The 66,427-nt window shown below is 41.8% G+C and overlaps 1 protein-coding gene across 1 annotated transcript; it reads right to left on the bottom strand.

The window, feature by feature from the left end:
• Window positions 1-6,260: 6,260 nt before the first annotated feature.
• On the bottom strand, window positions 6,261-35,720 carry LOC117515177 (fibulin-7-like). The gene is made up of 7 exons (XM_034175649.1): window positions 35,612-35,720; window positions 33,609-33,768; window positions 25,919-26,089; window positions 18,894-19,133; window positions 13,574-13,711; window positions 13,353-13,488; window positions 6,261-7,061 (listed from the first exon to the last, which is right to left on the bottom strand). Exons 1-7 carry the CDS (start codon window positions 35,699-35,701, stop codon window positions 6,701-6,703), a joined length of 1,296 nt encoding a protein of 431 aa, XP_034031540.1. The 5' UTR covers window positions 35,702-35,720; the 3' UTR covers window positions 6,261-6,700.
• Between the last annotated feature and the right edge of the window lie 30,707 nt (window positions 35,721-66,427).

The raw sequence follows: 66,427 nt of genomic DNA, 5'->3' as shown, positions 1-66,427 counted from the left end.
GCTCCCAGACCACCAATAACCAGCAAAAATCTATTTAAGCATAAAAATTCAAAAAGAAAAAATAATATAGCACCTTCAATTGCACCACAGACTAAAACAGTTAAATGTGGTCTATTAAACATTAGGTCTCTCTCTTCTAAGTCCCTGTTGGTAAATGATATAATAATTGATCAACGTATTGATTTATTCTGCCTAACAGAAACCTGGTTACAGCAGGATGAATATGTTAGTTTAAATGAGTCAACACCCCCGAGTCACACTAACTGTCAGAATGCTCGTAGCACGGGCCGGGGCGGAGGATTAGCAGCAATCTTCCATTCCAGCTTATTAATTAATCAAAAACCTAGACAGAGCTTTAATTCATTTGAAAGCTTGTCTCTTAGTCTTGTCCATCCAAATTGGAAGTCCCAAAAACCAGTTTTATTTGTTATTATCTATCGTCCACCTGGTCGTTACTGTGAGTTTCTCTGTGAATTTTCAGACCTTTTGTCTGACTTAGTGCTTAGCTCAGATAAGATAATTATAGTGGGCGATTTTAATATCCACACAGATGCTGAGAATGACAGCCTCAACACTACATTTAATCTATTATTAGACTCTATTGGCTTTGCTCAAAAAGTAAATGAGTCCACCCACCACTTTAATCATACCTTAGATCTTGTTCTGACTTATGGTATGGAAATAGAAGACTTAACAGTATTCCCTGAAAACTCCCTTCTGTCTGATCATTTTTTAATAACATTTACATTTACCCTGATGGACTACCCTGCAGTGGGGAATAAGTTTCATTACACTAGAAGTCTTTCAGAAAGCGCTGTAAATAGGTTTAAGGATATGATTCCTTCGTTATGTTCTCTAATGTCATATACCAACACAGAGCAGAGTAGCTACCTAAACTCTGTAAGGGAGTTAGAGTATCTCGTCAATAGTTTTACATCCTCTTTGAAGACAACTTTGGATGCTGTAGCTCCTCTGAAAAAGAGAGCTTTATTTTCATTGGTTCCTTCGTCCAAACCATCGGCATGTTTATTGGACCCCATTCCTACCAGGCTGCTCAAGGAAGTCCTACCATTATTTAATGCTTCAATCTTAAATATGATCAATCTATCTTTGTTAGTTGGTTATGTACCACAGGCCTTTAAGGTGGCAGTAATTAAACCATTACTTTTAAAAGCCATCACTTGACCCAGCTATCTTAGCTAATTATAGGCCAATCTCCAACCTTCCTTTTCTCTCAAAAATTCTTGAAAGGGTAGTTGTAAAACAGCTAACTGATCACCTGCAGAGGAATGGTCTATTTGAAGAGTTTCAGTCAGGTTTTAGAATTCATCATAGTACAGAAACAGCATTAGTGAAGGTTACAAATGATCTTCTTATGGCTTCGGACAGTGGACTTATCTCTGTGCTTGTTCTGTTGGACCTCAGTGCTGCTTTTGATACTGTTGACCATAAAATTTTATTACAGAGATTAGAGCATGTCATAGGTATTAAAGGCACTGCGCTGCGGTGGTTTGAATCATATTTGTCTAATAGATTACAGTTTGTTCATGTAAATGGGGAATCTTCTTCACAGACTAAAGTTAATTATGGAGTTCCACAAGGTTCTGTGCTAGGACCAATTTTATTCACTTTATACATGCTTCCCTTAGGCAGTATTATTAGACGGCATTGCTTAAATTTTCATTGTTACGCAGATGATACCCAGCTTTATCTATCCATGAAGCCAGAGGATACACACCAATTAGCTAAACTGCAGGATTGTCTTACAGACATAAAGACATGGATGACCTCTAATTTCCTGCTTTTAAACTCAGATAAAACTGAAGTTATTGTACTTGGCCCCACAAATCTTAGAAGCATGGTGTCTAACCAGATCGTTACTCTGGATGGCATTACCCTGACCTCTAGTAATACTGTGAGAAATCTTGGAGTCATTTTTGATCAGGATATGTCATTCAAAGCGCATATTAAACAAATATGTAGGACTGCCTTTTTGCATTTACGCAATATCTCTAAAATCAGAAAGGTCTTGTCTCAGAGTGATGCTGAAAAACTAATTCATGCATTTATTTCCTCTAGGCTGGACTATTGTAATTCATTATTATCAGGTTGTCCTAAAAGTTCCCTAAAAAGCCTTCAGTTGGTTCAGAATGCTGCAGCTAGAGTACTGACGGGGACTAGCAGGAGAGAGCATATCTCACCCATATTGGCCTCTCTTCATTGGCTTCCTGTTAATTCTAGAATAGAATTTAAAATTCTTCTTCTTACTTATAAGGTTTTGAATAATCAGGTCCCATCTTATCTTAGGGACCTCATAGTACCATATCACCCCAATAGAGCGCTTCGCTCTCAGACTGCAGGCTTACTTGTAGTTCCTAGGGTTTGTAAGAGTAGAATGGGAGGCAGAGCCTTCAGCTTTCAGGCTCCTCTCCTGTGGAACCAGCTCCCAATTCAGATCAGGGAGACAGACACCCTCTCTACTTTTAAGATTAGGCTTAAAACTTTCCTTTTCGCTAAGGCTTATAGTTAGGGCTGGATCAGGTGACCCTGAACCATCCCTTGGTTATGCTGCTTTAGACGTAGATTGTGGGGGGGGGGGTTCCCATGATGCACTGTTTCTTTCTCTTTTTGCTCCGTATGCATCACTCTGCATTTAATCATTAGTGATCGATCTCTGCCCCCCTCCACAGCATGTCTTTTTCCTGGTTTTTTCCCTCAGCCCCAACCATTCTCAGCAGAAGACTGCCCCTCCCTGAGCCTGGTTCTGCTGGAGGTTTCTTCCTGTTAAAAGGGAGTTTTTCCTTCCCACTGTTGCCAAGTGCTTGCTCATAGGGGGTCGTTTTGACCGTTGGGGTTTTTCATAATTATTGTATGGCCTTGCCTTACAATATGGAGCGCCTTGGGGCAACTGTTTGTTGTGATTTGGCGCTATATAAGAAAAAAGTTGATTGATTGATTGATTGATATTAAGCAAATATGTAGGACTGCTTTTTTGCATTTGCGCAATATCTCTAAAATTAGAAAGGTCTTGTCTCAGAGTAATGCTGAAAAACTAATTCATGCATTTATTTCCTCTAGGCTGGACTATTGTAATTCATTATTATCAGGTTGTCCTAAAAGTTCCCTGAAAAGCCTTCAGTTAATTCAAAATGCTGCAGCTGGAGTACTGACGGGGACTAGAAGGAGAGAGCATATCTCACCCATATTGGCCTCTCTTCATTGGCTTCCTGTTAATTCTAGAATAGAATTTAAAATTCTTCTTCTTACTTATAAGGTTTTGAATAATCAGGTCCCATCTTATCTTAGGGACCTCATAGTACCATATCACCCCAATAGAGCGCTTCGCTCTCAGACTGCAGGCTTACTTGTAGTTCCTAGGGTTTGTAAGAGTAGAATGGGAGGCAGAGCCTTCAGCTTTCAGGCTCCTCTCCTGTGGAACCAGCTCCCAATTCAGATCAGGGAGACAGACACCCTCTCTACTTTTAAGATTAGGCTTAAAACTTTCCTTTTTGCTAAAGCTTATAGTTAGGGCTGGCTCAGGTGACCCTGAACCATCCCTTAGTTATGCTGCTATAGACTTAGACTGCTGGGGGGTTCCCATGATGCACTGAGTGTTTCTTTCTCTTTTTGCTCTGTATGCACCACTCTGCATTTAATCATTAGTGATTGATCTCTGCTCCCCTCCACAGCATGTCTTTTTCCTGGTTCTCTCCCTCAGCCCCAACCAGTCCCAGCAGAAGACTGCCTCTCCCTGAGCCTGGTTCTGCTGGAGGTTTCTTCCTGTTAAAAGGGAGCTTTTCCTTCCCACTGTAGCCAAGTGCTTGCTCATAGGGGGTCATTTTGACCGTTGGGGTTTTTCTGTAATTATTGTATGGCTTTTGCCTTACAATTTGAAGCGCATGGGGCAACTGTTTGTTCTGATTTGGCGCTATATAAATAAAATTGATTTGATTTAGCATAGCCCAAGCAGAGGGTCACCCCTTTGAGTCTGGTCTGCTTGAGGTTTCTTCCTCAGAGGGAGTTTTTCCTTACCACTGTTGCTCTGGGGGTTGGTAAGGTTAGACCTTACCTGTGTGAAGCACTTTGAGGCAACGCTGTTGTGATTTGGCGCTATATAAATGAAAATAAATTCAAATTCAAATTGGATGATTAAACCTGAGGTCATTAGGTGTGGGTGAGGCAAAGAGGCAGAACGTCCAGGTTTACGTTTGAAGCTCAGGATTCAGAACTGGTCCAGTCGAGCTAACGTGAATCCTCTGAGTTTAAAATTACTCAGAAATACATGCAAATGAAGTAGTTTTGAAAAATTAGAAAATCTATAAAGCAAGATTGTGTGTGTGTGCGACAAGCATTTCTCTGTCTGTCTGTCAGATCGGCCTCAACTTTCAGATATGGCTTGCACATGCCATGACGCTGTTCCTTCCTTTATTCTGAAAATTTTGGGGATTAATTTTCAAAACCTTTTATTTTGACATGGTAACATTAGTACTTCCAAGATAGCGCCCTCCGTGGCGACTCGCGACTGCAAGCAAACTGTGACCAAATGCTGCAACTTCAGTGTCAGTCTAGTGAGAATACAGACTGCAGGAGAACAGCAGTCACTTAAACGTGTTTTTTTTCATGTTTACAAAAACTATCAACTGTGGCTCGCTGATGTTACTGGTAGCAAAGTTAAACAACATCAGATAGTTCATGTTGCCTGCATCACTTCACGATAAAACATTTAATGCCAGCATCCCAGCAAATACTTTTACTGTGAAAGGCTCACTGAGGAGAGATGAGCTAAAATACGTTACTTGCTAAAAATTAATTTTCCACAATTTCTATAAAGTTTCAGTAGGTACCTAAGCTGAATGAAATCTTATATTTGCTGTGAGTTAAAGTTTAAATAAACTCTTCACATGGGGGTACTGAGGATTTGACATTTAAAACATTCTAAATGTTCTGTTTAATTGGAATCCTTTTTATTTTCATATAACTGATACTAAAACTGATTTTTTTAAACTATATGAAATACTATATTCAAATAATAATATAATGTAACATATCAATCAAAACATGGACCCAAATGACATAAAAACTGCTTATTATCAATTCCATGTCGATCAAATATCTTTAATTTGTGCCAAGTGGCTTTTGAACGGTTGTATTAGATCAAAATGTATATTATTTCTCCCTCAAATTTTAGAATGTATTTTGTCGGCTCACATATCAATCCACACATTTCACAACAAACCTAAATGTCCTTTGACTCACATTATCAATAATAACTTCTGTCTTCACATCCATATGTTTGTGCTTCATGAACACTAAGTGTTTATTCCTTCCTATATCTCTGTGTGTGTATTTATGTCTGACCATGTTGGATGAATGTCAGTCTTTTTCTTAAAATAACTGTGACAGTATCTGTGTCAACCCTGTCTTAACAAACATCCACTATGTTAAAACAATATCAGAGTAAGTTCACCTCTTTGTACATTCCACCTTCAAACACAGCCTCATATGACCAGCCATGAAAAATGTACTTACCTATGGGCACTGCACTACTTTAATAAACAACAAAAACTTTAACACTGTGAAACTAAACAACAAAAAAAAAAACCCTGTGTGCATTATCGTCAGAATTTACAGGAAATCATTAGTTTTACAGCCGGTTTAAATGTGTGCAGCTGGTGAGTTAAGTCACTGAGACACCCAGACAGCTGTGGAGGAGGAGAAACATCAGCAGTTCCATCACTCTGTGGGCGTGTCTCTCAGAGCAAACAGGAAGTTTGATATTTAACCATTTAAAAAAAAATCTTAAAAAAGGACCTGTTTTGAATATTATGGCTGCAGTTCATATTAAGAACAAATTGCAGGTTCAATACAACATTTAGCAAATGGGATTGCACACACAAAGAGGCCCCGCCCACTCAGTGGCTTCTAAGAACTCACTTATATTTATTGATTCTGGCTCTTGTTGAATATAAAAAAAAAATAAAAAAAAATTGAAAGAAGTCCATGACCCAGGAGTAAATTTTGACTTCATCAGTACCACTTAAAGGGACTAAACAACACTTACAATGTGTATCATAAACTACACAAATGTGTGGTGGCCATCCAGGGTGGCAGCTGCAGCCAAAAAAAAAAAATGTTCCAGTCATAATGACAACTACACCACATTATCTGTCTGATAATAAAGATTCTAAAAAGGTATAGTTTGGACTGTGACTGAATGTTCTGGAGTTATGGGGTAAAAACAGCAAAAATAGTTCAATTTCAGTTTGTGCAGGGGTCAAAGGTTAAAGTTCCTCCAATTTTGGTAAAATTTGGTGAAAACTATTGGTTGAACTAAGAGGATTAACAACTGGAATAGTTTTGATGGTGCTGAATATTTGGTCTCCAAAGTAAATGTCAAACAAGATCGACATCCGTTGGAGTCTATGACGTGACGTACGACGTGTTTAACCTGTGACGTATTTAACCTGTAACATGACAACTAAACATGACAGATTGTGCATACTAGTTCTTTATAAAACCCTGTTAACTAGGCTAATAATCTGCATCACTTCTTAGTAAAACTAGAGCATTTTTTTTTCCTTTCTGACCCCTGCGTGGCCCCAGCTGCCACCCTGGATGTCCACCATACCTCTGTGTCGGTGATGATTCACCGAGGCTGGATTCTGAGTGTTGTTTCATCTCTACGCTGCTATTTCTGCTCCTAAAACTCGTATGGGGACACAAACAGCGTGACTTTAGTCAGGTAGCGGCCCAACAGGGCGTGGCGCTCCAGCTCGCTCATCTCCACCTCAGCCTCCAGCGTGGCAGGACCCTGGATGGGTGTGACCAGGAGGAGGGTCCCCGTCTGACGGCCGGACCGCTGCACGCTGAGATGTCCCCGCCCACGGCCTCCTGCCAGGCCGAAGCGCAGGGTGTCGCCCAGCGGGCGGGCGGCTGACACCCTGAAGAGCACGCGTGGAGCGGACATGTTGGAGACCACAGACAGGAAGTGGAAGGAGATGGAATTTGGTGCCTGAGTGCACGCGTTATCGCCCAGCATGCACGGGTTCCTCTCACAGCGCCTGCGGGCAGATGTAGCGGCTGTTAGCTTAAAGCTGTTCTGGGCACATTTAATTTAAATCAGGATTTTGGGAACTTTGAGTGTATTTAACAGTAAAACACGACTTTGGCATTTTTTCTACATTTATTTAAAAAAAAAAATTGATTCATTTCCTTTAAATCTGTTTTCCTCTGTGGTGGGACCTGGATCTGAACTCTGATCTGAATCCAAACTCTGACCTGGATCCGGCAGGTGGCTGGTCTTTGTCTCAGTTTTGTGCTCGAGTGCTGCTCTAATTATGATCGTACCCGCTGGTGCCAACATCAGGGCGGAGCTTTGATTGTGGGTGCTTTGTGACATGTCCTGGAGCTCTGGATGGATGATATTTTAAACAGACACTCAGCTGGACCATGTGACCAAGTCAAATGTCAGCAAAATGATATATACGGGCGGCCATCATTCCTTTTCACGTTGGGTCTGTCCACTCTAGTGTTGGTGGGCTGGGTTCTGGTACCTGGGCAGGGGGTGGTGCCTCTCCCTGGGGCTCAGGTCATATGTCAATTTCAAATCAAATCAATTTTATTTATATAGCGCCAAATCACAACAAACAGTTGCCCCAAGGCGCTTTATATTGTAAGGCAAGGCCATACAATAATTATGAAAAACCCCAACGGTCAAAACGACCCCCTATGAGCAAGCACTTGGTGACAGTGGGAAGGAAAAACTCCCTTTTAACAGGAAGAAACCTCCAGCAGAACCAGGCTCAGGGAGGGGCAGTCTTCTGCTGGGACTGGTTGGGGCTGAGGGAGAGAACCAGGAAAAAGACATGCTGTGGAGGGGAGCAGAGATCAATCACTAATGATTAAATGCAGAGTGGTGCATACAGAGCAAAAAGAGAAAGAAACACTCAGTGCATCATGGGAACCCCCCAGCAGTCTACGTCTATAGCAGCATAACTAAGGGATGGTTCAGGGTCACCTGATCCAGCCCTAACTATAAGCTTTAGCAAAAAGGAAAGTTTTAAGCCTAATCTTAAAAGTAGAGAGGGTGTCTGTCTCCCTGATCTGAATTGGGAGCTGGTTCCACAGGAGAGGAGCCTGAAAGCTAAAGGCTCTGCCTCCCATTCTACTCTTACAAACCCTAGGAACTACAAGTAAGCCTGCAGTCTGAGAGCGAAGCGCTCTATTGGGGTGATATGGTACTATGAGGTCCCTAAGATAAGATGGGACCTAATTATTCAAAACCTTATAAGTAAGAAGAAGAATTTTAAATTCTATTCTAGAATTAACAGGAAGCCAATGAAGAGAGGCCAATATGGGTGAGATATGCTCTCTCCTTCTAGTCCCCGTCAGTACTCTAGCTGCAGCATTTTGAATTAACTGAAGGCTTTTCAGGGAACTTTTAGGACAACCTGATAATAATGATTACAATAGTCCAGCCTAGAGGAAATAAATGCATGAATTAGTTTTTTCAGCATCACTCTGAGACAAGGACCTTTCTAATTTAGAGATATTGCGCAAATGCAAAAAAGCAGTCCTACATATTTGTTTAATATGCGCTTTGAATGACATATCCTGATCAAAAATGACTCCAAGATTTCTCACAGTATTACTAGAGGTCAGGGTAATGCCATCCAGAGTAAGGATCTGGTTAGACACCATGTTTCTAAGATTTGTGGGGCCACGTACAATAACTTCAGTTTATATGAGTTTAAAGCAGGAAATTAGAGGTCATCCATGTCTTTGTCTGTAAGACAATCCTGCAGTTTAGCTAATTGGTGTGTGTTCTCTGGCTTCATGGATAGATAAAGCTGGGTATCATCTGCGTAACAATGAAAATTTAAGCAATGCCGTCTAATAATACTGCCTAAGGGAAACATGTATAAAGTGAATAAAATTGGTCCTAGCACAGAACCTTGTGGAACTCCATAATTAACCTTAGTCTGTGAAGAAGACTCCCCATTTACATGAACCAATTGTAATCTATTAGATAAATATGATTCAAACCACCGCAGCGCAGTGTCTTTAATACCTATGGCATGCTCTAATCTCTGTAATAAAATTTTATGGTCAACAGTATCAAAAGCAGCACTGAGGTCTAACAGGACAAGCACAGAGATGAGTCCACTGTCTGAGGCCATAAGATCATTTGTAACCTTCACTAATGCTGTTTCTATACTATGATGAATTCTAAACCCTGTTTGAAACTCTTCAAATAGACCATTCCTCTGCAGATGATCAGTTAGCTGTTTTACAACTACCCTTTCAAGAATTTTTGAGAGAAAAGGAAGGTTGGAGATTGGCCTATAATTAGCTAAGATAGCTGGGTCAAGTGATGGCTTTTAAAGTAATGGTTTAATTACTGCCACCTTAAAAGCCTGTGGTACATAGCTAACTAATAAAGATAGCTTGATCATATTTAAGATCGAAGCATTAAATAATGGTAGGGCTTCCTTGAGCAGCCTGGTAGGAATGGGGTCTAATAGACATGTTGATGGTTTGGAGGAAGTAACTAATGAAAATAACTCAAACAGAACAATCGGAGAGAAAGAGTCTAACCAAATACTGGCATCACTGAAAGCAGCCAAAGATAACGATATGTCTTTGGGATGGTTATGAGTATTTTTTCTCTAATAGTTAAAATTTATTAGCAAAGAAGTCATGAAGTCATTACTAGTTAAAGTTAAAGGAATACTCGGCTCAATAGAGCTCTGACTCTTTGTCAGCCTGGCTACAGTGCTGAAAAGAAACCTGGGGTTGTTCTTATTTTCTTAAATTAGTGATGAGTAGTAAGATGTCCTAGCTTTACCGAGGGCTTTTTTATAGAGCAACAGACTCTTTTTCCAGGTTAAGTGAAGATCTTTTAAATTAGTGAGACGCCATTTCCTCTTCAACTTACGGGTTATCTGCTTTAAGCTGCGAGTTTGTGAGTTATACCACGGAGTCAGGCACTTCTGATTTAAAGCTCTCTTTTTCAGAGGAGCTACAGCATCCAAAGTTGTCCTCAATGAGAATATAAAACTATTGACGAGATAATCTATCTCACTTACAGAGTTTAGGTAGCTACTCTGCCCTGTGTTGGTATATGGCATTGGAGAACATAAAGAAGGAATCATATTCTTAAACCTAGTTACAGCGCTTTCTGAAAGACTTCTACTGTAATGAAACTTATTCCCCACTGCTGGGTAGTCCATCAGAGTAAATGTAAATGTTATTAAGAAATGATCAGACAGAAGGGGGTTTTCAGGGAAAACTGTTAAGTCTTTAATTTCCATACCATAAGTCAGAACAAGATCTAAGGTATGATTAAAGTGGTGGGTGGACTCATTTACATTTTGAGCAAAGCCAATTGAGTCTAACAATAGATTAAATGCAGTGTTGAGGCTGTCATTCTCAGCATCTGTGTGGATGTTAAAATCGCCCACTATAATTATCTTATCTGAGCTAATCACTAAGTCAGACAAAAGGTCCGAAAATTCACAGAGAAACTCACAGTAACGACCAGGTGGACGATAGATAATAACAAATAAAACTGGTTTTTGGGACTCCCATTTGGATGGACAAGACTAAGAGTCGAGCTTTCAAATTAATTAAAGCTCTGTGTGGGTTTTTGATTAATTAATAAGCTGGAGTGGAAGATTGCTGCTAATCCTCCGCCTCGGCCTGTGCTACGAGCATTCTGGTACCTTCTAGCATTCCGTAAGGTGCTATATTATTTTTTCTTTTTGAATTTTTATGCTTAAATAGATTTTTGCTGGTTATTGGTGGTCTGGGAGCAGGCACCGTCTCTACGGGGATGGGGTAATGAGGGGATGGCAGGGGGAGAGAAGCTGCAGAGAGGTGTGAAAGACTACAACTCTGCTTCCTGGTCCCAACCCTGGATAGTCATGGTTGTGCCCCCTCTCTCTGGGGCTCAGGTCATATGTGCCCCCTCTATCTTGGGCTCAGGTCATATGTGGCCCTCCGTGCCCCTGCCTCTCCCTCCGGGCTTGTGTGGCCCACCTGTCTCCCTCTGGCTCCTCGACTGCCCCTGCACTCCTGGGTCTCATCTCATGCCTTCCCTCGTATGCGGACCGCCAGGGTGGCCTGTCCATCTCCGGTCCCTGGCCCCCTGTGTATGTGAGTATGTGACCCGTTCCCTGCACCACGCCCTGCCGCCACTCGCTCCTGCCTTTGGGGGCCATGGCCCTGATGGTGTGGTTCTGGGACCCCCCCTATTGGTGGGCCCATGCTGGCACCCTGTGTGCTTCCCTTGGGTATGGGGCTGCTTCCTGTGCCTCCGTGGGGGGGCAGTGTCGGGGGTGCGTTCAGGCGCTGCCGGGTTGCTCCCCTGTTGGTTCATCATGCTGCCCTGGTGGCTCTGGTGGCTGCCCTTCCTGGTCCCTGTGCCCTTCCGCTGCCCCTTTTCTCCTGGGGCCCTGCATCCTGGACCATTTCGGTCGTTGCTTGCGGTCGGCTGTATGGCTTCTGACGTGCCGGAGTGGTCCATGTCATATGGTTAGGTTCTGTACTTTTGTCTTAGCCCAACACACCAGCCACAGTAGTGATCAAATATTTAGCTATGATCTGGGTCTCTGTGTGTGGATACTCACTAATTAGACAACAGACTGTTGCTGTCACAACTTGTCCATGTGTGGCTGTTTGTCCTGGTATGTTTTATGGTTGGTGCCCCACTTCACAGTTATTTCGTTCACCACTTGTCTTTCATTTTTATCTGTCTTTGTGTTGTTTTGGTGGTCAGCCCTTCCAGATAGAAGTTGTCAGTTGGCTTTGAGTAGGATTTTGTAGGCTGATTGGGAAGGGCGGATGGGGGTCACACACACACACCACATTCACTCACACACTACATACCTTCTGTCTTGCAAGAATAAATTGCATATACGTGTATTAATGTTCATAAATAGTTCTGCCAGTGTGGCATTTACCATTAATATATATGCAGACAGGGGAAAAAGACAGAAAAGTCTAGCCTGAGATTTCCCATCGCCGCGCTGAGTTGGCGATGGGAAGTCAGCTATTCGTGAGAAAGCTTCATAATGATCAGGAATGGACTAGCACCACCCAGTGGTCATTCCTATTGTGCATCTCACTGCTGTCACACTGTCCTTGTACATGTCCTGCACTACCCTCACATACTTCTCTGCCACTCCAGACTTCCTCATACAATACCACAACTCTTCTCCTGACACCCTGTCATAAGCTTTCTCTAAATCCACAAAAACACAATGTAACTCCTTCTGGCCTTCTCTGTACTTCTCCATCAGTACGCTTAGAGCAAACACTGCACCTGTTGTGCTCTTTCTCAGCAAGAATCCATATTGCTGGTCACCTGTTTTCTAAGTCTGTCTTCTACATCACCCTTTGTCTCCACTTCTCAGGCATCCTCTCACTTTACAAAATTTTATTAAACAATCTGGCTAGAAACTCATTGTCTTCCTTCCGCTGTCTAGATGTCACACCCAGTACCTTCCTGTCTGTCTCCCTCACCACATCTGCAGTACTTTTCCAGTGAACCATCAAGTGCCTCTCTCACCTGCTCACTAAATTTCACACGTCTTCCTTCTTCAGCTTCCACCATCTGATCCTTTTTGAGCCCTCACTCTCTTCTTTTTCACCACTAAAGTCATCCTACAAACCACCATCCTATGCTGTCCAGCGACACTCTCTCCTGCCACCCCCAATTTCCACCTTCACACTCATCACCCTGTCAGACACTCGCTTAACCGCAAACACACTGTTAACATACTCTTCCTTTAAAATGACCCCAACATCATTTCTCTTCCTGTCCTCACCATGGTACAACAACTTGAACACACCGATGCTCCTGCTCTTACTTCCCTTCCACTTTGTCTCTTGCACACACAGTATGTCTACCTTTCTCCTCTCCATCATATCAGCCAGCTCTCTCCCTTTACCAGTCAGACTGCCAACATTCAAAGTCCCGACTCTCACTTCCACCCTTCTAATTTTCCTCTTCTCCAGCTGTCTCTGGACATGTTCTTCTTCTTCTTCTTCTTCTTCTTCTTCTTTGCCCATCAGTAGCCCACTTTCTGCTGGGACCCTGTTGGGCAACAGCACCGGTGGCGGTCATTGTTAACCCGGGCCTCGACTGATCTGGTATGGAAATTAGATTTGTACTCTGCATGTTAGGGTTGGCTTTTTTTTTTTTTTCGCTGGATGTCCTTCCTGATGTAACACTCCACATTTATCTGGGCTTGGGACCAGCACTCAGAGTGTACTGGCTGCACACCCCATGTAGCTGAGTATTGTGTTTGTGCATTCATAATGATGTCATCACTGTGGCACCGTCTTACATTGGTGACGTCTTCACGTACGTGGCATTTTCCATGTGGGGACATTCTACCTTCACACACTGGAAAGCGCCGTACGTGTTCACGCACACCTGATCCGCTGTGCAGTTGTGTGTGTGACTCTCGCACTCGTCAACGTCTGCGTGCACAAAGATAAACACGAGCGTCTGAATGAGTCATTTACATATGAGCCTCAAAAGAGAAGATGACCTCTGAACTCTGACCTGTGCAGCTGCGGACATCCTTGTTGAGGTTGTATCCTGTTGGACAGGAGCAGTGGAAGCTTCCAGGCGTGTTGGCGCACTGATGGACACAGAGATGTCCAGGGGCACCCAGAGGAAAAAGATGACACTCGTCAATATCTGAAAGACAAACGGGATCTTTAATTGCACTCGTCTTTAATTCAACTGGACTTAGTTACAAGACCAGCTGCTGCACACTGCCACCTGTTGGTTCTTTGGGAGAATGTGGATGAATGATGGAAATTAGGAGCAGGTGTGGTTGAACTTGCATGTAGCTTGAAATCAGCTTGTGTGTCAGTTTGTATCATTTCTAAATCCTTGTCTTGTCGAAGATGTGTGTGTTGAACATTTATGATATTTCACATACTTAGATCTTTTCCAGTAAAAAATAATCACAGTGCTGCTGTTTAATTAGACCACTGAAGAAAAAAATAACTGAAACCATGGAACTGAAACAGTTTAATAAAACTGAATTTGAATTAAAACAGCTGTGAATTAATTAACAGATTGTAAAGTGACTATCTGTGTTCTTTTATGTGTACGATATGAATACGAGTGATTTTGTTTGTGAAGTTGTCTGACAGTCCGTGTGAAGTGTCAGGACTTGAACAGAAGGTGTGATAACCAGGATAAATGAGGAGGGTTGCATCAGGAAGGGCATCCGGTGTAAAACAAGTCAACCCAACTGTGCAAACTAAGAATCGAATTTCCATCCCGGATCGGTCAAAGCCCGGGTTAATAATGTCCGCCACCAGTGCTGCTGCCCAACAGGGTGCTGGTGGAAACTGGGCTACTGCTGGGTGAAGATGATGAAGAAGAAGAGGAGAACATTTCCACAAACAGCGGGAGAAGAAAACTAGAAGGGTGGAAATGAGAGTGGGGACTTTGAATGTTGGAAGAGGAGTTTGATGGAGAGGAGAAAGGTAGACATACTGTGTGTGCAAGAGACCAAGTGGAAGGGAAGTAAGAGCAGGAGCAGAAATGGTGTTGAGAGAAATGGTGTTGGGGTCATTTTAAAGGAAGAGTATGTTAAAAGTGTGTTGGAGTTAAGCGAGTGTCTGACAGGGTGATGAGTGTGAAGTTGGAAACTGAAGGAGTGATGATGAATATCATCAGTGCATATGCCCCACAGGTAGGTTGTGAGATGAAGGAGAAAGAAGATTTCTGGAGTGTGCCCAAGCATGCGCACACAGGTGGACTACATTCTTTATAGGAGATGCAAGCTAAAAGAAATCAGAGACTGTAAGGTGGTGGCAGGAGAGAGTGTCGTTAGACAGCATAGGATGGTTGTTTGTAGGATGACTTTAGAGGTAAAGAAGAAGAGAGTGAGAGCTCAACAAAGGATCAGCTGAAGGAGGAAGACTGTTGTGTGAAATTTAGCGAGCTGGTGAGAGAAGCACTGGTTGGAAGGGAAGCAATTTTGGACATCTGGAAAAGTACTGCAGATGTGGTGAAAGAGACAGCTAGGACAGTGCTGGGTATGACATCTGGACAGTGGAAGGAAGACGAGGAGACTTGGCGGTGGAATGAAGAGGTCCAGGAAAGCATAAGGAGAAAGAGGTTGGCGAAAAAGTTTTGGGATAGTTGGAGAGATGAAGAAAGTAGACAGGAGTACAAGGAGATGCAGCGTAAGGCAAAAAGAGAAGTGGCAAAAGTGAAGGAAAAGGCATACTGTGAGCTGTACAAGAAGTTGAATAGTAAGGAAGGAGAAAAGGACTTGTACCGATTGGCCAGACAAAGGGACAGACCTGGAAAGAATGTGAAGCAGGTTAGGGTGGTAAAAGATGCACATGGCAATGTGCTGACAAGGGAGGAGTGTGTGCTGAGAAGGTGGAGGGAATATTTTGAAGAGCTGATGAATGAAGAAAATGAGCAAGAGAAAAGGCTGGATGATGTGGTGAGAGTAAATCAGGAAGTACAAGAGATTAATAAGGAAGAAGTCAGGGCTGCTATGAAGAGGATGAAGAGTGGAAAGGCAGTTGGTCCAGATGACATTCCAGTGGAGGCATGGAAATGTCTAGGAGAGATGGCAGTAGAGTTTCTAACCAGATTGTTTAATAAAATCTTGGAAAGTGAGACGAAGTGTGCTGGTTCCTATTTTCAAGAATAAGGGTGATGTGCAGAGCTGCAGTAACTACAGAGGCATAAAGTTGATCAGCCACAGCATGAAGTTATGGGAAAGGCTAGTCGAAGCTAGGCTTAGAAAACAGGTGAAGATCTGTGAGCAGCAATATGGTTTCATACCGAGAAAGAGCACTACAGATGCAATGTTTGCTCTGAGAATACTGTTGGAGAAGTACAGAGAAGGCCAGAAAGAGTTACATTGTATGTTTGTGGACTTAGAAAAAGCTTATGATAGGGTGCCAAGAGAAGAGCTGTGGCATTGTATGAGGAAGTCTGGAGTGGCAGAGAAGTATGTGAGGGTAGTGCAGGACATGTACAAGGATAGTGTGACAGCGGTGAGATGTGCAGTCGGAATGACAGACTCATTCAAGGTGGAGGTGGGATTACACAAAGGATCAGCTCTGAGTCCTTTCTTGTTTGCAGTGGTGATGGACAGGTTGACAGATGAGATCAGACAGGAGTCCCCATGGACTATGATGTTTGCAGATGACACTGTGATCTGTAGTGAGAGTAGAGAGCAAGTTGAGTCTAGTCTGGAGAGGTGAAGATATGCTTTGGAGAGAAGGGGAATGAAAGTCAGTAGAAGCAAGACTGAGTACATGTGTGTGAATGAGAGGGAGCCCAGTGGAATAGTGCAGTTACAAGGAGTAGAAGTGGTGAAAGTAGATGAGTTTAAATATTTGGGGTCAACTGTTCAAAGTAATGGAGAGTGTGGTAGAGAGGTGAAGAAGAGAGTGCAGGCAGGGTGGAGTGGGTGGAGAAAGGTGGCAGGAGTGATTTGTGACCGAAGAATATCAGCAAGAGTGAAGGGGAAAGTTTACAAGACAGTAGTGAGACCAGCTATGTTGGACGGCTTAGAGACGGTGGCACTAACAAAAAGACAGGAGGCAAAGCTGAAGATGTTGAGATTCTCTTTGGGAGTGATGAGGATGGACAAGATTAGGAATGAACATATCAGAGGGACAGCTCAGGTGGGACGATTTGGAGACAAAGTCAGAGAGGAGAGACTGAGATGGTTTGGACATGTGCAGAGGAGGGACCCAGGGTATATAGGGAGAAGGATGCTGAGGATGGAACCACCAGGTAGGAGGAGAAGAGGGAGGACAAAGAGGAGGTTTATAGATGTGCTGAGGGAGGACATGCGGGTGGTTGGTGTGACAGAGGAAGATACAGAGGACAGGGTGAGATGGAAACGATTGATCTGCTGTGGCGACCCCTAACGGGAACAGCTGAAAGACAAAGAAGAATAAGGACAGACTGCAGAAATGAAGCTGTTCACAGTGTGAGAATGGTCTTCAAAAAAAATGATTTAACCATGGATTCTGTCTTTTCCATTCTTGCAGCCAGGAGAACTCTGAAGCGTGGAACTGCTGCGTTGTGATGTGCTATGCTAAGCTGCTACGTGCGCCACACCGGTGATCACAGAGAGTCCGAGAGAACGTGACATGGACCAGCTTCCAGCCGAGGGTGTTACGGGTGTGTGGGCTAAATTAAGCTAACAGGAACCAGCGAGTCTGATGGAGGAATGTCATTTACTGTGGACAGTGCCACCCACCCTGTGTTTGCCACTCTGTAGGAGTGAAATCAGAGGCACCACTTTCAGGGTATGTAATTATTATTATTATTATTCAATTTAATTGAAAACGTATGTGATGATTTTTTTTTGTGTGTCTTTTCCTGAATACATCGTGGGTTACAAAGAGGTGGAAACAGACGTGTTGATGACAAAACACACAAATTTGGCTTGAAAACCAAATTAAAGCCATATTACATTTGGAGACAAAAAGCCCAGACTGAGTGTGTGTCCTGGAGTAAATCATGAACTGAATACAGGTGGAGTGACCTTCAGCAGTCATTATCTCAATTATGGATCAATTAATGATTATGGTCCCTGATCCACACCCCCGAACGCCTGAGAGGAGCAGCTGAGAAGAGGCAATCTCACCAGACTGATTCTTAACAGACTTTGTGCAACATACAAAATCGGAGACCCAGGCTCCTTCTGACCTCTTCTGAAAAGCTCACCAACAAAAATCATACAACAAGGGGAGGTGATGGTCTAGTGGTTAAGCGTTGGGCTTGAGGTCAGAGGCTCCTCGGTTCAAACTCCAGCCTGACCGAAAAATCAGTAAGGGCCCTTGGGCAAGGCCCTTAATCCCCTAGTTGCTCCTGGTGTGTAGTGAGCACCTTGTATGGCAGCAGCCTGACATCGGGTTGAATGTGAGACATTATTGTAAAGCGCTTTGAGTGTCTGATGCAGATGGAAAAGCACGATATAAATGCAGTCCATTTACCATTTAACAAACCTTAGTGTCATGATTGGGCCAATGGGGGGGGGGGGGGGGGGGGGCACTGTGCTTATTGTGTTCTTTTTTTTCTCTGTTACATTGCTTGGGGTTTTGGTGGAGGGACTTTTCTTGTCTAGTGTCTGGTGCTTGGTGTTGGGCATCTCCTTCCTGTCTCCTTTCCTGCTTGCCACGCCCTGTTCCAGAGCCTTCCTCGCACACCTCTCCTGCATTTCCAATCACTCCCTCTATTTAAATCACACCCTTTTCCTCATTAGTTTGCCAGATTGTTGTGTCCTGTACCTCTTTCAAGCCTTATTTTGTCTTCAGAGTATTTTGTCCTGTTTTGTTGCTACCTGTGTACTGAGTAGTCTGCCTGCTTTTTGGATTTTGTCTCTGCCCAATATTTCAGACACTGTTGCTCATAACAGCCTGCCTTTCTGTGTATTGAACCCCGCCTGACTCGAGATTAAACTCTGAAGCTATAATGTCTGAATCCTGCATTTGTGTCCTACCACTGCCAACCATTGTGCTTGAATAAGAAAAAAAAAAAAAAACTCAAAAAGTCTAAAAATATCAGAATTCTTGTTTTAATGATTCACCAAAATCAGACAGAACTTTAAGGAACATTTTTGATTGTTCCATGAATAAAACTGGATATTTTGAAAAATTAACTAAATCACAATTTTAACTATTTTAACAATTTTAGATAAATTTAATTGATTTCTTAAAGCAGCATTTTAACCATTTTCTAACATTTAACGGTTTGAGTTTAATTACTTTTCAACAGTTTGGTGTATCTGAGTTTAATCCTTTTCTAACTAATTTTAATTTCATTTGGACAATTTTAAATACATTTACCAATCACCGTTTTCACGACACAAGGTACTTACCTGTGCAGGTGTTGCTGTCGTGGCCTGATATGGTGAAACCAACATCACAGGTGCAGCGGGTGGAGCCCAGGAAATGAGTGCAGTGAGATTGGCGGATTGACAAGGAGGGAGGGGAAGATGTAGGTGACAAAGACGAGAGAGGAGATGGTGAGGAAGAGGGTGAGATGAAAGAAGCAGAGAGCTGTGAGGAGGACCGAGCAACAGGAGAGGCAGCCAAGGACTTGCTGGTGATGTTGAAACCTGAAAGGAAAATAAATAAATGTGTGGATATAATTTAAATGTGAGCAAGATGAAACTAAAAAATTTTTGGCAGCTTTGTTTAGACACTTTAATGTTAAAATTATGCTGAAGCCGACAAGGAGGGGTAAAAAACCCATGGAGTCTCTCATTTGCTCGGGGTTATCGCAGGAAATCCGATTTTGACATAAATTTTACACCGTACAGTTGAAGAAGGACAACTCAGTCACATGGGGTGTGCAGCCAGTGTCGGTCCCAAGCCCAGATAAATGAGTAGCGTTGCGTCAGGAAGGACATCTGGTTTAAAAAAAAAAAAAAAAAAAGCCAATCCAAACATGCAGAACACAAATTGAATTTCCAGACCAGATCAGCCGAGGCCCGGGTTAAAAATAACAGCCACCAGTGCCGTTGCCCAACAGGGTACCAGTGGAAACTGGGCTACTGATGGGCAAAGAAGAAGAATGGGAGGAGAAAGTATCCAGAGACAGCTGTAGAAGAGGAAAATTAGAAGGGTGGAAATGAGAGTTGAGACTTTGAATGTTGTCACTTTGACTGGTAAAGGGAGAGAGCTGGCTGATATGATGGAGAGGAGAAAGGTAGACATATTTTGTGTGTGTAAGAGACCAAGTGGAAGGGAAGTAAGAGCAGGAGCATCGGTGGTGGGTACAAGTTGTATCATGGTGAGGACAGGAAGAGAAATGGTGTTGGGGTCATTTTAAAGGAAGAGTATGTTAAAAGTGTGTTGGAGGTTAAGCGAGTGTCTGACAGGGTGATGAGTGTGAAGTTGGAAATTGAAGGGGTGATGATGAATATCATCAGTGCATATGCCCCACAGGTAGGTGGTGAGATGAAGGAGAAAGGAAATTTCTGGAGTGTGTTAGATGAGGTGGTGGAGAGTGAACCCAAGCATGAAAGAGTGGTGATAGGAGCAGACTTCAATGGGCATGTTGGTGAAGGGAACAGAGGTGATGAGGAAGTAATGGGTAGATATGGTATCAAGGATAGGAATGGGGAAGGACAGATGGTAGTTGATTTTGCAAAAAGGATGGAAATGGCTGTGGTGAACACCTACTTTAAGAAAGGGAGGAGCACAGGGTAACATAAGAGTGGAGGAAGGTGCACACAGGTGGACTAGATTCTGTGTAGGAGATGCAAGCTAAAAGAAATCACAGACTGTAAGGTGGTAGCAGGAGAGAGTGTCGTTAGACAGCATAGGATGTTGTTTGTAGGATGACTTTAGAGGTAAAGAAGAAGAAGAGAGTGAGAGCTAAAGAAAGGATCAGATGGTGGAAGTAGAAGGAGGAAGACTGTTGTGTGAAATTTAGCGAGCAGGTGAGAGAAGCATTGGTTGGAGGGGAAGCAGTTTTGGACAACTGGAAAAGTACTGCAGATGTGGTGAGGGAGACAGCTAGGACAGTACTGGGTATGACATCTGGACAGTGGAAGGAAGACAAGGAGACTTGGTGGTGGAATGAAGAGGTCCAGGAAAGCATAAGGAGAAAGAGGTCGGTGACAAAGAATAGTTGGAGAGATGAAGAAAGTAGACAGGAGTACAAGGAGATGCGGCGTAAGGCAAAAAGAGAAGTAGCAAAAGCAAAGGAAAAGGCATATTGCGAGCTGTACAAGAAGTTGAATATTAAGGAAGGAGAAAAGGACTTGTACTGATTCGTCAGACAAAGGGACAGAGCTGGAAAGGACGTGCAGCAGGTTAGGGTGGTAAAAGATGCACATGGTAATGTGCTGACAAGTGAGGAGTGTGTGCTGAGAAGGTGGAGGGAATATTTTGAAGAGCTGATGAATAAAGAAAATGAGCGAGAGAAAAGGCTGGATGATGTGGTGAGAGTAAATCAGGAAGTACAAGAGATTAATAAGGAAGAAGTGAGGGCTGCTATGAAGAGGATAAAGAGTGGAAAGGCAGTTGGTCCAGATGACATTCCAGTGGAGGCATAGAAATGTCTAGGAGAGATGGCAGTAGAGTTTTTAACCAGATTGTTTAATAAAATCTTGGAAAGTGAGAGGATGCCTGAGGAGTGGAGACGAAGTGTGCTGGTTCCTATTTTCAAGAACAAAGCTGATCAGCCACAGCATGAAGTTATGGGAAAGAGTAGTAGAAGCTAGGCTTAGAAAACAGGTGAAGATCTGTGAACAGCAATATGGTTTCATGCCGAGAAAGAGCACTACAGATGCAATGTTTGCTCTGAGAATACTGTTGGAAAAGTACAGAGAAGGACAGAAAGAGTTACATTGTGTGTTTGTGGACTTAGAAAAAGCTTATGATAGGGTGCCAAGAGAAGAGTTGTGGTATTGTATGAGGAAGTCTGGAGTGGCAGAGAAGTATGTTAGGGTAGTGCAGGACATGTACAAGAATAGTGTGACAGTGGTGAGATGCGCAGTCGGAATGACAGACTCATTCAAGGTGGAGGTGGGATTACACCAAGGATCAGCTCTGAGTCCTTTCTTGTTTACAGTGGTGATGGACAGGTTGACGGATGAGATCAGACAGGAGTCCCCATGGACTATGATGTTTGCAGATGACATTGTGATCTGTAGTGAGAGTAGAGAGCAAGTTGAGTCTAGTCTGGAGAAGTGGAGATATGCTTTGGAGAGAAGGGGAATGAAAGTCAGTAGAAGCAAGACTGAGTACGTGTGTGTGAATGAGAGGGAGCCAGTGGAATAGTGCAGTTACAAGGAGTAGAAGTGGTGAAAGTAGATGAGTTTAAATATTTGGGGTCAACTGTTCAAAGTAATGGAGAGTGTGGTAGAGAGGTGAAGAAGAGAGTGCAGGCAGGGTGGAGTGGGTGGAGAAAGGTGGCAGGAGTGATTTGTGATTGAAGATTATCAGCAAGAGTGAAGGGGAAAGTTTACAAAACAGTAGTGAGACCAGCTATGTTGGACGGCTTAGAGACGGTGGCACTAACAAAAAGACAGGAGGCAGAGCTGGAGATGTTGAGATTCTCTTTGGGAGTGACAAGAATGGACAAGATTAGGAATGAACATATCAGAGGGACAGCTCAGGTGGGATGGTTTGGAGACAAAGTCAGAGAGGCGAGATTGAGATGGTTTGGACACGTGCAGAGGAGGGACCCAGGGTATATAGGGAGAAGGATGCTGAGGATGGATCCACCAGGCAGGAGGAGAAGAGGGAGACCAAAGAGGAGGTTCATGGATGTGCTGAGAGAGGACATGCAGGTGGTTGGTGTGACAGAGGAAGATACAGAGGACAGGGTGAGATGGAAACGATTGATCTGCTGTGGCGACCCCTAATGGGAACAGCCGAAAGACAAAGAAGATTAATCTATTATTATTGACTATTATTGTCTATTATGTAGACTATTATTGTTGTTGCTATAATATATGAATAAAAATAAATTAAAAAAATTACAATTTCACTCTTTTACGACAACGAACGCTGAGCCATTAATTATACAGAAAACAAATCAACACAAACGTGCTGATGCAAACAGCTTAATGCTAACTTTAACATTGAAAACGCCACAGACATGCTAACGTGTTAGCATCGGTCCTGTTTTTAAGTTATAAAATACATCTATCAACTGTTTCAGAAAACCATAACAGGTCGGTTTAACATAAAAATATTAAATATTACTCAGACATATGCTCTTCAGGGTTTTAGCGGGAAAAATTGGGATAAAGCAAAATTAAACAATGAATCCATGAATCGTAGATCGAAGCACTGCTTCGATCTGTGAATCACTGCTTCGATTGGTTCAAGGTTCAAAGCAAAGCCACGCTGCAGAAAAGTTGATTACAGACCCGCTGCAGGTCTGTAATCAATGTAGAGAAATGATCATTTTCCTGAGAAACACCCCCCAAGTGCGCAAGTGCGCAACTGCAAAAAAGCCTACCGGACATGACTCATGACAAATCGGCCTGACTTCGTTGCAGTTACTAGTTGTCTCTGGGTGAAAACACGACTTTTTTCGTGTGTGTGTTTTTTTGTTTGTTTGTTTGTTTGTAACGAGTAATGGCATGGCGCATAGAAAATGTATTGGAGTAGAATTATGCAATTAACGCTGGAAATGTAGTGAAGTAAAAGTGAAAGTAAGCTGAATTAAAAAAAAAAAAAAAACCTCAAGTACAAAGTCTCCCAAAACGTACTTAAGTATAGTAGTGAAGTATTTTTACTTCATTACTATACAACACTGCTGACAAGTGAGGTGAGTGTGTTGAGAAGGTGGAGGGAATATTTTGAGGAGCTGATGAATGAAGAAAATGAGAGAGAGAAAAGGCTAAATGATGTGGAGTGAATAAATCAGGCAGTACAAGAGATTCGTAAGGATGAAGTGAGAGCAGCTATGAACTGAAGAAAGGCAGCTGGTCCAGATGATATTCCAGTGGAGGCATGGAAATGTCTAGAAGAGATGGCAGTAGAGTTCCTAACCTGTTAAATAAAATTTTGGAAAGTGAGAGGATGCCTGAGGAGTGGAGACAAAGGGTGATGTGCAGAGCTGCAGTAACTACAGAGGCATAAAGTTGATCAGCCACAGAATGAAGTTAAGGGAAAGAGTAGTAGAAGCTAGGCTTAGAAAACAGGTGAAGATCTGTGAGCAGCAATATGGTTTAATGCTGAGAAAGGGCACAACAGATACAATGTTTGCTCTGAGGGGTCAGCTTCACTGGGCTCATGCACCTTATATAGGCCAGAATTAATCTTTTGTGTGGATACAATTAATTATTTTGCCACAAGCAACTGTTGCATTTGAAACAACAAAAAAGTTGTCATTTCTGACGGTACTTGAACGCAGCAGCAGCTTCTGTGTGCGCTTATTATTTTTTATTAAATATAACAATGAGTGCAGGAATGACAATCCAGCACTTACATGTGGCAACAGGTAGATGATTCAAATGATTATATAAAGAGCTGTTCTGGAAGACAGAATTCACATTGTGGATCAGCTGCAGCTGGTGGAAATAACTGCACATGGACTGAACAATTTACTGCTCTGATATATTCAATCGTCTTTACACTTATATTTATTCCCCCTTTTGACAGTTTTCTGTTATAAATCAATATATATGACTTAGTAACAGCAGTGACCACAGCACACCAGTTTTTTGTTTTTTCTTTTTTAATTGGAGCAAGATGGAGCGCGCAGTGTGTTAAAAGACAGTGTGGATTCTGATGATGAAGGAGATGATCCCTCTTTTGGAACCAGAGCAGGTGGTCCACCGACATGCGCACAGATCTCCACAGCTTCTGTTTGCACTTTCTCCAGGACTCAAGCACTATGAGCTCCGTCCCAGCACTGAGTCCTGGAACTCAGAGATGCAGACACACACTGCTCCAGCTGTGGCTCCAGGCGCGTTTCATTTAAAGCGTTAAGATCAACATTAGCTTTGGTTTCATTTTGTTTCTCTTTTGTCCCTTTTGTGCTCTTGCTTCGCAGGCTGTTCAATGATAAAACTTTCGTCCACCTTTTCTCAACAAATTGTGGCTTTTTTTTAAACTTTTTTCCCTTTGTTCAGGAATTGTCGTGTGACTGGGCCATAAGTCCATGTGTGTGAATGAGAGGGAGCCCAGTGGAATAGTGCAGTTACAAGGAGTAGAAGTGGTGAAAGTAGATGAGTTTAAATATTTGGGGTCAACTGTTCAAAGTAATGGAGAGTGTGGTAGAGAGGTGAAGAAGAGAGTGCAGGCAGGGTGGAGTGGGTGGAGAAAGGTGGCAGGAGTGATTTGTGACTGAAGAATATCAGCAAGAGTGAAGGGGAAGGTTTACAAGACAGTAGTGAGACCAGCTACGAGGTCTGTTAGAAAAGTAACGGACCTTTTTATTTTTTGCAATAACCTTATGGATTTGAATCACGTGTGATTGCATCAGACAAGCTTGAACCTTCGTGCGCATGCGTGAGTTTTTTCACGCCTGTCGGTTGCGTCATTCGCCTGTGAGCACGCCTTGTGGGAGGAGTGGTCCAGCCCCCTCGTCGGATTTTCATTGTCAGGAAATGCCGAAAAAGTGCTGATGTCAAACTCTTCTGCCATTTCTCTGGTAGTCAGACGACGTCCCGGATCAACAAAGCGTTCACTTTGGAAATGATCTGGTCGTTTGAGCCTGTCGATCGCCGCTTGGTGCGCGGCGCGCCATCCGCCGCTGTGGGCCGTCTTTAATCCAGTTGTAATTGTCCTTAATCTGTGTAATCCCCATAAGATCTTCACCGAAAGCCATCTGAATTTTCCAAATGGTTTCCACTTGGCTGTCTCTCACACTTTCTGAAAAAAGTTTGATGAAGCAAAGCGGCAGTCGATCCGCCAGTTTCCTGACAATGAAAATCCGACGAGGGGACCGGAACACTCCTCCCACAAAGCCTGCTCACAGGCGAATGACGCAACCGACAGGCGTGAAAAAACTCACGCATGCGCACGAAGGTTCAAGCTTGGCTGATGCAATCACACATGATTCAAATCCATATAGTTTTTGCAAAAAATAAAAAGGTCCTTTACTTTTCTAACAGACCTCATATGTTGGACGGCTTAGAGACGGTGGCACTAACAAAAAGACAGGAGGCAAAGCTGAAGATGTTGAGATTCTCTTTGGGAGTGATGAGGATGGACAAGATTAGGAATGAACATATCAGAGGGACAGCTCAGGTGGGACGGTTTGGAGACAGAAGGAACATGAGAGACAAGTGCAAGTGTCTGTCATGTTCCAGAAGGAACATGACAGACACTTGCAGAGCATCGGTACCTTACTCCTGGACTAGTATTACTGGTATTGTAGTTACGCTGAAGTACCTGACGCTCGGTCAGGGGGGCGCGTCTGATGACTTACGCTTGCACATCGGCTGCTGGCCGCTCCACTTCAAAGACTCCAGACACACTCGTGTCCGTGGGCCAATCAGCTCGTAGCCTGTTTTGCAAAGGAAGTGGACTTCATGTCCAACACCAAACACCCGGCCCAGTCTCTGGCCATGTGCAGGAGATTCTGGTCTGGAGCAGAATCCTAGAAGGAAAAACACATTTTATTCTTCCAGCTGCACTTCCTGTATGTTTCTCTTAACGCGCAGATGTTTGTTCATGTTTGTGAGTTTTTTCACGCCTGTCGGTTGCGTCATTCGCCTGTGAGCACGCCTCGTCGGATTTTCATTGTCAGGAAATGCCGAAAAAGTGCTTATGTCTGTGGTGGATCTGTGGTGGTTGGCTCTCACTGCGGTATTGTATCACTTCCTGTTCCGGAGCACAGCGGTGTTTTGCTGTATCTGTTAGCTGTTTAGTCTGCGCAGTTAGATTGATCTAGTTAACTAGATAACGATTTGTTTCACAGTGTAATCTTTACGTGCCTTAACTAAAGCACTCCCTCTGCTGAATCACCTCTAAATTATTTACACATTATTCACTTTGTGTGTTTTTAGGAATCCGCTAGCTTAGCGCAGCTACTAGCTCTTAGCTGGTTTAGCATGGCGGCTTCTCCTGTCTCTCCCACACTTTTCTGCTCTGGGTGTGAAATGTTTAGTTATTCCTCGGCCTCCTTTAGCAGTAATGGTACTTGTAATAAGTGTAGCTTATTCGTAGCTTTGGAGGCCAGGCTGGGCGAATTGGAGACTCGGCTCCGCACCGTGGAAAATTCTACAGCTAGCCAGGCCCCTGTAGTCGGTGCGGACCAAGGTAGCTTAGCCGCCGTTAGTTTCCCTCTGGCAGATCCCGAGCAGCCGGGAAAGCAGGCCGACTGGGTGACTGTGAGGAGGAAGCGTAGTTCTAAACAGAAGCCCCGTGTACACCGCCAACCCGTTCACATTTCTAACCGTTTTTCCCCACTCTGCAACACACCCACCGAGGAACAAACTCTGGTTATTGGCGACTCTGTTTTGAGAAATGTGAAGTTAGCAACACCAGCAACCATAGTCAATTGTCTTCCGGGGGCCAGAGCAGGCGACATTGAAGGAAATTTGAAACTGCTGGCTAAGGCTAAGTGTAAATTTGGTAAGATTGTAATTCACGTTGGCAGTAATGACACCCGGTTACGCCAATCGGAGGTCACTAAAATTAACATTGAATCGGTGTGTAACTTTGCAAAAACAATGTCGGACTCTGTAGTTTTCTCTGGGCCCCTCCCCAATCGGACCGGGAGTGACATGTTTAGCCGCATGCTCTCCTTGAATTGCTGGCTGTCTGAGTGGTGTCCAAAAAATGAGGTGGGCTTCATAGATAATTGGCAAAGCTTCTGGGGAAAACCTGGTCTTGTTAGGAGAGACGGCATCCATCCCACTTTGGATGGAGCAGCTCTCATTTCTAGAAATCTGGCCAATTTTCTTAAATCCTCCAAACCGTGACTATCCAGGGTTGGAACCAGGAAGCAGAGTTGTAGTCTTACACACCTCTCTGCAGCTTCTCTCCAACTGCCATCCCCTCATGACCACATCCCCGTAGAGACGGTGCCTGCTCCCAGACCACCAATAACCAGCAAAAATCTATTTAAGCATAAAAATTCAAAAAGAAAAAATATCGCACCTTCAACTGCACCACAGACTAAAACAGTTAAATGTGGTCTATTAAACATTAGGTCTCTCTCTTCTAAGTCCCTGTTAGTAAATTATATAATAATGGATCAACATATTGATTTATTCTGCCTTACAGAAACCTGGTTACAGCAGGATGAATATGTTAGTTTAAATGAGTCAACACCCCCGAGTCACAATAACTGTAGGAACGCTCGTAGCACGGGCCGGGGCGGAGGATTAGCAGCAATCTTCCATTCCAGATTATTAATTAATCAAAAACCCAGACAGAGCTTTAATTCATTTGAAAGCTTGACTCAGTCTTGTCCATCCAAATTGGAAGTCCCAAAAACCAGTTTTATTTGTTATCTATCGTCCACCTGGTCGTTACTGTGAGTTTCTCTGTGAATTTTCAGACCTTTTGTCTGACTTAGTGCTTAGCTCAGATAAGATAATTATAGTGGGCGATTTTAACATCCACACAGATGCTGAGAATGACAGCCTCAACACTTCATTTAATCTATTATTAGACTCTATTGGCTTTGCTCAAAAAGTAAATGAGTCCACCCACCACTTTAATCATATCTTAGATCTTGTTCTGACTTATGGTATGGAAATTGAAGACTTAACAGTATTCCCTGAAACCCCCCTCTGTCTGATCATTTCTTAATAACATTTATATTTACTCTGATGGACTACCCAGCAGTGGGGAATAAGTTTCATTACACTAGAAGTCTTTCAGAAAGCGCTGTAACTAGGTTTAAGGATATGATTCCTTCTTTATGTTCCCTAATGCCATATACCAACACAGTGCAGAGTAGCTACCTAAACTCTGTAAGTGAGATAGAGTATCTCGTCAATAGTTTTACATCCTCATTGAAGACAACTTTGGATGCTGTAGCTCCTCTGAAAAAGAGAGCTTTAAATCAGAAGTGCCTGACTCTGTGGTATAACTCACAAACTCGCAGCTTAAAGCAGATAACCCGTAAGTTGGAGAGGAAATGGCGTCTCACTAATTTAGAAGATCTTCACTTAGCCTGGAAAAGAGTCTGTTGCTCTATAAAAAAAGCCCTCCGTAAAGCTAGGACATCTTACTACTCATCACTAATTGAAGAAAATAAGAACAACCCCAGGTTTCTTTTCAGCACTGTAGCCAGGCTGACAAAGAGTCAGAGCTCTATTGAGCCGAGTATTCCTTTAATTTTAACTAGTAATGACTTCATGACTTTCTTTGCTAATAAAATTTTAACTATTAGAGAAAAAATTACTCATAACCATCCCAAAGACGTATCGTTATCTTTGGCTGCTTTCAGTGATGCCGGTATTTGGTTACTCTTTCTCTCCGATTGTTCTGTCTGAGTTATTTTCATTAGTTACTTCCTCCAAACCATCAACATGTCTATTAGACCCCATTCCTACCAGGCTGCTCAAGGAAGCCCTACCATTATTTAATGCTTCGATCTTAAATATGATCAATCTATCTTTATTAGTCGGCTATGTACCACAGGCTTTTAAGGTGGCAGTAATTAAACCATTACTTAAAAAGCCATCACTTGACCCAGCTATCTTAGCTAATTATAGGCCAATCTCCAACCTTCCTTTTCTCTCAGAAATTCTTGAAAGGGTAGTTGTAAAACAGTTAACTGATCATCTGCAGAGGAATGGTCTATTTGAAGAGTTTCAGTCAGGTTTTAGAATTCATCATAGTACAGAAACAGCATTAGTGAAGGTTACAAATGATCTTCTTATGGCCTCAGACAGTGGACTCATCTCTGTGCTTGTTCTGTTAGACCTCAGTGCTGCTTTTGATACTGTTGACCATAAAATTTTATTACAGAGATTAGAGCATGCCATAGGTATTAAAGGCACTGCGCTGCGGTGGTTTGAATCATATTTATCTAATAGATTACAATTTGTTCATGTAAATGGGGAATCTTCTTCACAGACTAAAGTTAATTATGGAGTTCCACAAGGTTCTGTGCTAGGACCAATTTTATTCACTTTATACATGCTTCCCTTAGGCAGTATTATTAGACAGCATTGCTTAAATTTTCATTGTTACGCAGATGATACCCAGCTTTATCTATCCATGAAGCCAGAGGACACACACCAATTAGCTAAACTGCAGGATTGTCTTACAGACATAAAGACATGGATGACCTCTAATTTCCTGCTTTTAAACTCAGATAAAACTGAAGTTATTGTACTTGGCCCCACAAATCTTAGAAACATGGTGTCTAACCAGATCCTTACTCTGGATGGCATTACCCTGACCTCTAGTAATACTGTGAGAAATCTTGGAGTCATTTTTGATCAGGATATGTCATTCAATGCGCATATTAAACAAATATGTAGGACTGCTTTTTTGCATTTACGCAATATCTCTAAAATTAGAAAGGTCTTGTCTCAGAGTGATGCTGAAAAAGTAATTCATGTATTTATTTCCTCTAGGCTGGACTATTGTAATTCATTATTATCAGGTTGTCCTAAAAGTTCCCTGAAAAGCCTTCAGTTAATTCAAAATGCTGCAGCTAGAGTACTGACGGGGACTAGAAGGAGAGAGCATATCTCACCCATATTGGCCTCTCTTCATTGGCTTCCTGTTAATTCTAGAATAGAATTTAAAATTCTTCTTCTTACTTATAAGGTTTTGAATAATCAGCTCCCATTTTATCTTAGGGACCTCGTAGTACCATATCACCCCAATAGAGCGCTTCGCTCTCAGACTGCAGGCTTACTTGTAGTTCCTAGGGTTTGTAAGAGTAGAATGGGAGGCAGAGCCTTCAGCTTTCAGGCTCCTCTCCTGTGGAACCAGCTCCCAATTCAGATCAGGGAGACAGACACCCTCTCTACATTTAAGATTAGGCTTAAAACTTTCCTTTTTGCTAAAGCTTATAGTTAGGGCTGGATCAGGTGACCCTGAACCATCCTGCTGGGGGGTTCCCATGATGCACTGTTTCTTTCTCTTTTTGCTCTGTATGCACCACTCTGCATTTAATCATTAGTGATCGATCTCTGCTCTCTTCCACAGCATGTCTTTTTCCTGGTTCTCTCCCTCAGCCCCAACCAGTCCCAGCAGAAGACTGCCCCTCCCTGAGCCTGGTTCTGCTGGAGGTTTCTTCCTGTTAAAAGGGAGTTTTTCCTTCCCACTGTCGCCAAGTGCTTGCTCATAGGGGGTCGTTTTGACCGTTGGGGTTTTTACGTAATTATTGTATGGCCTTGCCTTACAATATAAAGCGCCTTGGGGCAACTGTTTGTTGTGATTTGGCGCTATATAAATAAAATTGATTTGATTTGATTTGAATTCAGTTTTTGTGTTCAGATGAGTTCTGCTAAGAAGCTAGCTGTAGCTAGCAGCTGTTTAGTCTTGGACCAGAGGTTTTGGGCTTTGGGGCTATTACCCAGACTGAGTCTGTGGAAACAGGAGCTCATGATGTAGCATTAGTATTATTATTATTATTTATTATTAATGTTTGTATGTCACAGACATGAATGAGCGAAGCTCGTCAGTATTTCACCATGTCATTTCGGTCCTTGAGACTTTATTTTGAGTAAATGCTTCAGGGGAGCATTAGCATGGCAAAAACCTTTCAGCTTCTGGGGGGCTCTGCTCCCCCAGACCCCCCACCTTTTTAAGCAATTTTTCTTTTTTGCTTTTCAGCTGACCCCCCCCCCCCCCCCCCCCCCTAATTACAGCCCTTTTAACCTCCTGCCACTTTAAGCATTTTTTAATGCAGATGTAAATTAATATTCAAAGTTTTCAGCTAGTTGACAGTAGGGCTGTAAATTATGGCAACATTATCATATCTCAATATTGTCATATAAATTGTCATGTAAATGTCACTCATATACATGCTGTCCATATTATTGAGCCGCTTGGGTGTGTGGGGAGACTTCCCATGGGATAAAAAAAGCTTTTCAACCTACCATCCCTGGTTCTCAAGACCAGGCACCTAAGTGGCTCGACTCTACTCTTTTTTTTTTCTTTTTTTTTAAAGATATTTCTGTGTACCTTAGTAAACACTTGTAGAGTTCCACCTTAGATTTGGAATGTATAATAGAAGATATACCTTACTGAATTTTCATATCAATATGATATACAATATGACTATGATTTGACACAAAGTGCAGCAACAGTGAAAATTAAACCTTCTTAAACAAAACAGTAATAATACCACACTCATTTTGCACTCATCATAAGGTTAGGATACTGTCCCCTCCAAAAGTATTGGAACACTTGGAATTTCACATATTTTCATTTATGTCATTTTAAATACAAGAAATACAAAAAAAATAAAGAATAAAAATTTCTAAAATTGGACAAACTGAAATCAAATCTCTAAAACTTGATAAAACCTGTAAATAATAATCAGTTTATTGCCAGTTTTCTTTAAACAAGTCAGGGGATGGAAACATGAACATTTCCAAGTCACTGAATATGTCTTGGACTTTATTTACATCAATTATGAAGAAATACAAAAGTTTCTTTCACCAAAACATCAGATCTAGACTTTCATCTCAAATGTACTTTCTGTCAAATTGTAGCTGAACTTTCAGGTCTTCTTTTGAAGAAAATCCTCCTCTACACCACTTCATCAGGAAGAAAGAGTTTAGATTTTAATTCATTTATATCAAGTTGTAGAGATTTGCTTTTGGTTAAGGAAGATAATTTTAGAAAAAAAAATGTATTTGAAATGGAATGCAATGCTTGTATCACCATTTGAAGGATTGTTTCAGTTATCTGCTGCAAAATAAGCCAACAACAATAATCCACCTGAATTAAAGACTAAATGCTTCTTTTAACAACCTGGACCTCATTTCTGACATAAAATACAGTCGTTTACTCACCAATATAAGTTTGGTGTCATTAGAAGTCCATAGTTCAAACAACATGTTCAGTTCAAATCAGAAACAAACATTTTTCTTTCTTTTTGTGGTACACAGCACCAACTACTGGACAGGAGGAACCTAGCAGTCAATGTGACTCACTGATTTCAAAATGCAGCTCTTTCAACCAGACATGTGGTGCTGTGACATGTCAATCATCTGCGTCCAATTACATTTCAGGAGAGTCCAGTGAAACCCCGGCCTCCACTCTAGCTCCACCTGTGCCAGGAAGTGTTTGACATTTGAACATTTCCTGTTTTACTGTGGATTTGAAAATTGGCACTTCCTGTTTTGGACGCCCTACCGCCTCGTGCCGCTGCGCGATGCTTTACTCATATTATTATTGTTATCTAGATTAATAAAGTGAACAGAGATCCTTCCAGAGACATTAACTGTCCACCAGCAGACTGAGACCCACTGGACAGAAGTCCACACCGAGGACCTGGTCAGTCTGAGAGGTTTGCGGCTCTGGTCCGACTCGGGCTCACTTATTTACGTCAGAAGCTCAGCTACTTCACATTTACATGCTACTGCTAAAGTTGTTAGCTCAGTGAGATGTTAGCCTTATTTATCTCGGACTTCAGTCAAGAGCAACTGAACTTTTTGTTTTGTCTTCAAAACATTTCACCATCTTTTCCAAGTGGCTTCTTCAGTCACGACTGAAGAGACCAGGAGTGCCACAACTCAGGTGAGGAACACCACCATTTGGTCAAACTGTTATACATTTGTGCACATAAGTTTAGATATGCTGGCAGAATTTTTTTTATTTTTTTTGGCCATTTTTCAGAGAATATGAATGATAACACAAAACCTTTTTTCACTCATGGTTAGTAGTTGTGTGAAGCCATTTATTGTCAAACTACTGTGTTTCCTCTTTTTAAATCATAATGACAACAGAAACAACCCAAATGATCCCGATCAAAGGTTTACATGTCCCTTGTTCTTCATACCGGGTGTTGCCCCCTTTAACATCACTGACAGCTTGGAGTCTTTTGTGGTTGTTGTGGACGAGGCTCTCTGATGGTGAAGCTGCCACTGAATATGTCTTGGACTTTATTTACATCAGTTATGAAGAAATACAAACAGTATGACACTCTATGGTAAATCTGAAGGGTACCAGAAGAGTTCCAGGGTTCTTACCTTTCGTGCTGTTCATGACCATTGCCATGGTGCTGTTGTGCAAGGCGCCCAGCTTCTTCTTCAGGGAAAGCAGACCCTGCTGGTATGATGCCTCATGGGCCATCAGCATCTTCTCCACCTGCTGCAGTGAGTTCAGCAGCTCGTGACTGGATGGACACTCCTGTGGGCGGGGCATGGTAAAATTACAGATGCGACTTTCAAGGTTCAAGGTTTGCTTCTTTGTATTTTGGAACATATTTCTAACTGATTTGTTTTGAAAGAGGTACTTGAAGATGATCATAAGAATATTTTTTTTGTGGGGAAACTAACTTTAAAAAATACAAAAATATCGTCCTTCTTACGTACAGTAAACACGACCTGTTCACATAAAACTTTCACACCTTCACTGTGTGGCAGTTTGGCACCTCCGAGACGAGACTGGGTCCAGACGTGTGTCCAGACGTAGGCAAATACTGAAGGACAAACGGCATCTCTCAGGTGTGAGGTCTAAACTTAGCCGCGAGGTTTCCTGGGCCGCGGTAACACCTGGACGAGAACTGGATCTGAGTCAGAGGCGTTTGTGTGGCTTGACAGCGAGTTGGAGGACGGGATCAGATTCATCACGTGAAAAACTGTATTTAAACGTCAAATCTAATTTAAAACCAGTTTTTCCTCAATTTAAGTTTGATGAAACATCTCCATTTTAATAGCAGCAGTTATCAATCCTGACAGTGTTGTCATGGAAACAAAGCTGGAAAGAAAGTAAATTTGAGATAAATGGCTAAATTTGAGCACAAATAGCTTCAGTTATCTGCAAATTGGAGATTAATCTTTGTTTCTGCTGTTTTATTCACATATTTATCTTATCACAGGTGGAAATAAACATGTTTATTTAATGGATAAATAAGGCTAGCTCACCCGCGAGCTGTTTCCAAAAACAGATTTGAACAGTTTTAGCAGATTCGTAGTACAAAAACATCCCCTTCAAATAATTAAAAGTCTTGTTTTCCATTAAAATGGTTCCCAAACAAACTCAGACTCATTTTCACATTGAAAATCAGAGGGTTCAAAAACAGTGAACAGCTGGTTTCAAACTTTAATCATTTTAAAAGTGGTTAAATCAGTTTGTCTTTAGTTAAAGATGGTTTAACACATTTTTTGTGAAGCCCCGGTCACACGGCACTAACACCGAAGCCAAAACGAAACAAGAAATCTGGACTTACGTTGACTTTCTGAGACATCGTTTAACCGTCGTCCAGCTTCGTTTCTGCAGCCGGCGCATCGTCAGAATTTTCAAACTGTTGAAAAAATGTTAATGAATCCCGACAACCTCAATTCGTCTGTATTCCATTTTGCTTTCTGTCTTAATGGTTCCTCGTTGTTTGCGTCGTTCTCGTACCGTCAGCGTTCTGTTTGACTGTCGTCCAACTTCATCCAACCTTCTGTAATTGTAATTTACTGTTATTTCAAACCAAAATGAGCTTGTAGTTAGATAAATGTAAATTAGTCCTTTGTGTTGTCAGTCTGAACGTCATAAACACAGTTTGTGTTCACTTAAATTGTTCCTCAATATGTCTTTGAGTAAACCTTTGTATCTAAAAAATAATTATAATAACTGAAATGACTATTACTCTGTGAAAAGTAATTTGGTCTGTTAATGTTACAAGCGGTGCAGTGTGTCCTGTGTGCACAAACCCTCAATGCACACTTGTTTTCTGCACATCATTTTTGTACTTGTGCACATTTCCTGAGAACATTTCTGTTCTTTTATGACAAAGTTGAAAATGCTGGACTTTTCTTGTAATATTGTTGCTCTACACTGTGTAGTACCATTGCTGTACTTTTCCACAAACACTGTGGAATTCTAGAATGTTACTGCTGCACCAAGAATTTCTGAAAAAAAGAAAAGCAAACAAAAACCCCACATTCCAGGAAAGAGGTGACGCCTTTTAATTTGACAAAATTACCACAGAGAACTAAAATAATATATATGAGATGTTCTAAAAGCTGAGAGATGTTCTCACCTGAGCCGATGAGGAGGAGAGCTGATGGAAAGACAGCATCACCATGACGACGGTCATGGCCTTCATGCTGTTTGATAAAAGCTTCATCATCAGGATTCTGAGCAAAACTAAATCACTTCTTCTCCAGGTCAGTTTCCAGATTCTCCTCCTGGATCCTCCCCGCTGAGCTCGCTGCCCCTCCCTGCAGGTGGAGGAGGAGCTGCTGCTCCTACATCTGGAACAAGCTTTCACTTTTCATCCATCAGCATCTTCACAAATAGTCTGACAGATTAGAGGGAGCAGTCAGCTGGCGGCGGCGTCTTTTAATCACCAGCAGCTACATTTTGGCGACTCGACCGGTTTCAGTGCACTTCAGGAATCTGACATTTCCTCCAGTTTCTCTGACTGTGTTTCTGGCTCCTAAATGACAGGGCGGCCCTGTGCGCAGCCAAATCCGCATCCAAGGGGATCCTGTAATAAAGGTCTGAAAGCCTCTGAAGGCAGCTGCTGCAGACACGACATCTGGACAGTTTGAAGAATTATGTGGAAACAAACAATAGATATCTGATTATTGTGGTTTCTTTACGTTTATAAAGGGGAATAAAAAACACCTTTGTTCTTAAAAAAAAAAGAGGTTTTTAGACCCTCTAAAAACACAAAAAGATGCAGGATTCTGAAGAGGTATAGTACGAGTTCATAACACAACTAAACCACCAACAGAGGGCACTCACAATTCTTTCATCTAAACAAACCTTTATGACATCAAATAGAAGAGTGAGAATGATAAAGCTTTACATGACTCCTCTGTATCCTGAAGGTGAAAAAGAAGACAGCAGGCTACAGAAGCTTTTCTTGTTGTTTGACATTTGTGTGGAACAACCCCTTAGCTCAGATTAGATAATTTGACTGTAAAATTCAGGGAGGTGATGGTCTCGTGGTTAAGTGTTGGGCTTGAGACCAGAGGATCCTCGGTTCAAATCCCAGCATGACTGGAAAATCACTAAGGGCCCTTGGGCAAGGTCCTTATCCCCTAGTTGCTGCCAGTGTGTAGTGAGCACCTTGTATGGCAGCACGCTGACATTGGGGTGAATGTGAGGCATTATTGTAAAATGCTTTGAGTGTCTGATGCAGATGGAAAAGCGCTGTATAAATGCAGTTCATTTATTCTAGATTAAAAACACATCTGGTGTCCATTAGCTACAACCAGTGTCACTCACAGGTGTTATTTCTAATTCAAGTTCGAGTTTATTCAGTTCAAGAAAGAACTTTGCAACACAAAATAAAACAAAACTGATTTCTCAGCCAGTCAACGCATACAACCGAATGGGTGTACACCTACCCCCTTTTACCTCAGCAACTTTTACTTATCACAGCAAAACAAAAAGTGAGCAGAACAGCAAAACACAGACATCTTAAAATAATCAATAACTCAAATTCCTCATCATATCCACACCAATAACAGCACACATTGCACAATCCAAAAATAATAATACAAAATCAATAACTTAATTGTCTGTACTTTAACCAACAGCTATATAGTCCTTCAAATTTGTCAGAGAATTCAGACAATTTAGACAATTTTCATATATTCAGAAAACATCAGTTCCTTATATTGGTGTTTAAACTGATTGACATTTGAACATCACTTGAGTTCCTTTGCCAGTTTGTTCCATATTTTAGGGCCACAAGTACAAACACAGAAACCTTTCCTGTCGTCTGAGCACCAGCAATTTTAAAATGATACAAGCCCCTTAAAATGAATTATATTTTCCCTCTCTCCTTGAAAAATTCTTGAATTATGAGGGGCAGTTGCTTATTTTTCACTTTCTACATTAATTGCACAGTTTTAAATGTAATAATATCTTGAAGTTTTAATATTTTAGATTTAATGAACAACAGGTTCGTATGGACCCGATAACCTGCATTGTGAATTGTTCTTAATGCTCTTTTTTGAAGAATGAATAATGATTGCAATGTAGTTTTATTAGTTATTAGTACTGCAATACGTTTTGACACTTCCTTTTGAATATGTTGAGCTTTCCAATTAATTCTTTCATCAATAATAACACCTAAGAACTTATTTTCTTTGACACACTCTATGATTAGCCTTTGTATATTTAACTGAATTTGTATGACTTTATTGTAATTCCCAAATAACAATATTTTAGTTTTAGACAAATTTAGTGATAATTTATTAATATCAAACCATCTCTTTACCTTTATCATTCCAATATGTAAATCAGACAAAATATGTCAATTTTCTCCTGAACAAAACAGGTTTGTATCATCTGCAAACAGAACTTCCTTAAACAGATCCAAAACTTTACATAAATCACCAATGTTCAAAATAAATCATTTTGGTCCCAACACAGAACCCTGAGGAAGCTGACAAACAATGCCCAGATACAAAGAGCAGCAATCCCAGAGTTTAACAAACTGTTTCCGGTTTTGTAAATAATTTTTAATCCAGTTCAAAGCCACTCCACTGATCCTGTACAGTTCCACCTTTTGAAATAATATGTTGTGATCAATTGTATCAAAAGCCTTTCTTAGGTCAACAAATAAACCTATTACTATTTCCCTTTGGTCCACATGACTACTGATCTCTTCTTATTCAAAACTTGTTTTAAAGTTTGTTTTTACTTATGTTCTGTTGTCTTTTAATGGTCATGTGTTAACATTTTCATGTTTTACTTCACTCACATTTAATATGAGAGAACAACGCGTTTCACGTGTAGCGTCGCTCAGGTGTGACTAAATAACAAATGTCTGGTCACAAACTAAATAATTGGTCACATGACTGACAATTTTTCCAAGTCCTCAATTCTCATTCATTCAACAGTATCACAGATGAGATGACAATCATAATAAGTAGAAAAACAAAAAATCGTCATCAATGTTTGCACATTATCTGTCTAGATATTAAATAATACTATTTAGCAGAGGTGGGACAAAATCACCAGCAAGTCACTCTGAAGTCATGAATTGACAAATCACAAGTCCCAAGTCAAGTCTCAAGTCACAATGACCACCAGTTGTTTGCAAGCTGACTTGAGACTTGACTTGTGACTTGAGACTTGCCGATTCTTGCCGATTTGGACAGACATGGACTGTCACTGTCACAGACTGTCACGTCACCCACGTGAGCTCTGTTCCACATGAAGCTCCAGCAGATGTGGACATGAATGAGATGAGCAAACTGCTTCTCATGACTGTACAGTCATCTACAGAGGAACAGACTGATCATATTTGTATTGTCCGCTTGATGAGAGGGATTTAATAAAATGCAATGTTTTTATATAGTGCATCATTTTTATTTTTTTTAATGCATCCATGTGCTTCCTGATATGAGGCAGTTTCCATCATTTGCAATGGGACAGTGATGGTAGCTCACTGGTAAAGTTTCCAACTGGTAATCAGAGTTTTTGGTAGGCGCGGGTTCAAATCCTGTGGGTAACATGTATTTTTAATTTTTTTTTTCAATTTGTTTTTCTTTTTTTTTTTTTAGCTGCACAATATGTATCACGCAGCTCCTGGCAAAAGCTGGTCTTGCTTATGTTAAGGTTGAGACATGACTTGTCAAGCAACTCTGTGATACTTTCCACAGCAGCTGTCAGCTTCCTAACTGCTAGTTCAGCAGTTTTTGCATGTGTGTTTAAAACAGTATCATCGGTATACAGTAGTATGTAAGTTTGGGCACCCCTGATGATTTCAGTGATTTTCCTTTATAACAATAGCAATTTCAGTTAAATATATCATATAACAGACAAATACAGTGATATTTGAGAAGTGAAATGAAGTTTATAGGATTTACAGAAAGTGTGCAATAATTCTTTAAACAAAATTAGGCAGGTGCATAAATTTGAGCAACCCAACAGAAAATACATCAATATTTAGTAGATCCTCCTGCAGAAATAACAGCCTCTAAACACTTCCTATAACTTCCAATGAGAGTCTGGATTCTGGTTGAAGATATTTTGGACCATTCTTCTTTACAAAACATCTCAGGTTTGTTGGTTTCCGAGCATGGACAGCCCGCTTAAAATCACACCACAAATTTTCAATAATATTCAGGTCTGGGGACTGAGATGGCCATTCCAGAACGTTGTACTTGTTTCTCTGTATGAACGCCTTAGTAGATTTGATTGAGCAGTGTTTAGGGTCCTTGTCTTGTTGAAAGATCCAGCCCCGGTGCAACTTCAGCTTTGTCACTGATTCATGAACATTGTTCTCAAGAATGTTCTGATATTGACTGGAATCCATGTGACCCTCAGCTTTAACAAGATTCCCAGTACCTGCACTGGCCACACAACCACACAGCATGATGGAACCACCTCCAAATTTTAGCGTTTTAGTGTTTTTCTTGGAATGCTGTGCTCTTTTTCAGCCATGCATACCACCTCTTGTTATGTCCAAATAACTGAATTTTAGTTTCATCAGTCCACAGCACCTTATTCCAAAATATAGCTGGCTTGTCCAAATGTGCTTTAGCATACCTCAAGCAACTCTGTTTGTGGCGTGTACGCAGAAAAGGCTTCCTCTGCATTACAGTATTATACAGTATCTCTTTGTGCAAAGTGCGCTGTATAGTTGAACGATGCACAGAGACACTATCTGCAGCAAGATCATGTTGTAGGTCTTTGGAGCAGGTCTGTTGACTATGACTGTTCTCACCATCCTTCGCTTCAGCTTATCTGAGATTTTTCTTGACCTGCCACTTCGGGCCTTAACTAGTACTGTGCCTGTGGTCTTCCATTTCCTCACTATGTTCCTCACAGTGGAAACTGACAGCTGAAATCTCTGAGATAGCTTTTTGTATCCTTCCCCTAAACAATGAGGTTGAACAATCTTTGTTTTCAGGTCATTTGAGAGTTGTTTAGAGGCTTCCATGTTGCCACTCATTAGAAGAGATGCAAAGAGGGGAACCATTTGCAAATGGCCACCTTAAATACCCCTTCTCATGACTGGATTCACCTGTGTAAGGAGGTCAAGGGTCAATGAGCTTACCAAACCAATTTTGTGTTCCAATAATTTGTGCTAAATGTATTCAAATAAATAAAATGACAAGGGTGCCCAAATTTATGCACCTGCTTAACTTTGTTTAAATAATTACTGCACACTTTCTGTACTAGAAACTTCATTTCACTTCTCAAATATCAGTGTGTTTGTCTGCTATATGATATATTTAACTGAAGATTCTGATCCAGACAACCAATGATTTATAAAGGAAAAAAAAAAAATATGAGGGGTGCCCAAACTTTTGCATACAACTGTACATTGCAGATTCAATTCAATTCAATTTTTTTTTTATATATAGCGCCAAATCACAACAAACAGTTGCCCCAAGGCGCTTTATATTGTAAGGCAAGGCCATACAATAATGATGTAAAACCCCAACGGTCAAAACGACCCCCTGTGAGCAAGCACTTGGCTACAGTGGGAAGGAAAAACTCCCTTTTAACAGGAAGAAACCTCCAGCAGAACCAGGCTCAGGGAGGGGCAGTCTTCTGCTGGGACTGGTTGGGGCTGAGGGAGAGAACCAGGAAAAAGACATGCTGTGGAGGGGAGCAGAGATCGATCACTAATGATTAAATGCAGAGTGGTGCATACAGAGCAAAAAGAGAAAGAAACAGTGCATCATGGGAACCCCCCAGCAGTCTACGTCTATAGCAGCATAACTAAGGGATGGTTCAGGGTCACCTGATCCAGCCCTAACTATAAGCTTTAGCAAAAAGGAAAGTTTTAAGCCTAATCTTAAAAGTAGAGAGGGTGTCTGTCTCCCTGATCTGAATTGGGAGCTGGTTCCACAGGAGAGGAGCCTGAAAGCTGAAGGCTCTGCCTCCCATTCTACTCTTACAAACCCTAGGAACTACAAGTAAGCCTGCAGTCTGAGAGCGAAGCGCTCTATTGGGGTGATATGATCAATGCCATGACACACCTGTGGCAGATCATTAATACTGAGACTAAACAGGAGGGGGCCCAAAACAGAACTTTGTGGCACACCCATTGTACACTTAATATTATCAGAAAAAACATTAACTTTAACACATTGCATCCTGTCCAATAAATAAGAAGCCAATTACTCATACTTTAGTCAGATTCTGTGGAGACTTTCAAGTCCAGACTTAAGATGTACTTATTTTCACTTTTGTATGGCTAGCATACTGGCATAGTATGTTTCTATGCTTTTTATCCTTTTTAATTCATTTATTAGTAATTGGAGTGTGCCGCGGCCTCAACTTTATCTAAATTCTGGGTCTTTTAGTGATGCTTAGGGCTAGTGGCCGGCGATCACCTTAGTATTTCTTCTATTTTTCTTTTTGCTTAATGCTGACAAATTATACTGTATTTCTTGTCTTTCTGATGCCTGATTCAGTTTTTTTTTCTCTCTATTTGAGGTGCGGCCCCATCAAGAGATGGGTGTGGTGTCTGTTTCTGTAACCCTCCTGTCCTGTGCACTGGCAACATTTCCTGTATTTTAATTTAGTAAATTGTCTTGTAATTTGTATCTGTTGCATGGCCCAAGCAGAGGGTCACCCCTTTTAGTCTGGTCTGCTTCAGGTTTCTTCCTCAAATCATCAGAGGGAGTTTTTCCTTACCACTGTCACCTGTGTTCTTGCTCTGGGTTTGGTTTATTGTTTATTTATTTGGATCCCCATTAGCTGCAGCACACACACACACACACACACACACACACACACACACACACACACACACACAAAAACCATCTATAAATGATCAAAAGCCATACCCAGATTGCTTGCTATGTCCAGAAATATTGTTTTAGAAATACCATAAAAGAACATTCATTTGAAATGAGTTTGATGCATTCTGGTATTGAATTCCATTCCTTCATACCCCTAAATATGGCAGTGTTTTTTATGTCTTGGCTACAGGTCGCATAAAGTTTCCCACCACAGCATGTCTGGTTACGTATCCATGATTTTCTGAACTGAAAGAGAAATTCCTAACAAAATACACAGTATTTAGTGTTATTTACTTAGTGACAATTTTTCTAGTAAAAATGATCAGTGAATATAGAAGTCTATCTTTAATTAACATCCAGTTTAAATTTTTATGCAATGTAATAGTATTTGTCCTATAACTGCAGTTGAGTTCTGTACGAGCAGCCTTATTCTGAATAATCTGTAATTTATTTATCATTTCCCCAGAGGCATTTGACCAAATTGTTGGGCAATAGTCCAGGTATACTAATAATAATGCTTTAATAGCATAATTCAAAGTTGTACAACTTAAAAACCTTGCATGTCTTTTCATAATCAATATACCCCTGCCCATTTTTACAGAAATATCATTTATATGTTTTTTTCCATGATAATGATTTGAGTCTACCATTACACCCAGTAGCTTAGTCTCATCTACTTGATTTATTCTCATATTATTAATTTAATGTTTAATACGGGATTTTTTATAATAACACGACTGGAACCAATAATCATGCAGTTAGTCTTTACTGTATTTAACACTATCTTATTGGACGTTACCCAGTCAACTACCTTGTGCAATTCCATATTTAAAACAGCTTCCAAGTCATTTTGTGAGCTTGCTGATGTGTAAATGGTTGAATCATCAGCATACATTAGTATACTAACTTTATCAAAGATATATGGTAAATCATTCATGAAAATTGTAAATAATAGGTAAGGTTAGACCTTACTTGTATGAAGTGCATTGAGGCAACTTTGTTGTGATTTGGCACTATATAAATGAAATGAATTGAAATTATTCAGAGACAAAACCATTAATATAATCATTAAACAATTCATACACACATCACTAAGATTCAAATCAAGTTTATTTTAAGGAACACTTTGAGCCACTGCAGAAACTGTCCCTCTCAAAATAAGCAAGTTTGGGTAGGATTACTTTGAAAAAATACATGTGGATTACATGTATGTATGTACTTACATTTGGATTATGTGTAATCTGATTACTTTTGGATTACATTTCAAAGTAATCCTACCCAACCCTGAAAATAAGACAAATATTCTGAAATCTAGCCAAACTGTCTTGTATTAAGCAAAAAATCTATCTGCCAGTGGGGTAAGAAAAATTTACTTGTTTAGAATTCTCAAAACTTGCAAAGTGTCTAGACACTGAATAATCAAAATGTGCCTTAAAATTAGACAGAATTCTTATTTTACGATTAGCCCATCTTAAAATAAGGAAAACAATCTTGTTACTTTGTTTGGATGATTTGAAATCCATTGTCTTTCCTTGTTACTGATTAAATACAACTTGACATTAGCTGGAAAAACTTATGAAGAAAAAGTGAGAAACATTTTCCCATTTTTTCTTCTGTAAAAAAAAATGCTTGACAAGATTATTTTTCTGTTTAGACAACAATTTAGTCATTTTTTAAAGTCAAAAAGTCTTTTTTTTTTTTTTTTACTTTCTTAGATATCAGTTTTTGCAGTGAGGGCGTCTGCTGTATAACCAACAGGTGGCGTGTCAGAGTTATTTAAATTCCAGTAAGTGCCTGCAGCTTCTCCCTTGTTTTCACTCGGGGTCGCCACAGCAGATACGTGGTGGATCTGTATGTTGATTTGGCACAAGTTTTACACCGGGTGCCCTTCCTGACACACCTCCACATTATATGGAGGATGGGCAGGGCTGGACTCGAACCAGGAACCTGCTGCACTTGAAACAAGCGCATTAACCTGCTTGTCCCACCACCACCCTACATTCTGATTTTTTGAAAATATTTTTTCTCCAAACGTGCAGTGGTTATGCCAGTGACGTCACCAATTATTCCAAACAAACCCATTTTGCAATAAAATAAATAAATTGAAATTACTCGAGGCTCATGTGTAAACAGTTCTGTGACAAGTAAAAAACCATCTCATTAATGTTCACTAGAGGGCGCTGACTTTGCACTCAGAGTGACTTTGTGTTGAGGCCTGGGTTTTTAGTTTTAATTTGTCGCCCTCACTGGGGGAATATATCCCTCTAGTCTGAAGGTTCACTGCATGTTTCAAGTTCAAGTTTATTATTAAAGCCATTTCAATAATATAATAGAATCCAGTTGATGTGCTTTGGTTTGCTCCCATATCTCACACCACAATGACAACACAACACACACAAGACAAGAAGCCAAAAAGCCACATAAATAACAATGAGTACAACACTAATACACACAGAAAAGTCGCATAGTTACAGAGTACAGCAGCAGTCAGGTTCAGTGGTGCAGAAAGTGCAGAGAGACGTGGACCGTGGTTATGAGGTAAAACCACAAAGAGCTCAGAGCAGGTTCAGGTGATGGACATCTTGTGGACAGGTACTAACCCTAAAGTGTGATTGTTTCCATGACTGTAGAGGCCCTACGTACCACCCTCTCAAGCTGATGTTTGTCCTGGCTGGTAGCACGACCAGACCAGACCAGGATGGAGAAGGTGAGTGCACTTTCAGTGGTAGCACGATAGAAGTGGGTCATGCCTGCTTGACTGACCCCAAAAGTCCTTATCTGACGGACAAAGTGTAGTCTCTGATGGGCTTTGGAAATAATGAGACTGGTGTTCAAATTCCATGATGGAGATTGATGGATAGTGGTGCCTAAGAAGCGGAAGAAGGAGACCCACTCCACTACTTGGCTGTTAATAGAGATGGGAATGTGCTGGCCTGGCTTTTTCCTGTAGCCAACTATGAGTTCCTTGGTTTTGGTTGCGTTAAGGATTAGGTTATTGTCTTCACACAACTGCACTAGGTGTTTGATACCATTAAAGCTACTTCAGGTTATTTCACCAGCTAAACTAATGCAGTGGCTAAGCTAAAGTACGCATCAGCTAACATAAACTTAGCTCAGCTTCTACCTGGAGCTAGGCTAAGATAAACAGAGGGTAGCTATTGCTTCTGGCTAAGCTAATCTAACTGTAGTTTCTTGGCTAACTTGTCCAGCAAATTTAAAGCTAAATTAACATAAACTTAGCTCAGCTAACTTCTCCAGCTAAGATGATGTCCATGTGAAGCTAATGAAAATAAATTGAGCTAATTTTGATTTAAGACACCCAAGTTCACTTTAATTCACGGGATATAAAATCCTAAACCCATTAAAAATATCAGACTAATGAAAGTAATTAATTAAAATGAACAAAGATCCAGAAACACCTGATCTGGATTACTGAGACTCTGAAGGCTACAAATGTAAAGACTCTGGATTTATAACAATAATTATAGTGGGCGATTTTAACATCCACACAGATGCTGAGAATGACAGCCTCAACACTGCATTTAATCTATTATTAGACTCTATTGGCTTTGCTCAAAAAGTAAATGAGTCCACCCACCACTTTAATCATATCTTAGATCTTGTTCTGACTTATGGTATGGAAATTGAAGACTTAACAGTATTCCCTGAAAACTCCCTTCTGTCTGATCATTTTTTAATAACATTTACATTTACTCTGATGGACTACCCAGCAGTGGGGAATAAGTTTCATTACACTAGAAGTCTTTCAGAAAGCGCTGTAACTAGGTTTAAGGATATGATTCCTTCTTTATGTTCTCTAATGCCATATACCAACACAGTGCAGAGTAGCTACCTAAACTCTGTAAGGGAGTTAGAAGTGTCTGACTCCGTGGTATAACTCACAACTCGTAGCTTAAAGCAGATAACCCGTAAGTTGGAGAGGAAATGGCGTCTCACTAATTTAGAAGATCTTCACTTAGCCTGGAAAAAGAGTCTGTTGCTCTATAAAAAAGCCCTCCGTAAAGCTAGGACATCTTTCTACTCATCACTAATTGAAGAAAATAAGAACAACCCCAGAGTCAGAGCTCTATTGAGCTGAGTATTCCATTAACTTTAACTAGTAATGACTTCATGACTTTCTTTGCTAACAAAATTTTAACTATTAGAGAAAAAATTACTCATAACCATCCCAAAGACGTATCGTTATCTTTGGCTGCTTTCAGTGATGCCGGTATTTGGTTAGACTCTTTCTCTCCGATTGTTCTGTCTGAGTTATTTTCATTAGTTACTTCATCCAAACCATCAACATGTTTATTAGACCCCATTCCTACCAGGCTGCTCAAGGAAGCCCTACCATTATTTAATGCTTCGATCTTAAATATGATCAATCTATCTTTGTTAGTTGGCTATGTACCACAGGCTTTAAGGTGGCAGTAATTAAACCATTACTTAAAAAGCCATCACTTGACCCAGCTATCTTAGCTAATTATAGGCCAATCTCCAACCTTCCTTTTCTCTCAAAAATTCTTGAAAGGGTAGTTGTAAAACAGCTAACTGATCATCTGCAGAGGAATGGTCTATTTGAAGAGTTTCAGTCAGGTTTTAGAATTCATCATAGTACAGAAACAGCATTAGTGAAGGTTACAAATGATCTTCTTATGGCCTCGGACAGTGGACTCATCTCTGTGCTTGTTCTGTTAGACCTCAGTGCTGCTTTTGATACTGTTGACCATAAAATTTTATTACAGAGATTAGAGCATGCCATAGGTATTAAAGGCACTGCGCTGCGGTGGTTTGAATCATATTTGTCTAATAGATTACAATTTGTTCATGTAAATGGGGAATCTTCTTCACAGACTAAAGTTAATTATGGAGTTCCACAAGGTTCTGTGCTAGGACCAATTTTATTCACTTTATATATGCTTCCCTTAGGCAGTATTATTAGACGGTATTGCTTAAATTTTCATTGTTACGCAGATGATACCCAGCTTTATCTATCCATGAAGCCAGAGGACACACACCAATTAGCTAAACTGCAGGATTGTCTTACAGACATAAAGACATGGATGACCTCTAATTTCCTGCTTTTAAACTCAGATAAAACTGAAGTTATTGTACTTGGCCCCACAAATCTTAGAAACATGGTGTCTAACCAGATCCTTACTCTGGATGGCATTACCCTGACCTCTAGTAATACTGTGAGAAATCTTGGAGTCATTTTTGATCAGGATATGTCATTCAAAGCGCATATTAAACAAATATGTAGGACTGCTTTTTTGCATTTACGCAATATCTCTAAAATTAGAAAGGTCTTGTCTCAGAGTGATGCTGAAAAACTAATTCATGCAGTTATTTCCTCTAGGCTGGACTATTGTAATTCATTATTATCAGGTTGTCCTAAAAGTTCCCTAAAAAGCCTTCAGTTAATTCAAAATGCTGCAGCTAGAGTACTGACGGGGACTGGAAGGAGAGAGCATATCTCACCCATATTGGCCTCTCTTCATTGGCTTCCTGTTAATTCCAGAATAGAATTTAAAATTCTTCTTCTTACTTATAAGGTTTTGAATAATCAGGTCCCATCTTATCTTAGGGACCTCGTAGTACCATATCACCCCAATAGAGCGCTTCGCTCTCAGACTGCAGGCTTACTTGTAGTTCCTAGGGTTTGTAAGAGTAGAATGGGAGGCAGAGCCTTCAGCTTTCAGGCTCCTCTCCTGTGGAACCAGCTCCCAATTCAGATCAGGGAGACAGACACCCTCTCTACTTTTAAGATTAGGCTTAAAACTTTCCTTTTTGCTAAAGCTTATAGTTAGGGCTGGATCAGGTGACCCTGAACCATCCCTTAGTTATGCTGCTATAGACTTAGACTGCTGGGGGGTTCCCATGATGCACTGTTTCTTTCTCTTTTTGCTTTGTATGCACCACTCTGCATTTAATCATTAGTGATCGATCTCTGCTCCCCTCCACAGCATGTCTTTTTCCTGGTTCTCTCCCTCAGCCCCAACCAGTCCCAGCAGAAGACTGCCCCTCCCTGAGCCTGGTTCTGCTGGAGGTTTCTTCCTGTTAAAAGGGAGTTTTTCCTTCCCACTGTAGCCAAGTGCTTGCTCACAGGGGGTCGTTTTGACTGTTGGGGTTTTACATAATTATTGTATGGCCTTGCCTTACAATATAAAGCGCCTTGGGGCAACTGTTTGTTGTGATTTGGCGCTATATAAAAAAAATTGATTGATTGATTGATTGATAACCAGGGTTCTGCTAATTTGCGGCTATCATGCCGTTGTATTATAACGAGCACCACTAGTTTAGCTTATGGCAAGCTAAAAGTGGACGCTCTCATTTTGGCCGAACTACTATACAGTTTTTGTATATTCTGTTAGTGTGCACCCACGGCCACGTGCTTGATGAATTCCTGCACAAAATTCAAATTTCAAATTCAAAGGAATTTTATTGTCATATGCACAGAAGAACATGTTCCCTGCACAATGAAATGTGTCTACTGCATTTAACCCATCCTAATTGCCAGTAGGAGCAGAAGTCGCCATTAGGCGCCTGGGAACCAGCTCCAGATGTACATCCCTGCCTTGGTCAACAGCAGGGCTGAGCAAACCAACACCGACCCATAACAAACAACACACACACAACACAACACATAGGCCGGCCCGGTACATAAACATATATTGAAAAGCAAAACATGAGGGAAAAGGAGAAAAAAAAAACCCTCATAGCCGCTGCATTACACAGCAGCAATGAGGAAAAAAATCCCCATCAGCACAGAAAAACAATAATCACACAGACAAAAACAAGGACACAGGACGACAACCGAGATTTGAAAAGGTCCAGTTTATCAGAACACTCCGGAGGCAGCCTGTTTGGCGCCGTCAACGGCCTTGTCTGACAATCCTGGAGGGGGAGGGGCAGCCCTGAGCAGTCCACTGTCACAGTCAATGTCAGAGCTGGAGAAGCTGAGGGGAGGGGGGAAGACCAGGGAGCGAGGCTTAAGTGTTGATCTTCTGAGGAGGTTTTATCACAGCGACCTTGAAGTGCAGCTGTGTTTGGGGAAGCTAAATGAATAACCAGATTAGCAGACGCCTGAAAGATTCCACAGTTCTGAGAACAGAGTGGCTCTCAATGCATCTGAATGTAGAATGTGGTCTTCACAGACGGTCAGAGCGGGTTCCAGGGCTGCAATTCTATTCGAGATGTTTTCCAACGCGCGGTTAACCCCCGCCGACTGCGCAGCCACTGCCTTCCCAATCGAATCAATCATGTAGGGCAGCCTGGAAGGACCAATCAAAGCTGCTTCCACTTTCTTGATTTTCCGGTAAACCAGCGCAGTGCCCGCTCCACACAGCAGAAAGCCGGTCACCACCAAGCCGAATATGTACACATCTTCGACGTCCTTCACAGAAAGCATGTAAAGGCACATGACCTGCCATCTCCTCCATGAGTCCATCATGTAACCCATCACATGCGTCCCGGCAGGACAGGTCGGGTCCTCCACCCCCGAATGTCTTGTAGAAAAAATAGTGTCAGCTGCGTTCAGAGACCACTTTAAACAGATCCATAAGGAGGGAGATAAGGATAAGGATAAGGAGGGAGGGAGAAGAGAAAAGTGCGTCCGTCTCAGCCGAGTGCAAGCTGGCAAAAAATAAATAAAAATTGCGCTGACGGTGCATTTTCATGGGTAACATGATCGTAAGTCAATACTCACACTCATCCAGCAGCATCTTCTCAAGTCGGCAAATTCAGTGCTGGGTCAGGCGAAAGTAGTTCGGCGATCTATCCCACAATGCTAAAACAGCAGAGATGTCGCTCTGAGGAGAGCGGCACGCTGAGCGGGTGATTAGGTACCAGCTAAAAGTAAAAAAACGAACTACAGCACAAGAGGTGTTTTAAGTCTGTGGAGTTAAAACACAGTGAGACAGTTACTGTTACAGTTTAGAAACAGGAAATAGTACAAACGGGATGCGGGTCACTTCCTGTTAAAACTTAAATAACTTTTAATTACATCATTTTTTTTTCATAAGACAACTAAATTACTTCATCTTCATAAACATTTGTCTTTTTTAAAGAAATGAATGATAAAAATATGAAAAAATATTAGTTTATGTAAATTGTGAATTTAAGTTAATTGTGCATTAAATTCTCATGTATTAATTTTTTTTGTTGTACTGATAAAATTAATGTGATTTTTCCTCAAACATGCAGCATGACTTTATATGGAAATATTTTCTCATTTTATTTATTTGTTTATTTATTTGTTCTGTGGACACTGACGTTGCTCTGACTGCTGCTTTGTTTTTCTTTATTAGCTGAACCAGAAACCAGAATTATTAAATTGTGGTTTCCTCTGCATCTGAGTGGAAATTCTTCTAATCCTCTGGGACAGTAACAGTGCGATTAAATGAAACTGCCAGGAAAAGCACAATACCCCTCCATCAGACTACAGGTGGTCGTCACAGCAACGGGGTTAATGATTCAAACCCCTGTTGAAAAGAAATGCTCGAACAGGAATCTTGGCAGATGTACATGTGCCAGTTTAATCCAGGAGAAGTTCTTCAATCTCAGCCTCAACTTGATCTAAATTCTGGGTCTTTTAGTGAAGCTTAGGGCTAGTGGCCGGCGATCACCTTAGTGTTTCTTCTGTTCTTCTGACAAATTATACTGTATTTGTTGTCTTTCTGCTGCCTGATTCTGTTTTTTCCTCTCTGTCCGAGATGCAGCTGGATCCACATGCTGGATTAGATTCCTGGAATGGACGTGGAACAGACTCTGCTGCAGCCATTACACAAAAGGCTATACCAGCACCGCAGAGAGGGCACCAGTGGACCTCAGTCTGCAGTTCATCTCCACCTTAAAGACACTAACCACACGTTTGAGGACAAGGAAGTTAAAATATTAGCCAGAGAAAGGAAATGGTTTGAGAGAGGAGTGAAGGAGGCATTCAATGTGAAACAGCTGAAACCCAGCCTTAACCGGGGAGGGGGTCTGAGACACACTTTGTCCCCTGTTTACAATGGGGTACTCAGGTCAAAGCAGTTTCAGTCTTCTGTTTGTGGTAATGAGTCATTCACTTCATCAAGAGAGGCATCAGTCCCATCGTTAGGAGGGACAGCTGCCCTGTCATTAGGAGGGTGCTAACTAGAGCACAATAGGTGCTAATTAGAGCAATTGTTTAGTGACTAGCCTATAGCAGTCTGCCTCTTGGTAGGAGGGGTCTGGTTAGGTTTAAAACTCCAGCTTTTGTGGCTTCTGTTATTCTTCTCTACAAGAGTCAAGACAGAAGTCAGACTACCAGAGCAAGAATTTTAGCTGAGGAAGCTTCTGCGATTTGAAGTGAAACGTCCTCGCGTCAAGCAACCCAGTCCAGTCGAAGATTCAAGCTTCTCTACTCTTTGAGTCTGGTCTGCTTGAGGTTTCTTCCTCAGTATCATCAGAGGGAGTTTTTTTCTTCCCACTGTTGCCTGTGTTCTTGCTCTGGGTTTAGTAAGGTTAGACCTCACTTGTGTGAAGCACCTTGAGGCAACTTTGTTGTGATTTGGTGCTATATAAATGAAAATACATTGAAATTAAAATGGAATCAAACTCAATCTGTTTGACCTTTCAAAATAAAATCACAGGGTGACCTTTAGCCTAAATGTAAATTACTGTTCAGAACAGATGACAAATGGGAAAGGCAGGACTGCCGGTTTAGTGTGGGTTTACCCACTGGTTAACCACGGGACACTGCTGGTGTCTCTCTTTTTGCTCCGTATGCATCACTCTGCATTTAATCATTAGTGATCGATCTCTGCCCCCCTTCACAGCATGTCTTTTTCCTGTTTTTTTCCCTCAGCCCCAACCAGTCTCAGCAGAAGACTGCCCCTCCCTGAGCCTGGTTCTGCTGGAGGTTTCTTCCTGTTTAAAGGGAGTTTTTCCTTCCCACTGTTGCCAAGTGTTTGCTCACAGGGGGTCGTTTTGACTGTTGGGGTTTTACATAATTATTGTATGGCCTTGCCTTACAATATAAAGTGCCTTGGGGCAACTGTTTGTTGTGATTTGGCGCTATATAAGAAAAAAGTTGATTGATTGATTGATTGATTGGTGTTTGGTCTGGATCAGTTAACGGAGCTTTAATGAGAGAATCCATGAACAGATTTCATGTCGTTGACTAATTAAGATTTGATGTTGAGATGAAGTGGAAGTGGTACAGCCCACTACCACACTCAGTGGGTGACACCTTCCTCCCTCTCCGTCTCTCTCTCTCTCTGTGAAGGAGGGATCAGTCAGTCGACGGGATTTAGCTCCTGTTCGGATGCTCGTCTCTGGTTCTGACCCACTGGCGGAGCGGCTGGCGTGAGTAACACACTAATGTAATTTCTGCGGCTGTGGCGGGTGCAGACTGATGATGATGATGATGGTGGTGGTCTTGTTGTCGTCCTGTGACAGATTTTGTGCAGCTGATGAGTTTGACAGGTCACATGTTCATGAATCCCAAACTCCTGAAGATGGACAGATTAGTCCATGATGAAGGTCGGAGACGACTGAGGTGCAGGTTTTAGGTGATGAAGGTTTTCTGACTGATTCATCAAGAGCTTCACTGTGTGTTTGCTTATGTGAGGAAAAAGAACATGTTTTGTCCTTTTGAGTATTTAATGGAAAGTGAGGACATGTTTAAATTTTTTGAATATTTTCTTATGGGCATATTTGTAGGTTATTTATGGAATGTTAGGACACTTTGGGATGGTGGGAAGTGACAACAGCTGAAACCAAAGACAGATGTGGGGACAGTTTTTGAAAACCAAAAAGATAAAGTAGGATTTTTTTTTTTAATTGTGGGGAGAGTTGATTGAAGTTGGTGATATTTATGTGTCACAAGGACATTTTGGGAAAGACAAAAGTACGACTCTTGTCTCTTCTACATTTCCACCGTCTGCATGGTTCTGCTGGGCCTTCTCCTCCTTTTCCTTCCTTTCTTCCTTTTCTTTGCACATCCCTTCAACCTTCCCCTTTTCTTCCCTGTATGTTGGAGCTCCATAACCTCAGTCTTCTCAGGTCTTCTCCTGCACTCCCTTCACTGCACACGTCTCACCCCTCAGTCTCACGCTTTTGTTTGTGCTCCCGTCACAAATCGAGTCACATTTTCGTGACTATTTCTACTCCTCCCCCCCCCCCTCCCCCCCCACACACACACACACACAAACACACAAACACACATCACGAAAAGTAAATTAATCTATTAGTTTGTGATGCCATCACCAAATAAATTCATGCTCCCATCACGAAAATGTGGTGCTTTTCATGACGGTATCATGTGATGGTGTGAGACTGGGTTGCACCCCTCTACATTACTCCACTGGCTTATAAACCTGACCTTTAACCTTTGCCTTAAGTCTGAATCATTTGGATGGGCCTTAACTCTTTGGTTACACATCACTGCTGATCCCCTCTTCCAGTTGTTCTATCCAACCCCTCGTCCGCGTGATGACACCAGGGTAACAGATGAAGTAGAGGATCTCCTTTTGGAGTGAAATATGGTGGAGACCTTGAGGCCACTACGGTAGCCATGAAGGCCCAACTAGAACCCTGATGGCTAACGGGGCTTTTGTGAAAGAAGTCCTCAACAGCAGATCAGTTGAAAGAGGTGATGACTTGTAACCCAGTGGTTGTGAAAAGCTGATGAAGGCTGCAACAGATCCTCAAACCCCGACTGGCTGGGATGTTTGAGCCATCAGACCAGAATAAGGATATGTGAAGACCGTGTGTTTGTTGGCGTGCAACAACATTCCCACGTTAAACAAACCCAGACACAGGAGTCTGTAGATCGAACCTGGATGTAGAATTTCCATGTCAAGACAGGGCCTGTTCAGTCATCTCTGCGTTCACCATCCCATCTGGGAATCAGTCAAGAGATGATCTTCCTCGCCACCGAGTGATTGCAATGACAATTCATTAATCCTTTATCTTCCAAAGTCCTCCATTCTTCCAGCTTCCTCTTCATTTCTTCCTCTTGGTGCTGCACAACAACAATATTTTCTGCAAAACCTACAGCAGGTGGACTGGTCTTTTATCCCAGAAGTCAGCCCATCTAGAAGCAGGTCACATAGGTAAGGGCTTCAAGAAGATCCCAACTCTGAGGGAAATCCTGTCTGGTCCCCTGCTTTGAACCTGGGTCCTCACCCCCTCATAAATGTTCCAAGCAATCCTTTCAGACTCCTCTGGTCCACTGCACTCGTTCATGCTCTCCCAAACATCTTCATGAGTTGCTCAGTCTATAAACCGGCAAACACCAAATACAAGCCTTTGGTTCTGTCTTGATGGTGGGCTTAATAAGGGGTGGAGCACAGGGTGCAAATGCATTTGGGATGTGTTCAAGAGCATGTTGTTATTTAAGCAGTCGGAAATATCGATGTGAACCCACACAGATGGTTAGTATTTACTGCTTTTATTAAGCATGGTTGTGTTGTCCAAATATCGTATCAATCAATCACCTGTCTGTCTTTTTAATCCAGAGTGTAGGGCTACAGTATTAAGAAAACCGACACCATGAGAGGATTTTTGATCATTTAAAGGATTAACCTCAACTTGTCAGACTGCACAGTGAACATGGTGTGTGACTGACGGAGCTGCGTCAGTCACAGTCAGTCAGAGCTGCGTGTCGTCAGAGCGAGCTGCAAAAAGTTTGTACCTGAGTTTTCAGAGGTGGTGTTTGTAGTTGCCATCTGCCACGCCGGTGTTTGCCAACCCGGACAGTGGGAATACCACCTCAACCGGCAACTTAGCCCCGCGACTGGACAGCAACAACGTCCGAGGCCCAACGTGGTGAATTCACTGAGGCCGCGCGCTGCGTCATTAGAGCCGCGCGTCACGAGTGCCGCTTCCCCGAGGCCTCGTGCAGCCACCGCGGATCCATCAGCGCGGAAACACCGAGGCCGCGCGGCACCAGCGCAGTGCAGATCCATCCCGGTGACAAACAACGCAGGCTGTTAACATCGGCGATCGACAAGCTGCTCATAAGCCGACCATGGGGGCCTAAGAAGGTTCTGACAGCGGAGGAAGGTGACGATATTAAAAAATCTCTGGACTTTCTATCAGAGGAGATTTCTGTTGTGAAGCAGCAACAGAAATCAATCATGGATCTGGTGGAGGAGGTGAAGGCATTACGGCTCCAGAACGCTGAGAAAGACCTGCATCTGGTGCAGCTGGAAAATAGAGTGGCTGAATTGGAGCAGTACACCAGAATTAACGACGTCATCATCACAGGTCTTCACATCAAACCACGGTCCTACGCACGGGCGGTAACAGATGAGAGCGGAGGGGAGCCCAGTGAACAGGAGGTCAGCTCTGTGGAAAAACAGGTTGCTGATTTCCTCCTATCTAAAGGTATAGAAATGGATTTAAATAACATTGAAGCGTGCCACACCCTCTGCCCCGGAGAAATGACGGTGATAAACGAACCGTCATCATGAGATTCATCAACAGAAAATACAAAACAGCACTGTTAAAACAAGGAAGAAAACTGAAAGGGACAAACGTATTCATCAATGAACATCTCACCAAACGGAATGCCGACATCGCCAGGAAAGCACGCTTCTTAAAGAAACAGGGAAAAATCCAGCACACATGGACTTCAAACTGTAAAATATTCATCAAACTGAACGGATCACCTGAACAAGCAAAAGTCATGGCAATAAGGAACATCGAGGAGCTGGACAAATATGAACAATAGGTATGAGGACTCAAACACATCACAGCACCATGATGCAGACTGGAGCAACCCACTCATCCACATCATCTACACCCGGAGACAAGAGAGACATAATGACTAAGGATAATGATCCGTTTATTTCTGCCCAGGAGCTCTGTCTAGATACATTTAATTATAATAACCACCCCTTCGAATCTGAAAATGATCCTGATACCTTTTTCAGTGAGAATATTGTGAGACAGTGCAAATATTTTACAGAAGAACAATTCAAAAATTATAAAATCAATGATGAAGATTTTTCAATTATACATTTCAACAGCAGAAGTCTTTCTCGTAATCTGTCCACTATTAATGATTGTTTGAAAACATCCAAAAAATGTTTTTCAGTTATTGCAATTTCAGAAACATGGTTAAATGAGGATAATAAAGATCTGGTATATCTTGATGGTTATGAATTGTTCCTGGTTAATAGGCAGACGAGAAGGGGCGGAGGCGTTGCATTATTTGTAAGGTCAGATTATAACTGTAAACTCATTAACAACATGTCATTTACAGTGGACAACATCATGGAATGTGTTACCATAGAAATGACATCTATAAACTCCAAAAACATAGTTGTTAGTTGCATTTACAGAGCTCCTGGGACAAATATTGACACCTTTGAAGACGTTATCTTAGGAATGTACAACAAAATCAACAGAAATAAGCATTTATTTGTGGAGATTTCAATATAGATTTTTAAACCCTCACAATCATCCACAAATTACCTCATTTATAAACACCTTGTACTGTTTAGGACTGTTTCCAACCATCATTCATCCTAGCAGAATAACTATGGACTCAACAACTCTCATTGACAATATTTTAACTAACGTTATATCCGGTAATCTTAGTGGGGGACTACTGGTCAGTGATATCAGTGATCACTTGCCAGTTTTCTCAGTCTTTGCATTGGAGGGTTGTTGTAAGTATCGAAGCAATATCAAATTCATGAGTAGAAAAGTAACACCTGAAACAATTGATAATTTAAGGGAGGATTTATCAAGTCAGAATTGGTCAGATGTTTTTGTTGATGATGTTGACAGGTCATATGATGCTTTCATCTCCATTTTTTCCAGTTTGTATAATAAACACTGTCCATTTGTTGACAAAATATATAGAAATCAATATAGCAACAAACCATGGATAACTAAGGGACTTCAGAGGGCATGTAAAAAGAAAAACGTACTATATAAACAATTCATAAAACTACGAACTAAGGAAGCTGAAAGTAAGTATAAAACATATAAGAATAAGTTAATCAATATCATGAGACTCAGTAAAAAAGATATTATAATGAGTTACTTGTCAAAAATAGAAATAATATCAAAAACACATGGAACATATTAAATGAAATAGTAAAAAAGAATAGAGTAACTAGAGATTATCCTTCATTTTTTCAGAGTAACAACTACATCACGATTGATAACGACGAGTCTATTGCTGAACACTTTAATGAATACTTCGTTAATGTGGGTAAAAATCTTGCCAGTAAAATTGACTCATCAACTAATAACTTCTGGGTAAATAATTCAACGTTTAACAAATCTGTTTCAATGTTCATTGGTGGTACTCATGAAAGGGAAATACTTGATCTGGTTCATGGTTCAAAAGGTAAGAAATCGACTGATTTTAATAATTTGGATATGGCTTTATTAAAAAAAGTTATTGATTGTATAGTAAAACCGTTCAATTATATTTGCGATATGTCACTAAGTACTGGTAAATTTCCTTCTCAAATGAAAATAGCCAAAGTAATTCCTCTGTTTAAAACTGGTGACAAACACACATTTTCTAATTATAGACCTATATCACTCCTGCCACAATTTTCCAAAATTTTGGAAAAAATATTTGCTAAAAGATTAAATGATTATTTACTGAAGCATAACATCATTTGTGAAGAACAATATGGATTCAGAAGGTCTCGAACTACATCACATGCTTTGATGGACTTTGTGGAAAGTATTGCAACTGCAGTTGATAATAAACAATACACAATAGGTGTTTTTTTTTATTTACAGAAAGCGTTTGACACAATTAACCATGGAATACTATTAAGTAAACTGCAGAAATATAGAATCAGAGGTCTGGCATATGAATGGATAGCTAGTTATTTACAAGGCAGATTTCAGTATGTTCAATTCAATAATACAAATTCTGAACTCAGGGATGTCACATGTGGGGTGCCGCAGGGCTCAGTGCTGGGTCCTTTGTTGTTTATAATCTATATAAATGATATAAGTTGGGTGTCGAGTTCACTGAGATGTGTCCTTTTTGCGGATGATACAACTGTGTTCTGTAGCGGTGAAAATCTTGAACAGCTTCTGGACATAGTGGAGAAAGAACTGGAAAAATTTAAGGTTTGGTTTGACGCTAATAAGTTGTCACTCAACCTTGGGAAAACTAAATGTATTATATTTGGAAATAAACAGGCACCCAAATGTAAAAATTTAACTATAAACAATAAGGAAATTGAGTTAGTAACAGAGAATAAATTTTTAGGTGTTATAATTGATAATAAACTTAGCTGGAAACCACATATAAATTATGTGAAATCAAAATTGTCAAAAACTATAGCCATTTTGTATAAAGCCAAAGACCTATTGCCGCAAGAAGGGTTACTTACTTTATATCATTCTCTGATGGTACCATATATGACATATTGTGTTGAGTCATGGGGAAACACTTACAAATCAAATACCAATCCAATATTCCTTTTGCAAAAATGAGCCATACGAATCATCTGCAATAAACAATATCGTGAACCAACTCATTCTCTATTTGTGTCTTTAAATTTATTAAAATTCATTGATTTGGTCGATTACATTACAATTCAAACTTTATTTCGAGCGAAAAACCAAGCCTTACCGAGACATGTCCAGAGTCTGTTCCGATTGAGGGAATCCAGATATAGTTTAAGAGGTTGTGCAATTTTTATGAAACCACCAGTAAGAACAAATGTAAAGGGTTTTTGTGTGACTGTGGTTGGGGTGAGGAAATGGAACAAATGTTCAACAGAGGTTAGAATGAGTAGTACCTTAGTGAGATTTAAGAAACTACTCAAAAAGAACATTATGTCTAAGTATCATAAAGAAGCAAATATAATTTGATTTATATGGAATGTTCAATTTATAAGTGGGACTTATTGTATATTTGACTGTGTGGGTATGTATATGCGTATGTAGATATATAGATATGGGTAGGTGTATATGTATATAAGTGACTGTGTATATGTATGTATATATTTATGTTTGTAAAGTATATACGTATGTATATAGGTATATGTGGCACAGCCCAAGCAGAGGGTCACCCCCAAGAGCCTGGTCTGCTTGAGGTTTCTTCCTTATAGGGAGTTTTTCCTCACCACAGTTGCCTAGTGCTTGCTCTGGGGGTTGGTAAGGTTAGTCCTTACTGGCGTAAAGTGCCTTGATTCGACTTTCTTATGATCTGGTACTATATAAATATAATTATAAGTGAATAGTATATTGATGTGTATGTCTGTGTGTCGACATGTAGTAGTGAATTTATATTTATGTAAATATGACTGATTAGAATTGTTGGACTTGTACTAGCAGGGGTGGGCGCTAATAAGCTTTGCTTCAGCCCACACCCTTTCGGACTCACTAGTTTTGTCTGTGTTTGTTTGTGGAATTGTTCATTTTTTTCTATTTGAATATTTTGTGTGCCGAATTAAAAAACTTTGTCAAACTTTGTCAAACTTTGTCAAACTTTGTCAAACTTTGTCAAAAAAACAGCGGCCACCAAAGCTCCCTGAGTGAAGCAATCAGATGCAGTTTTACATTTTTCCATGAGTGCTTACTTTTAATTCATTTCGTGGTTATTTTCAGTTTTCTTTCATTCTCCATGTTACAGCATATGGCAAATAATATAAACTGTGCCCCTGGGGGGGGGGGGTAGCTCCCCCTTCACATGAAAATCACAACAGTGTCAGGTGGAAGCTAGCACTGACACCTGCGCTGGTTGTGCGATGCTTTGCGGCGGGTTAAAGATGGAGCTGTTGGTGGTATTTTGTTATAAAAACACTTCATTGAAACCTTGGAAAACACACTAAACAGGAACTGATTAAATCTAAAACTAAGAAACAGATTTGTTACTAATGAAAGTAATTTTCCATGAAGTCTTGCTTCTTTGTGTTTCTGCCTCACTTCGGTGTCTCCCCATGCGATTATTTGGTGTAACTCTAATAAAAGCACTCAGCATGATGAAGAGGCGTGTCCACTTCAGGCCCAACATTCATTATTTCCCATTCGAGTTCAGTGTTGCTTTTATTCACCCATTAAATCATGGAAATGTCAGCGCTCACATCCAAGTCCCAGCAGGACCAGATGGAGGATTTCAGGATCTGCAGCTGAAACCAGCAGACTGTGGAGAATTGACCCTGAAAGTCCACAAACGCTTAAATGGAACTGCAAAGTGCATCTGACACAGAACCGTTACAAGTTTATCAAAGTCATTTTCAGCCCCGGTTAGCTCAGCCAGCGCTGGATTAACACTCACAAAATATTTATTTGTTCTGTGCAGATCCAAGGCAGCAAAGAAACTTTCATTTTAATTAGCAAACTTCAGTTTCAGTTCTTATGTAAACCGACATCTGTTAGAGGGTTTGTTCTAAAGGTTTAGCACAGAAACAGAGTATCAGGAGGACGAGCCCACATTTTTGTGTGAATCAGGATGTGGATGTAGATTCTGGATGGGTTTTTAAACCCTATTTTACATCATGATGTGGAGCACTTTACAACATTTGTCAAAAACTAATCCCCCACCTGTCAATCGTGTATATTACATAATGGAGAATCAACAAATTAAATGATTTATCTGACACAGACAAGGATCAGGTATCTGTTAAGGACTGGTCTGGTGAACTGTTTTACCTGACCTGATCAGTGAAAGGTCGTAGCTGGTGTAGATAGGGATCAGATTCTGACGCGGTGAAACGTCGCAGCTGGTGTAGATAGGGATCAGTTTCTGACGTGGTGAAACGTCATAGCTGGTGTAGACGGGTCAGTTTCTGACGCAGTGAAACGTCGCAGCTGATGTAGATGGGGTCAGTTTCTGACGCGGTGAAACGTCGCAGCTGGTGTAGATAGGGGTCAGTTTGACATGGTGAAACGTCGTAGCTGGTGTAGATGGGGATCAGATTCTGATGCGGTGAAACGTCGCAGCTGGTGTAGATAGGGATCAGTTTCTGACGTGGTGAAACGTCGTAGCTGGTGTAGATAGGGATCAGATTCTGACGCGGTGAAACGTCACAGCTGGTGTAGATAGGGATCAGTTTCTGACGTGGTGAAACGTCGTAGCTGGTGTAGATAAGGATCAGTTTCTGACGTGGTGAAACGTCGTAGCTGGTGTAGATAGGGATCAGTTTCTGACGTGAAACGTCATAGCTGGTGTAGACGGGTCAGTTTCAGACGCAGTTAAATGTCGCAGCTGGTGTAGATGGGATCAGTTTCTGACGCGGTGAAACGTCGCAGCTGGTGTAGATAGGGATCAGTTTCTGACGCAGTGAAACGTCGTAGCTGGTATAGATAGGGATCAGTTTCTGACGTGGTGAAATGTCACAGCTGATGTAGATGGGGTCAGTTTCTGATGCTGTGAAACGTCGCAGCTGGTGTAGATAGGGGTCAGTTTGACATGGTGAAACGTCGTAGCTGGTGTAGATGGAGATCAGATTCTGATGCGGTGAAACGTCGCAGCTGGTGTAGATAGGGATCAGTTTCTGATGCTGTGAAACATCGCAGCTGGTGTAGATAGGGGTCAGTTTGACATGGTGAAACGTCATAGCTGGTGTAGATGGGGATCAGATTCTGATGCGGTGAAACGTCGCAGCTGGTGTAGATAGGGATCAGTTTCTGACGTGGTGAAACGTCGTAGCTGGTGTAGATAGGGATCAGATTCTGACGCGGTGAAACATCACAGCTGGTGTAGATAGGGATCAGTTTCTGACGTGGTGAAACGTCGTAGCTGGTGTAGATAGGGATCAGTTTCTGACGTGGTGAAACGTCGTAGCTGGTGTAGATAGGGATCAGTTTCTGACGTGGTGAAACGTCATAGCTGGTGTAGACGGGTCAGTTTCTGACGCAGTTAAACGTCGCAGCTGATGTAGATGGGGTCAGTTTCTGACGCGGTGAAACGTCGCAGCTGGTGTAGATAGGGTCAGTTTCTGATGCTGTGAAACGTCGTAGCTGGTGTAGATAGGGATCAGTTTCTGACGTGGTGAAATGTCACAGCTGATGTAGATGGGGTCAGTTTCTGACGCGGTGAAACGTCACAGCTGGTGTAGATAGGGGTCAGTTTCTGATGCGGTGAAACGTCACAGCTGGTGTAGATAGGGGTCAGTTTCTGACGCGGTGAAACGTCAGCTGGTGTAGATAGGGATCAGTTTCTGACGCGGTGAAATGTCGCAGCTGATGTAGATGGGGTCAGTTTCTGACGCGGTGAAACGTCGCAGCTGATTTAGATAGGGGTCAGTTTCTGACGCAGTGAAACGTCGCAGCTGATGTAGATAGGGGTCAGTTTCTGATGCGGTGAAACGTCACAGCTGATGTAGATAGGGATCAGTTTCTGACGTGGTGAAATGTCGCAGCTGATGTAGATGGGGTCAGTTTCTGACGCGGTGAAATGTCGCAGCTGATGTAGATGGGGTCAGTTTCTGACGCAGTGAAACGTCGCAGCTGATGTAGATGGGGTCAGTTTCTGACGCGGTGAAACGTCGCAGCTGGTGTAGATAGGGTCAGTTTCTGATGCTGTGAAACGTCGCAGCTGGTGTAGATAGGGGTCAGTTTGACATGGTGAAACGTCGTAGCTGGTGTAGATGGGGATCAGATTCTGATGCGGTGAAACGTCGCAGCTGGTGTAGATAGGGATCAGTTTCTGATGCGGTGAAACGTCGCAGCTGGTGTAGATAGGGGTCAGTTTGACATGGTGAAACGTCGTAGCTGGTGTAGATGGGGATCAGATTCTGATGCGGTGAAACGTCGCAGCTGGTGTAGATAGGGATCAGTTTCTGACGTGGTGAAACGTCGTAGCTGGTGTAGATAGGGATCAGATTCTGACGCGGTGAAACGTCACAGCTGGTGTAGATAGGGATCAGTTTCTGACGTGGTGAAACGTCGTAGCTGGTGTAGATAGGGATCAGTTTCTGACGTGGTGAAACGTCGTAGCTGGTGTAGATAGGGATCAGTTTCTGACGTGGTGAAACGTCATAGCTGGTGTAGACGGGTCAGTTTCTGACGCAGTTAAACGTCGCAGCTGGTGTAGATGGGATCAGTTTCTGACGCGGTGAAACGTCGCAGCTGGTGTAGATAGGGATCAGTTTCTGACGCAGTGAAACGTCGTAGCTGGTGTAGATAGGGATCAGTTTCTGACGTGGTGAAATGTCACAGCTGATGTAGATGGGGTCAGTTTCTGACGCGGTGAAATGTCACAGCTGGTGTAGATAGGGGTCAGTTTCTGATGCGGTGAAACGTCACAGCTGGTGTAGATAGGGGTCAGTTTCTGACGCGGTGAAACGTCAGCTGATGTAGATAGGGATCAGTTTCTGACGCGGTGAAATGTCGCAGCTGATGTAGATGGGGTCAGTTTCTGACGCGGTGAAATGTCGCAGCTGATGTAGATGGGGTCAGTTTCTGACGCGGTGAAACGTCGCAGCTGATTTAGATGGGGTCAGTTTCTGACGCGGTGAAACGTCGCAGCTGATTTAGATAGGGGTCAGTTTCTGACGCGGTGAAACGTCGCAGCTGATGTAGATAGGGGTCAGTTTCTGATGCGGTGAAACGTCACAGCTGATGTAGATAGGGATCAGTTTCTGACGTGGTGAAATGTCGCAGCTGATGTAGATGGGGTCAGTTTCTGACGCGGTGAAACGTCGCAGCTGATTTAGATAGGGGTCAGTTTCTGATGCGGTGAAACGTCGCAGCTGATTTAGATAGGGGTCAGTTTCTGACGCGGTGAAACGTCGCAGCTGGTGTAGATAGGGGTCAGTTTCTGACGCGGTGAAACGTCGCAGCTGGTGTAGATAGGGGTCAGTTTCTGACGCAATGAAACGTCGCAGCTGATTTAGATAGGGGTCAGTTTCTAACGTGGTGAAACATCGCAGCTGGTGTAGATAAGGATCAGTTTCTGACACGGTGAAACGTCGCAGCTGATTTAGATAGGGGTCAGTTTCTGATGCGGTGAAATGTCGCAGCTGATTTAGATAGGGGTCAGTTTCTGACGCGGTGAAACGTCGCAGCTGGTGTAGATAGGGGTCAGTTTCTGACGTGGTGAAATGTCGCAGCTGGTGTAGATAGGGGTCAGTTTCTGACGCGGTGAAACGTTGCAGCTGGTGTAGATAGAGGTCAGTTTCTGACGCGGTGAAATGTCGCAGCTGGTGTAGATAGGGGTCAGTTTCTGACGTGGTGAAACGTCGTAGCTGGTGTAGATGGGGATCAGATTCTGACACGGTGAAACGTCGCAGCTGGTGTAGACGGGGGTCAGTTTCTGACGCGGTGAAATGTCGCAGCTGGTGTAGATAGGGGTCAGTTTCTGACGCAATGAAACGTCGCAGCTGATTTAGATAGGGGTCAGTTTCTAACGCGGTGAAACGTCGCAGCTGGTGTAGATAGGGGTCAGTTTCTGACGCGGTGAAATGTCGCAGCTGGTGTAGATAGGGGTCAGTTTCTGACGCGGTGAAACGTCGTAGCTGGTGTAGACGGGGATCAGATTCTGACGCGGTGAAATGTCGCAGCTGATGTAGATAGGGATCAGTTTCAGGCAGTGCCCAAAATGTTTGTCTTTTTCATAAAAATATCTACTATTTGTGTCTTTCTTGTTGATAAATAATTTCAATTTCTGAAGTTTGTTGCTGTTTTAAACCTTATATGGGTATTTGTGAGCACACTCTTTCTTTTCACAGTTTAGTAAAAAATAGGTTTGATAATTTTGGTAATACTGCAAACAAATATTGGTAAAAATACAAGTAACTCATGAGCAGTGATGCCGGTAACACATTACTTAGTAAAGCGTTACTCTAATACGACAGCTTTTTTTTCAGTAATGAGTAATCTAATGTGTTAATCTTTCCAAATCAGTAATCAGATTAAAGTTACTTCTCCAAGTCACTGTGCATTACTATTGTTTTTGCATTATGGGTCGATGGCAGCATTAAACTTGGCCCATGGGCAGGGGGTCAGGGTTCAACTGAACTGCCTACTTTCAGTGAGTTGCAGCTTTTCATCCGCGGTTTTCAGCAGCCTCTTCAAGTTGAAAAAACAAATGTCGTCTCTCAAAGCGCAGTGACGACAGCACACCTACACTGAGCTTTACAAAGACATTTTAATGCTCTTCCCCCCCCCCCCTTTATTTAAAACTCTGAGCCACTCTGTGTGTCCTCTCTAAAAACAGCTGATCTGCAACGTGTGAACAACTAACACTTTTTTCCACCCTAATGTGCCTAAACTCTCTTTTGGAGGATGACATGATGTAAAAAACACTGATAAAAATTTCTTACCTGTCAATCTGGTCATGTTATCTGCATAAATAAACATTATCCATTCTTTGTACTCAAACGGAAAGCAGGGGTAAATCCAGACAGACAGGGGGTGTAGAGCAGGGCAAGGATGTGGCTCCCCACAACACCCCTAGATTAAAGGTCCACTTTTGAAGCCACGGGAGCCGCAGTGCATACAGGGACAGACTTGGGAATCTGAGAATGAGCTGAAGTCCTGGAGTATATGGAGCTGGAACCGGGGCCAGGTGGGACACAGAGAACCGAGGATGAGGAACTAGCAGGACGGAGGAGAACAGAGGTGAGTGACACTGGAAGCCTTTAACCACAAGCAGATCACTGTAGGCTTAATGCAGGAATGTTCACAGTTCATGAAATGTCCTCAGAGGTCAGCTGCTGCGCATCTAATGATGCAGTTTCAATTAAGCAGGACCTGGCTTTAGAAATTACTTGGAAAGATGTTGTGCATCAGAGCTCATACAATTTTTGGGAAACAGCTCTTGAATACACTTCTTGGAAACAGTTCTTGGTCATGCACAGTAACAAATGGGAGGAGTGTGAGAACAGGATCTCACACACATGCAGAAACTTAGCTGAACATTGGCAGAGCTACACACGAGAGCAGATGAGTTCCAAAGCGACGTTGTGCAGAAGGTGGCGTGGGAGCCAGGAGCATGCAGTGTGGAAGCAGGACAGCATCTGGAAACACCAAAAGATCTACAAGCTCTAATCTGGAAATTAGAGGTCGCCAGATTACCTTGAAATGAGTTGCGGGAAGCTCAGACGTCAGACTGCATGGAAGCATCAGCGTAGACAGGCTCATGGATTTCTCATGGAGTCACGAAGAGTCACAGAAGGCTGTCACTGGTCAGGGTCACCAAAGACTTTGGCCAAGACTGA

Source organism: Thalassophryne amazonica, chromosome 8, assembly GCF_902500255.1.
Source record: "Thalassophryne amazonica chromosome 8, fThaAma1.1, whole genome shotgun sequence".
NCBI classification, from domain to species: domain Eukaryota; kingdom Metazoa; phylum Chordata; class Actinopteri; order Batrachoidiformes; family Batrachoididae; genus Thalassophryne; species Thalassophryne amazonica.
This window is presented reverse-complemented; position numbering and strand designations above follow the sequence as displayed.

Excerpts from the sequence above, each read along its gene's own strand:
- LOC117515177 (XM_034175649.1), bottom strand. The coding sequence starts at position 35,701 with ATGATGAAGCTTTTATCAAACAGCATGAAGGCCATGACCGTCGTCATG. Across the intron at positions 19,134-25,918 it reads CCAGCAGCCGATGTGCAAGC|GTTTCAACATCACCAGCAAG; the intron begins GTAAGTCATCAG and ends TTTTCCTTTCAG. Across the intron at positions 13,712-18,893 it reads CGACAGCAACACCTGCACAG|ATATTGACGAGTGTCATCTT; the intron begins GTAAGTACCTTG and ends TTTGTCTTTCAG.